This window comes from Macrotis lagotis, chromosome 2 (assembly GCF_037893015.1).
Source record: "Macrotis lagotis isolate mMagLag1 chromosome 2, bilby.v1.9.chrom.fasta, whole genome shotgun sequence".
In the NCBI taxonomy this organism is placed as follows: Eukaryota; Metazoa; Chordata; class Mammalia; order Peramelemorphia; family Peramelidae; genus Macrotis; species Macrotis lagotis.
In genome coordinates, this window is record NC_133659.1 from 247202243 (window position 1) to 247274331 (window position 72089).

The 72089-nt window shown below is 33.8% G+C and overlaps 1 protein-coding gene, 1 long non-coding RNA gene and 2 pseudogenes across 2 annotated transcripts; 1 reads left to right on the plus strand and 3 right to left on the minus strand.

Moving 5' to 3' along the window:
• The first annotated feature begins 6473 nt into the window (after positions 1–6473).
• LOC141514667 (uncharacterized) lies at positions 6474–11507 on the plus strand. Its single transcript, XR_012476078.1, has 3 exons — positions 6474–7482; positions 8837–9062; positions 9940–11507. It is a non-coding gene; the product is annotated as an uncharacterized LOC141514667 (long non-coding RNA).
• Positions 11508–17228: 5721 nt separating this feature from the next.
• On the minus strand, positions 17229–18157 carry LOC141511556 (olfactory receptor 6C4-like). Its single transcript, XM_074220694.1, is given in 2 exon segments — positions 17229–17459; positions 17462–18157. Coding segments are annotated over 2 exon segments (927 nt in total).
• A 10078-nt stretch (positions 18158–28235) lies between these two features.
• Positions 28236–29167, minus strand: LOC141512158 (olfactory receptor 2AP1-like; annotated as a pseudogene).
• Positions 29168–60800: 31633 nt separating this feature from the next.
• On the minus strand, positions 60801–61363 carry LOC141511557 (migration and invasion enhancer 1 pseudogene; annotated as a pseudogene).
• Between the last annotated feature and the right edge of the window lie 10726 nt (positions 61364–72089).

Below are 72089 nucleotides of genomic sequence, written 5' to 3' on the forward strand. Positions count from 1 at the left end.
ATTGAATTTATATTCCTTAAGTTCTTTAGTAGGCCATTTTCATGGTGGATGAACAATCATTTCCATGTTTAAAATATGTATTTTTTACTTCCACGATTAACATTTCACTTTTCTATAAAATGTAATAGAGAAGGAAAATAATCCAATGTCTGATATATAATCACCATGTTAATGGATATATAAGTACTTTTTTATGGGGAGTATGAGATACTCAATCCTTGGCTGACATTTTAGTGATGGAAGATGTTGGTTATAGTACTAAATTTAAAACCTCAACTACAAGGAAAATGAATGGAATAGTTGATATTACATGAATGGAGTGTTCAATGCTTTATGCCAACCAAGTCCCCATGCCAGACAGATGTCTTGTTAAAGGTGTGACTCTTTGACTGATTTGTTTCTCTTTCGCTCTCATCTATGGTTTTAATTTTATTTTTACAGTGGAATCATAAAACTAAGAAAAACAGGGTTTGGAGAAAAAGTGCTTCCAAAGCACAGTTGAGAAAAAGAAAAAACAAACTGAATCCTATGAAAATCAATATGTGAGTTTCAGGAAACAGAACCTTCTCATTCACCAGGGACATTCTTATCTAAGATATATGGTGGTTCAAAGCTAATGCAATTATATTGATGTAGATAACCAAGGAGTTAGTGCAGGAAAACATTCCTTTGCCATCAAAAATGGGCCCACTGAGAGATGACACAGAAAATTAGACTTTTGTCAAATTCTATTTAGTAAAATTCACAGTCAGGAGGAAGAGTTAAAGTGAATCAGAGCAAATAGAGCTTGAACAGAACTCAGTAAGAAGGTGTAGAGAAGAAATTATGGAGAAATTAATAGTATAGTGGACTCCTAATTATAGGAATTTCACTGTACTGTGAGGAACAGAGGGGAGGGGAGAGGACAGGAGAGGAGGAAAAAAGTATTGAAAAAAGGAAGAGAAAAAGAAAAAAGAAAAAAATGAAACAAAAATATATCATTGATTTGCTCCAGTAATCTATACCTACAACTAGAGATGTTCTAATGTGGGTGAGGGGGAGATGTAATGGGAATAAATACATTACATAATTTAACATTTTTTTCTTGCTGAATACCTGGAATTGATGTTTTTGTGATTAATTTCTAAATAATTATTTCATTTGGTCACTTTTTTTTTGTTTTTTGTTTTGTCTTGACAGATCTTATCTTAATTTTTCAACCAATCAATAAATCTCTTAAATTCATCACCTTATCTTCAATTAGTAAATTCTTTGGGGAGATCACTATAACAGGCATGGTATTCTTTATCAAGATTTACCCATTCAGTAACAGCAGAATCTAAAAATTCAAACGAATTTCAAAGGTCAACTAGTTCAACCCATATATCTGAACAAAATTTATTTCAACAATATCCCCAACAGGTAGTGATTCAGCTTCTACTTGAAGACCTCTTATAAGGGAAAATCTCTATCCTCTAAGGCTATTGGAGTCAAAGAGTAATTGAGCAAGAATCTCCTTGGGTGATCAACTGTTCTTATTTCTTACCCATCTATACTAGTAAAAGGGGAAAGTTCTCCTGTAGAACTTATAAGTCAGAAGGTGTTCATCTCAATATTGGTTGGCATATTAATCACTGTGATTCAATTACCCCTTACTTTCACCATGTCTAATTCCATGATAATTGTTCATCCTTTTTTTCCTCAATTTTTATCTAGCAGGCCAGGCAATGATAGTTCCTAGGGTTCATGCTATTTGATAGCTGTGCATATATATCATCATAATGACCTTCATATTCCTTCATAGTCTATGCCCTCTCTTCCTTCTGTTTTTTCTGATGTGTGGTTACTAACCCTACAAATTGGCCTTTAACAGAAACTGAAACCTATCACCTTTGAGCACAAACCCTTGTCTCTTCTCCACATTTTCTGAAACAGAATCTCCTTTTGTGTATATGTAAATAGCTAACTCATAAAAATGCATAAAACGTCATAGCTAACATTTATATACCTTTTTAAGATTCTCAAGGCATTTTACCTATATTATCTAATTTGATCCTCATATTAATCCTATGAGATATTTTAGGCAGGGTTCAAAATCAGATCATCCTTCCTCCACTACACCACCTGGGTTATAAGCAAAAGTAACTTTAAAAATAGATCAATTTTGATATCCTTTGTCTTTATGATTATCTAGCTTTCCATCTACAGCCTTCCTTGAGAGACATTCTTTTTTTTTTTAGCAGATTCTTTTTTTTTAATTTTTTTTTTTTTTTTAGGATTTTTGCAAGGCAATGGGGTTAAGTGGCTTGCCCAAGGCCACACAGCTAGGTAATTATTAAGTGTCTGAGGCTGTATTTGAACTCAGGTACTCCTGACTCCAGGACCGGTGCTGTATCCACTGCACCACCTAGCTGCCCTGAGAGACATTCTTTATGATGAAATATTTTTCAAAGAAGGGGGTAAAAAGCAAAATGTCAATATAATTTTAAAAAATGACATTAAGGTGTCACATTCATAGACACTTTCTACTATTACCTCTGAATAGTTCTGGGAACAGACATGTTTCTTACAATTTCTCAACATTCATTTTTATTATTTTGTAGCGGTTTTTTTATTTACACTTGTTGTAATCATATAAATACATATAAATATGTCAATAGGTATTTAAATATATCAACTTTATTTTATTTATGCTACTTATTACAAATATACATATTCAGTTTCTAACTCTGCTTACTTCACTTTATATCAGTTTATATAGTTTTCCCCATCGTTCTGTTTTCATCATGCTGATTTTTCTTGATAGAAAAGCAATGCTTCATTATGCTAATATACCATGTTTCATTTAGACATTTCCCAGTCAATGAACATCCTTTGTTTTCAATTCTTTGATACCACAGAAAGGCCTGCTGTAAATATTTGGCTGTATATTTAACTTTTCCTTTTTGTATATGACTATAGAGAATATATTTAGCAATGGAATGTCTGGGCTAATGGGAATGGATATTAAAAACGCTTTATTTGTCTAATTCCAAATTGCTTTTTCAAAGTAGTTGTTATAATGCTCAACTCTATTGGCAGTACATTAGTGTACATATATTTTGACCAGTACTCTCTGTCAAAATAAGGGCCTAGAGAGAAATGGAGAAGTAAATGTGACTAGTCTGGGTCATTTTTCAAAATAGAGTTTTCATAATCCGTGAAAGAAGCTGCAAGAGGTGGTAGGATATTACAACTTCAAAAGCTGCAGGATAGGAGGAACACGTCTACAATGAGAAGGCTACTAGAACATGGTCTTCAAGGAATCTTTCAGAGTAAGAAGTAGAGTGCTATGGAGAGATATTTAAAGAGCCAGATCAGCAAGGAGTGGAATGATTTTAAGATTTTAACTAGAGATAGGTAGATACATGCATACATACACACACACACACATACATATATATAAATATATATATATATATATATAGACATGTATCTCTCTCTCTCTCTCTCTCTATATATATATATATATATATATATACACACACACACACACTCACACAAACACTATCTTATTTTCTTCTAACAAATTACTGCTTACATTTCAAAAGCAGTTCTTTAGGGGAAAAAGGTAATATATCAAATATCAAACTTATTAGCGGCAATTAGGTAGTAAGTGGTTCAATTTCTAGACTTGGAGTCAGGGAAATCTGAACTGAAATCCAGTTCCATGCACTTACTAGCTATATTATACTGCATAAATCCTATAAATATTACTTGCCTCCATTTCCTCATCTGTAAAATGTGGTCAGAATCATGCCCATTCCACTCCCCCTCCAAGTTGTTGTGAGATTAACACAGGATCGTATCTCTAAGGTGCTTTACAAACATCAAAGCGCTATATAAATATCATCTGAAGTCATTCTCCCTTCTAGAGATGATTTCATCAATGTAAGCACTCCTTGAATCAGTCTAGCTTCCATTTTGCCCATTCCTCTTTCTGCATTCTTTAAATCTTTAACATCAAATACATAAAAACATGCTAGAAGACACTTTGGTATGTTGGTATTTTGACAAGATCACTGGTAGACATGAATTGTCTATATGTCTATCTGTTATGCCTCAGTCATGCTGTAGCATAATCATCAGGGCAGCTAGGCGGTGTAGTGGATAGAGCACTGGCCATGTGATCAGGAGGACCTGAGTTCAAATCTGACCCCAGACACTTGACACTTTAGCCGTGTGACCTTGGCCAAGTCACTTAACTCTGATCGCCTCATATCCAGAGCCGTCTCCAGTCATCCTGATTCTTATCTGGCCACTGGGCCCAGATGACTCTGGAGGAGAAAGTAAGACTAGTGAAAGCACAGCATCCTTCACTCAAATCCAATATACATGTGTGTCATGGAATTACCATGGATTTCTTAGAGAATGAAGGACACACCATAACATCATCATTATCACCATTATCAGTCATCATCATCATCATCATCATCATCATCATCATCACCATTGGTCCAGACCCACGATTTCACAGTGTGGTAAACCCTTTGTGTGGAAACTTCTATCAATGCAGATCAGCAATTCTAAGAGATTTTCCTGAAACTGGAAAGTTAAGTGACATTCCCATGTTAGCAAATCTAGTATATGTGAAATTTAAATCTAGGTCTTCTCATTTCCAAGGTTAGCCTTCTAGAAATACTAAAGCACCATGCTTTTATAACAAAAAAATCTGATATTTATATATTGTTTTAAGATTTAGTGTCATTTACATAAAATATGTAAGTATATATATATATGCATGCTTATATATATACATATCTTACTTGAAAATGACAAAAGTCATCCTCTGAAGTATAATTTATTATCATTATTAAATATGAGAAAATTTATACTTAAAGAGGTTAACCTCATATCAAGTAATAACTTTCTGAGAAAGAGTTTAAATCTACAGCTCCCTGATTTGAAATGCTTAACTATGCATACTATATTTTATTACCACATAATCAACACACTTCCTTTCCCAAAAATATCTAAATATCTCCCCAATACCATCACTTAACGCTCATTTTTGATTGTATTTCAACATTGGAAATATATATATATATATATATATATATATATATATATATATATATATGTAATGTTTGTACAACACATGTATGCATATGTATATATATACATACACATACACATAAATGTATATATAGAATATATAAATACATGTATGCATTTGCCTTTGTATACATTTATATATATATATATATATATATATATATATATAAGCATATACATATGTGTATGTATGTATACACATACTCCTACTTACTTTGTATATTATGCCTTTTTGTGCTTGGTACAACTAAAAATTTAGTTCCTCAGAGATTATCCTATACTGAAGTCACAACCATAGAACATCAAACTGAAAACATTTGTGCTGAAAAAAAGGGAGGATTTGCAGAGGAAGTAATTTTGAGTCATTAAAACCAATCCACAATTTCCCAAATATGCCTCTTTGCTTTAAAATTAGAAAGCTTACAATATTAAAAGAAGCTGTAAATAATCGAATAAACTCACTTAGCCACAAAATGAAAATCAATTGCATTACATGGAAGGAAAGAATTCAAATTTATTTGAACATTTTCAAAGCTCCTACTTACAGTTGTATTACCCCTCAAACACTAGTGCAGGTTCTGAAAAATAACAATTGACTTCTTAGTTTAATTTGTAATTTATAAGGGATAGTTGACTTTTGAACTAAATAACACCCTGTTTTCTCTAATTTATATCTTCTGAATAGATGTTTTTTCAGTCCATCATCAGCTACATGTCTTTTAAGTAGAATAAGTAATTTTGGTGTCTCTCTCCAATGACAAATATTCTCCCTTTGGCCTTTTAGCTATCTTTCATTGTTACTCTTTTTGCCATTTAGCTATTACATGCATACCTGTTTAAATACCCCATCTGGTTTATGTCAAAGGAGACACACAGACCAGTAGAAACCAAGAGTTCATGAAAATGGAAGACAGATAAGTGATCACTATCGGGAATGACAATAGTCAATAATGTTAAAGACTGAGTTTAATGAGATACTGAAGTTATCACAGCAAAGTATAGTAAACGCAAGCTACTTACAAAATGAATTGCAGAAGACACATCTACTAAAATAATAATGAAATGGTACTCAGATGAAATGAAATCTCATTTTAAACCTGTAAATAACTGTTAGTCATGATTTAAATTGAATTCACTTCTTTTTACGTTAGCTTCTATCCTCTAGCTCTTGTGTTTAGTTTGAGGAATAAGGAAGTAAGGGGGAGATGCAGAACAGAGAAAAATGGAGAGACATGGGCATAAGAGGAATCTGAATTCAACTTCTAGAGACACAATGATTTTAATGTATGGGTTTTTCCCTAATATTTTTCTATGTATATATTTATATATAGGGATATGTTTATTTGGATAAAATGAGTGTAAATGAATCCTATAGGAGTACATTTAGACATGATCTGAGGCACTGAAAAACTAGATGTCTCACCCCAGTCCAAAAAGTTAGTTTAAGAGAGAGGTTTTAAACCTAGAATTTCATGACTCCAGACAAGTATTTTATCCATTTGCTATCCTCTCCATAGCTTCATATGATTTTATAATTATTTATAACTGTTATATTTGTATTGTATACTTTTCTTATAGATATGTTGAAATATTTATTTTATTCTGTCGTATGTTCATACGTATATAATACCACTATTCCAGTTTTACAGATAAAGAAATTATATAGGCAAATGTTGGTCCTAACTCTACTAACAAAAATATGACAAGAACATCAATAAAAGTCTATGATGCTTAATACTATATTATACCAATTGGACATGATTTCTTTGGTCAAAGACATTTTCTGATATTGATACAAAACTATATTGGCCTTTATCGAATAAATGTATCATTCAAGGGTGCAATGAACCAGCTCATGTGTGGCAATAAAATTGTATTGGTCAGGGCAAAAAGATTCTGAATACTTTTACTCAATTTGGAATGGTTCAGTTATGAATTGGAAGGAGTATAGTTCTAATTGTGGCTCTGCTGCTCGTTATTTGTCTGATCTTAGTCATGGGACTTATTTACTCTTAATCACGGCTTCCTCATATAGGATATTAATTTGGGAAGTGGGGAGGGTATTAGTCAATAACAGGGTCATGTTAATCCTCAGGGCAATATAGTGATACATCTGATTCATTTGGTTCCTTTACCTGCTTTAGAGCATTAGACAAACATTAGACAAAAAAGTCAAAAGTATTATTACAAATGCCCCAAGTCTCCAGTTAAGAAATTCCCTAACTTGAAGGAAAAAGTTTGAGTCTCTTCTTAATTTATGTTTTTATCTAGTTATCCCAATATCTTTTTGTGGTAGAGACAAAAAAGAAATGTTGGGGTAACAAAATAATATATATTTCTACGACCACAGGATAGCAAGTTGGAAAAAGAAGGTACCTTTTCTTGGAACTTTCCTCAGCCCTTGAATAGGTGGGTACAACTTAAGGCATTATCCCAAATCTATAAGGGAATGTCTGTAGAGCCATATCCCTCCTTGATAGTTTCCTTCTCTACAATAACTTAATTATACTCTTTTATTTTTATTGCCATTGGTCTTCCAGTTTTTTTTTTTAATGAGGTAGCTCTTGATGTCCTTACCACTCCTTACTTAGCATTACCCCAAACCCCAAATCTGTCTCTTTTTCTGAACTCAAACTCCTTTCATAATAGCTTTTTTTTTTAGTTTTTGCAAGGCAGTGGGGTTAAGTGGCTTGCCCGAGGCCACACGGCTACGTAATTATTAAGTGTCTGAGGCTGAATTTGAACTCAGTTACTCCTAACTCCAGGGCCAGTGCTCTATCTACTCTGCCAACTAACTGCCCCCCCCCAATAGCTTCATAATTACAGTCAGCCGGATGATACAATGAAATAAAATGGGAGACTTGGAGTCAGGAAAACATCACCAGCTATATGATGCAGGACAATTCAGTTACCCTCTCTCAGATTTAATTTCCTTATCTGCAAAATGAGGATTATATCAATTGTTGTTATTTTGAGGATCAAATGAGATAATAGATCTATAACACTTTGCAAATCTTAAAAACATCATATGTTGACTATTATCATTAAACTGCTATTAAGTTCTAAATTCTATGCTATAATCTCAAGACTTGGCCTCAAAAGCTAGTTAAATTCATTAATTAGTCATATACAAAGGCCATACGGAAGAGGCAAAGAATAAAGGGGGATAGTCAATCATTAAATGACAGATTTTTTCTCTTTAAGGGAAATTAAACACAAGATTACATATGTGGGTACCTTAATGATGAATTCCATATTTCCACTTCCTGAATATTTAAGAGCTTTCTTCTGCACAATCTGACCCTACACTTGAGAGTTTGCTATGTACCATAATTTACTTTTAAATAAATGACATTGGTATGGCATTAAAAGCCTTTGCAAACTGCTCCTGCCCTGTGATCTTGACCTCCCCTGAATTCTCAAAGCACTTAATTTATACACCATTTATTAATTGTTCATATACTAACTTGTAATGATTTTATAGTACCTTCAATAAATACAATATTGATTAAGCAACAACTGTATATAAAGTCCTATGCTAAGCATAAAGGACAATGCAAAATTCAATAAGACAGTTCTTCTCATAGATATTAGTTAACCAGTCAATAAGGTTTGGAGGGAAAGTATGATGAAAACGGAGTCAAGTGAGATAAGGGTTTAAATCACATTTTCCCCTCCTAAGTAAAAGTGGTCATCCCCTCTTCAGAGCACGCCTGGAGCTGGCACCTTCTGGTGACATACTTTTGCTTCTCTTTGCTTTTAGGTCCCTTGATAAATGATACGCACAAAGAAAGGCTTCTGGTTATCCTCATGAACTTCCTTACCTCCTCTATCATAGAAGAGAGTCACCTGCAATAAAGACATTTGTCCAGTGAATAAGTTCCCCACTCAAAAGATTTTGAAAAGAATATTTTTTTTCTATCTCTTTTCCCAACATAAGAGTAGGCTTGGGGCTAGAGCAGTTCTTTGCTGGATGTCCCATGATAAGAGTGAGTGCCTTTCCTGCCATCTATGGGGTGATTAATATATGATAGTAAAAACGTATCTTTATCTAGGTGAACCAAAAATGGAGCTTGAGGCCTTGATTGCCTCTTACGCCTTGCATTTCTTTCCCTGATTCCACATAGCTAAAAAGGAAATCCTGAGATGTCCATTCCCAACCATAGAAACTAACAGATTATTCAAGCGCTAGTGTCATTGGGAAGTCTGGGAGTGGACTGTCAATGAAAGTACCCATTATTGTTATTGCATCACCTCTTAGAAAAGAAACTAACCATGGGCATTAAGATGAGTTTATGGCATTGCCCTGACTTAACAAAAGATATGGACCTTAAGGAATGTGCTAAACAAGTGGAGAGATGATTTGAGAGTGAAATGGTTATTTCAAAGTCTAACCGCGTACTTCATGCTTTGATGTTATAAGAACTAAACTCCCAATAGATTTAAACAGAAATGATGAGTTATTAGTTCATATATTTAAGCGTTTGATAATACAATTTAATAAACCATTTGTGTTTTAAGTATTATTTTGGTAGAATAAATAAAATAGCTATGTTTATATTATGTTATATCTACTTTGTAAATGAAGTAGCTTTTTGAAGAGGCCGGATAACTCCCTTTTGGGAAGAAGCTAAATGTAAGAAATACCTAAACTGACATCAGGGAAGGAACACAAAAAGTCAGACACATCAAAAAATACCAAACTGGGGCCATTTATAAATTCTCATCTGAGGGTTAAGGATGCCCTTAGTCACAGTAAGCAGGCAGAGACCTGAAGAATCCTCCTGGACCTCCCCATTTGGCCATGTGGCTCAGCGAAATGAACTGGATCAATAGGAATTTCATTCATTTTCTTCTTTTTCTCAGGAGAATATCAGTCACAAGCATGAGAGAGTTCAGGAAAATGGGCCGATGGAATTATCAGTGAACATATAAAGAGGATAGGACCTGAGACTCTAGTCCGGATAATCTAATGCTGATGTCTTTGGACTTGAACTTAATGTAAACAACAATGATCCCTAAAAAATCATTTGTGAGCCTGATCCACCACTGCACTCTCTCGATTCCCAAGCTGTGTAGCAGGCATTATGCCCATGAGATACTGGAGAAAGAAAAAGAAAGAAAAGGAGGGGAAGGGAAGAAAGAGAGAGAAAAAATAAATAAGGAGTTTGGTCCATCTCTCTTTTTAATTTTTTCTTTTTTGCAAGGCAATGGGGTTAAAGTGACTTGCTCAAGATCACAAAGCTAGGTAATTATTAAGTGTCTGCGGCAGGATTTGAACTCAGGTCCTCCTGACTCCAGGGTTGGTGCTCTATCCATTGTGCCACTTAGTTGCCCCCCCTCTTTATTTTTTAGAAATAACTTCCTTATAGAACTGAATTGGTCTATGTTGTACAAGGGGGATTATGTTTATGAGATATTAAAGGAAGAAAAGAAAAGAAAAGAAGGAAGCAAAAGAGGAAGGGAAGGGGAAAAAAGAGAAAGAAAAAAAAGAAATAAAGAGTTTGATCCCTTTCTCTTTTTAGACATTACTTCCCCATAGGACTGAAATTGGTCTATGTTTGTCCAGAGTCAGACCTCCCTTAGTGGGAAAGGATATCCCTGCTCTTCGATGATCTTTGGAAGAAGCCAGGTGGCACAATGGGTAGAGCACCGGCCTTGGGTCAGGAGGACAGGAGCTCAAATCCAGACTCAGACATTTGACTCTTTCTAGATGTGTGACCTCATGTCCAGGGTCATCTCCAGTCATCCTGATTCATATCTCACCACTGGACCCAGAAGACTCCAGAGGAGAAAGTGAGGTTGATGACTTTGCATAGCACTCCTCCCCCTCTTAAATCCAATTCATGTGCTTGTCATGACATCATCTCCCTGATGTCACGGTCTTATTCAAGAATGAAAGACAAGGGGCAGCTAGGTGGCTCAGTGGATAAAGCACGGGCCCTGGAGTCAGGAGTACCTGGGTTCAAATCCAGTCTCAGACACTTAATAATTACTTAGCCATGTGGCCTTGGGCAAGCCACTTAACCCCATGTGCCTTGTAAAAACCTAAAAAAAATGAAAGACAAACATCATCATGATCTGTGGATCTCAGTCTTGAATTGTATGTAAAATAGAATGAGGAATTCATGATTGGTATGAGAATCAATTGAGATAGTGTGAATATATATTATGTGAGATCAAGTATGAGTCAGCAATCATTATTATTACTCATTCTGTAGTAATTATTAAATATTTCATTTGATCACAGTTAATCGCATAGACATATATAATACTCTATAGTTTTTTCAAGTTGCATCTAGGTAACTTAGTGGATAGGTTGCTGAGCCCAGGTAGTTGTTATTCAATAATTTTCAGGCATGTCCAAGTCCTCGTGATCCCTTTTGAGGTCCTCCTGGCGTCGCTTCAGCAATCTTGACCCCATAGGACTTCCAGACTCCCTGCAGCTCCGCGGAAAAAAATGGAGCTACCGCTTTGGCCGCCACGGGGGTCCGGCCACGAGTCCCCCACCCCGCCACCGAGTCCCTCCCGTGCCCACAACCCACCAGGACCCCCAGAAGGGGGACTTTATGGTATCCCTTCCAACGCGGCTCCTCCAGAGACTAGGTCCGAAATCTCTCCTCCAGAAACGAAGTCCTGGAGTCAGGAGTGCCTGAGTTTAAATCTGTCTTCAGATACTTAATAATTGCCAAGCTGTGTAGCCTTGGGCAAGCCGCTTAACCCCATTGCCTTGCAAAAACTTAAACACGATAGATGGAGGGAAAGCTGTGGATTTAGAATATGGAACGCAGTGACTGACGATCAGGAAGAAGGCTTTTTCAACTCAACAGAAGGCTGAGGTGCTCAAAGAATGAGAAACCTGAAAAGGTACAAAGATCTATATCACGAAGCTCAATCAGAGAATTTCATCTATGATCCTCAAGTAACAGGGTAACACTAGAGTTTATTGCCTAGGACGCAAGGGGTGACTTGTTCAGATGTTCCAAATAAGATTTGAGTTAAGAGACTTCCGAGGCAAGGAGCCTAATCACAAGGCTATTAATATTGTCCAGTTAAACTCATGGCTTTCAACAGGTAGTGGCAGTTGGGGAGGCAAGAAGAGATATGCCGAAACAAATTGTAAAGGGCGAAGTGAAGATACTTGACAAGTGACTATATAAATAGGTAAAGTATCATTGAGGAATTCAAGAAAACATTGACAAAGGATGGTGGTACCTTCCTATCGTAAAGGTAAAGGAAGGAATGGATTTGGGTACACAGGTAAAGAGATCTATTTGCAACATACGGAATGTGACATTACTCATTCACAAATTGCCTCCCTTTCTTTAAGAAAATCAGTCAGGATTTTGAGCATGTGGGCAATACAGTAACAGCATACACCGATGCTCAAGGTCAAAATGCAAGTTGACTAGATGGTAATAGAAATTCATTTTGGAACCCTGAGTTTACCTTAGGTAAATCTAAAGGAGATGCTCCCCAGAAAGACAAATAGAGGAACTATCACCCCTACGTTTTCCTCACTGAATTCAACTTCCTATGTTACGTTATCATGAGTAAGGGAAAATACTGACTTTTGAGAGTTTCTGCAGCATCCAGTCCTCAGTAAAGTAAGAGTTGAATAAACCATGGCAATTGTAACTAAAAGCTTCTATGGGTGGGCGAATTTAAACTGACAATAAACCTAGCACTGAGCCTAATCCTGACACTATACCTAAAACTAAACCAAAACCACATCCTAACTCTAACCCTAACCCTAAATCTGACTCTAAAAATAACCCAAACCTGATACTAACCCTAACCCTTACCTTAAACCTAACCCTAAAACTAACCCTAACAATAAATCAAGCCACACCCCAACCCCAAACATAAATAAACACTAACCAAAAACCTAACCCTAATAGCAACCCTACGCTTAAGCCCAAATCAAACCCTAACCCAAACCCTAACCCTTTCCCTATCCCTAACCCTAACCCTAACCCTCACTCTAACCCTAACCCTAAGCCAAACCTTAAACCTAAACCTCATCCTAGCCCTATCCTTAAATCTAAGCCCAACCCTAACCCTAACTAACTGACACTGAACAGGGAATTTCTAATTCTGGCATCAAAGTTGAGATAACAAGAGTGAATAGAGTATACAGCAACAAGCACCTGTGGTATAGTATACTCTACCTGTGATAGAGTATAAAAGTGGTGAAAGTCCAGAATGGCAATAGGATTCTTTTTACAAATTATCTACAGCTCTGTGTTCTGTAATAGATTATTATGTCTTCGGGATCTACTAGATCTACAAAGAAAACAAGAGAGATGCAGACTAAGTAAGGGGTGAGAACCCCAAACCTAACCCAAACCGTAACCATAACCCTAAGCCTAACTCTAACCCTAACCCTAAGCAGTCCAAAGAGCTAGCCCTGACATTCAAACAGACAAGAATCCTAACCCTAACCCTGGGCCTAACCCTAACCCAAACCCTAATGTTATCTAGAATACCTAAGGCTCCATAAATCCTATATCCGGTGCAATCTCTAAAGTGTAAGAAAGCCAAAGGAGAAATATTTTATATGTGTGGATATTCCTGGTGTTATCTGGGTATGAAGTTCTATTTGTTTTCTTCTTGTCTCAAACTGCAACCAAAATCACTGAAAACAATTTTTTTCGGGGGCATATGTCTGATTTCAAGGAGAATCAACTCCATGAAGTCAAGGGTCGGACTTCAGTACGTTGACAAGAATGGCGTTTGAATGATAAACTGACTAAGCTGGTGGCTATGGGAATAGACAGCAAGTGCTTAATGTAGGAGACTGGATAAAGGTAGAATAAGCAAAACGGAGCAAGAGAAAAGAATTCAAAATGAATAATTTGGTAATTACCACTTAATAACTACACTGCGATGCCTTAGGCAAGGCACTTAACCATCCTGTCTTATAAAAAAAAGTCAAAAAATTATACTGGTAAATTAGTCTTAAGGGATCTTAATTATGGTTAGTAGGTTCAATATCTCTTCTCATTTTTTTATGCTTTTTTGAAATTCAGTCTTACTAAAACATGGAGCTACTATGATGCTAATCCTAAGCACAGAGTGTAGGAAATGGAGTCTGCAATTGCAGAATATTTTCATATTCTTGGAAAGAGACAAAAAATGGAATCAACCAAAAGGAAATCAATCATTTGAAAAAATTCCAAAGCACAATGGGAATATTAAATAATAAATATTTCTCACCTTATTTTTCTTCTGCAAGCCCCTTCCCCCAAATATAACAAATTTTCTTAAAGGAAGTTAATAAAGGAGCTTTCTTATCTTTTCATTGGATCCTAGTGAGAATCTGAATACAGTTATCCATAGAGTTAAACTTAAGTGATTTAATTCCAAGATGAAGTTAAAAATAGCAGCATTTCATTCAGTACTTTTTCATGCAGTGCCTAGATTGTAAACATGAAGACGAATGTAACCAGAGTTAATTACAAGGACTTGAGAAGTGAAACATGGAAACAAAAGGGACATATGCCAGATATAGACCTGGATCTACTATGCTAGGAATTCTCATGGAGTGTAACATAGTTGAGCTATGCTTAGCCGAAAACATGCACCATATGCTGAAACTTGATTCAGTTGAACAAAATTCATTCATTCCACCAAATATTCACTGAGTGAGGATAAAAAAAAATTAAAGTGGTCCCTCAGGGCTTTTAGAGTTGAATTGTAGAGATATGTCATGCTCACTTTATCTATATCTTAAATGGAATTCAAATCCCCATCAGTGTGGACACTATTTGCTAATACAAATCACGACCCATCCCCATCCTTCCATAAATGATAAAACCAACGTGCTACCATAGCTTTCATCTGAGCTGACTTTCTGTTGTTTTCTATATTGGCTGTGTGGCTATTCCCCTTCCACTCATACACATCCTTGAAGGCATCTGTCATGTCATTTCCTTGGTACCAATAATCCCTGCTTACATGCTATAGTCTTCTTACATCAATCAACTGATCCACAAGCATGTATGAGTCTTTAACAAGTGTCAGACACTGTGCTAAGCACTTAGAATAAAAAGAAAAAAAACTATAAGATTTTTCTCTATCTCATAGGAGTTTACTTTTTACTTGTACAAAAATATTTATAGCAGCCCTGTTTGTGCTGGCAAAGAATTGGAAATCAATAAATATCCTTCAATTTTAGCAAGCTGTTGTATATGTATGTCATGGAATACTATTGTTTTATTAGAAACCAGGAGGGATGGGATTTCAGGGAAGCCTGGAGGGATTTGCATGAACTGATGCTGAATGAGATGAGCAGAACCAGAAAAACACTGTACACTCTAACAGCACCATGGGAATGATGATCAACCTTGAAGGACTTGCTCATTCCATCAGTGCAACAATTGGGAGCAATTTTGGGCTGTCTGCAAAGGAGAGTGCTATCTGTATCCAGTTAAGGAGCTGTGGAGTTTGAACAAAGTTCAAGGACTATTCCCTTTAATTTAGAAAAAAACAGATATCTTATTTCTGATCTTGTTACCTCTGAGAATTCTTGTCTCTTCTCTAAGGATATGATTTCTCTCTCATCACACCCAATTTGGATCAAGGTACAACATGGAAACAAAGTAAAGACCGATAAATTGCTTTCCATGGGGGTAGGTGGGGGGGAGGGAAGTAAGATTGGGGGGAAAATTATAAAACTCAAATAATATCTTTAATAAAAATTAATTTTAAAAAAGGAGTACCCTCATCTAAAATTACTGGGACCATTCGACCTATACCCTTACTCACCTCTTGCTAAAATTTTTTTAACAGATTCCACTCTCTCCCCCTCTTACCTCTCATCCCATTAAAAAGAAATACAAAGTTCTTGTTACATAGTATCAAGCAAAACAGTTTCCTTTAAAATACAATATAGCAAAACAGTTTCTTTTAAAATACAATATAGCCCTTTCTGTATTCTAAATTATTTCTCTATAATGGATAGTCTATTTCAAAATCCTCTTGGAACCATGGATTTTTTAATTGATTGTGGTTCTTTCAATTTTTATAGTATGTTTTATATCTTATTCATTTTTAGATATAAAAATGCTATCTGGGTTCTTCCTTTCTCACTCTTCACAAGTTTATAAAAGCCCTCATAATCGATCACTTATATTAGTATTATAGCATAATAATTTTTCTATTCTGCTAATTTTACTTTGCATCAATTCTTATGTCTTTTAATTTCATTTGGAAATAATTTCCTTACTTTTTTTAGAGAAAAATAGTAATTCTACTAGTCATTTGTCAAAATTTATTCAGTTGTTCCTCAGTTGTTGAACTTTGTAGATTCTAGCTTTTTGTCACTACAAAAGGAACTGCTACATAAATATTTTACATGCATGGGAACCTCTCTTTTCATAATTTTTAGGTATAACAATGAAAATCTTCAGCATATTTCTCAGATATAGAATGACTCCATATAATATCAACATTTCTTCTAGAAATTTAGAGAAGAGGAGAGAGATGAAAAGAATTGGCAAATATAGAAAAGGAATTTTATTTAATAGAATAAACTTGAATAGAGAATATTTGGAGGAAGATGGGGAAGAAGCCAATTGAGTATGAATACCACTGAACTGAAAGAATCAGAAAAAAGTGAAAAGTAGGAAAAAAAGCACTGAAATCATAAATTCTCAGAACTGGAAGGCAAGTAAGGAACTAACAAATCTAATCTCTACTTTAAGCAAAATTCTTTCCATAACATCCCTGAAATATCAGTTAGATGTTTCATCCTGAGTTATCCTATTGTAGTTTTGGACATACTTCATTCTTTGGATGTTCTATTATTGAACTAAAATCTGTTTCTGTCTTGGTCCTAGCTGATCATACTGTTGGTCCTACATTTTCTGTAGTTAAGCAGAATAAGACTAATGTCTCTTCAACATGAATATTTTTCATATATTGGAAGGTTTTTTTCACTGTCTTCTTTTTTGTTGGTTATACTTCCTTAATCATTTTAAGATATTTTTCATTCCAAACTTCTAGACCCTTCTTCTTACTGCTTTCTCTCCTCTGGCTACCATATAGATTACCCATTGATACCCCTTTAAGGAGTCTAAGGCATTGCCGATCATTTAATATTAAATATACACTCTTACTCTATTTTTCAATGCAGGCTTGGATTCATCTTATCAATGACCTATAAACTTTTGGATCAAATCTCTGAAGGCTTGTATTACTTGCTTGTTTCTCAGGGTGTAAATGAAGGGATTCATTAGAGGGCTTATTGAAGTACTGAGCACAGCCACTCCTTTGTTGAAGGAAATATCCTTTGCTGAAGGTTTGATGTACATGAAGATGCAGCTTCCATAAGAGAGGGAGATGACAATCATGTGGGAAGAACAGGTAGAAAAGGCTTTTTTTTCCTTTGTTGAGTAGAAGGAATTCTGAGAATTGTTCTGATGATATTTATAAAAGAGAGCATCACAAACACCAGAGTTATTATAAGTGTTAGTACTGCCAACATAGAGTCAACCAGCTCTATAAGTCTTGTGTCTGAGCAGGAGAGCTTAATAAGGGGAGCTGTATCACAGAAATAATGGTTTATGACATTGTTTGAACAAAAGTCTTGGTGCTTTGCCATGATAATTCCTATTAGAGAAATGAAGAATCCAGCCAACCAAGAGCAGAAGATAAGCAAGACACAGACAGTACTGCTCATGATGGTTGTGTAATATAGGGGCTTGCAGATGGCAATGTAGTGATCATAGGACATGGCTGCCAGAAGGTAAAACTCAGTGGCTCCAAGAAATATAGCAAAAAAGTACTGAGTGAAGCAACCAATAAAACTGATGGTTTTCTTCCCTGTTGAGATACTGTGCAAGAGTCTGGGGGTAAAAACAGATGTAAAAAGAATTTCTAAGATGGAGAAATTCCAAAGGAAGAAATACATGGGGGTCTGGAGGTGGGCATCCAGCAAGGTGAGAGTGATGATGGTCAAGTTGCCAATGATGCTGAACATATAAGTGAGAAAGAGAAAGAGGAAAAGCATAATCTGGTATTCAGGAGCATCTGTGAGACCCAGTCGGATGAAGTCAGTCAATGTACTGAGGTTTTTCATTGTGAATTTGACTGGATCTAAAATTGAAAAGAAAAGAAATCAGGGGTGAGAATGGGAGAGGTAAGATTTTCATAATTGTTCTTTCTAAATATTATAATCTTGTTGACTTCTCAGAAGTTCTATTTCCTTCAGGTCCTATTTAGGAAAACTGGTTCTGAAAGGTAAGGTATCCTTACCTCAGAAGGTAAGAATATATTATTACATCAATATATGACAAATTTCCAGCCATTTTCTAGTTGTCTAAGAAACCTGTCCATTCTATTCATTTTCTCTTCTCCTCTTCTTTTTAGTTCTCCCTTTATGATCGTGAACTTTATTTTTCTGGCAGTCATTTTTTTCTTAACTTCTCCCTCTCCATCCCTGCTTAATTTTTTGTTGTTTTTGAGAAAGATGTATTTCTATATCAGATTCTTACATCTATGTATGTATATCTAAGCACCCTTTATCAATTGTGGATGAGTGAGGTCAATCCAGTGCCCTGTCCTTTACTCATTCCTCCAAGTTTGCACTCCAATAATGAGAAATAGCAAATCTCACAGGCTTATTCCTCTTTTCAAGGATATTGTTTCTGCCTTTCCCCTCATAACTCTCTCAGAATAGAACTGGTGTCCCATGTCCTCTGTTTCTTATTTCCTATGTTCACAATCTTTTGAAGACATCTTCTGAAAGAACACTCACTTTATGAGAATGTTATCACTATGTTATCATATAACTCTTTCCAATTGTCCAAATACATTTACTTTTCAAGGTTTTCTTACTTTCCTTTTGGGCTTAATATTACCTCTTCAATTCAGATCTTTGTCAGATCTATTTGAAAGTCCTCAGTTCCTTCAAAGTCTAATTTTTCACTTATTGAGAAAAATAAAAACAAAGCAAAAATCCAACAACAGCCCTAATTTGCTGCTTTAAGTTATATTTGTTTGTAACCCTGTATATTTTGCTTTTTGCAGAAGAATATTCCGAAGTGTCCTCTCAATTTTATAATTATTAATTATAGGCTTATTTTTTCTTTTAATTCTTGATAATGGTTTCTTGCTTCCTTTATATGCTGATTTCTGGATGCTTTTTAGTATCTTTCCTTTGGCATGGAACCTCTGGATTTTTCTATTGCATTTTTGGACTTCTTATGGATAAGTTTATTTCAGGAGATGATTGATGAATTCTTTCTGTCTTTATTTTAACTCCTTTCCCCTCCCCCAAAAAAGTCCTGATAAATTTATATTATGATTTTTAAAAAAATATTGTGTCTAGAATTCATTTCTTATTTGAATCATGGTTTTCAGGATGTCTAGTGATTTTAAAATTATCTCCTATTCGTCTATTTCCTAGGTCAGTGTTTTTTGAGATTTTATATTTTGCCTCTTCTAAATTTTTAATATTTTGACTCTATTCTAAAATTTCTGGCTTTTTTTGGAATAATTTATTCCTTTTTTGTTTCTTCAAATTTCCTTGCAATTCAATTCTTTGGGTAAAATTTATCATTTCTCATCTAGAATAATTATTATCTTCATATAATTCTTTTTTCCAAAGCTTAATCTTTTTCAAAACCATTTTTTAACTAAAAATTTTGAGAGCTTTTCTTTCTTTTTAAATATCTGCTTCAATTATTCTAATCCTTTTGAAAAATCTATTTTCTTTTGAGACTCTCCTTTCACTGTAATGGAAATAGTGCTGTAAGAATTTTTTTGTTTTCTTGTTTTTTTCCCCCCAAGACAATGGGGTTAACTGACTTGTTTAAGATCATACATCTTAATAAGTCTCAAGTTCTTGAAACTGGATTTGAACTCTGGCCCTCCTGACTCCAGGGTACATCCACCTAAATGCCCCATTGCAAGAATTTTGGATAGCAGTTTATACATTTTAAAATTTATTCATCATTTAATTTGATTTTATTCCCTGGGACTTTGTGACATGAAAAGATTCTATCCCCTGCTATGTGCTTGGGTGGAACTGTTGTATCTACTTGGGCAGGGCATTTAGGGTGCCCTAGATTTCCTGAGCAGGCTTTTCCCTCTTGGATTAGACTCTGCTATATCTTGAAGTTCAAAGTGCTGAAAGTTCAGGGTCTCTCAGTCCAGAGGCACCTAGGAGCTCTAGATCTGGGCTGTCTTTGTCTAAGAGGTATGGCCCAATGCAAGTCATTATGCTGTGACTTTCTAATTGGAGTAATTAAGAAGAATCCTCTGTTTTTGTTGTCTGAAACATACAAACAAACCTTTTAGGTCATAAGTTTCCTTGACCATTTCTAGTTGAACTGGGAAGACTTGGCATGGGGTTTGCCAGAAGGATCCTCTCCTGTTGTTTTCTGGACTTCTTGTTAACCTCTTGAGCAATTTGGGAAGGAAGAGGTCATGTTTCCCCCTTGTTTTCTCATAATTATTTAATCTAAAGTAAATTTCAGGGTTTTACTGCTCTAGGTAAGTTCCTTCTCACTCAGGCAGCTATTTTGGTCTGTTATAAATGGCTTGAGAAAACTTAGTCCAGAGTGATTAAAATGGTTTTTATTAATATATCTTAATAAAATGGCACACCTCTCTCATGGTGGGCTAGAGGGGTGGGGAAATCCCAAAATACAAGCTCTTTTATGCAGTTTGAAAGACTTTGTTCCTGCCTCTTCATGCCAATCATAGTCTGGGGCCACAAATCTAACTGATACATTAGTTCCTACACATTTCCCTGCCCTGCTCATTATACTAATGAGCAAGAATGGCTAGATTGCCTTGAGCATATGTAAAGGAGAAGGTCTAGACTAATTTAACTTAAACAAATGGGACAGTTTTTGATCAAATGGAGAGTAAATCTTTTATCTTAACAAAGAACCTGACTATAGGTAACAATATAGGCAGATCCTAGTCTTTGTAATGTAAACTTACAATCCTCCCTTCACATTCTTGTAGAACAAAATACCCACATTTTTCTCATAGTCAGAAATCTTTATACAGTTATCACTTCCATATTTTCACTTTCCCTGTGGACTGGCATAAGAAATTAAGTGGTAATTTTTGGGGGGAATTTTGTGGTTGCCACAAAAGACATGTGAAGGCAGCAAATAACACAGAAAAAGTTTATAAATTCAGAAATGCATTGAATATATGTATACAATTGTATTATATCAATGTATTTTATCTTTTGTTAATATAGATATACACAATTTTGCTTTTAAACTTAAATCAAATACAAAATTAAAGTTTGCAAAAAGAATGCTAAATCTATTAGACAACACACAAGGTTAGATTTTTTTACTTAACATTCACCTTCTTAAAGCCAAATACTTAATCCAGCTTTTACAAGATGCTTTAAACATCACATTAAGCAAAAAGAAATGATTCAGACTTCTGTGCTATTACAGGATCAAAAAATCTTAATGGGATTTTTCAGATCCTGAGGGCACCCCATGCAAACCCTGTGACATTGAAGAGATAATTTTATTTATTTGTCTTTAATTTCCTTCCTTTCCCTGTTTTCCCACTTCCTGTTGTCTTATTATAGTCTCACAGTACAACTGTTATTCCTTAACAGTCTAGCTCTCAGTATTTCCTCCTCCAGGGATAAAGGTAGAGACTCCCTAATTAGGTTGTGAAAAACTGCTGGAAATCACATTGTGATTACTCATTTTCCCAGGTCTGTGTTAGACTTCACAGTGAGCTACCTATAACATTTTGTCCACCTAAAAAGATTCTGGGACATGGTTAGCTTAGTACTACAGATTTCTGTCCTTTGGGACTTTCCTTATGTATATTTGAGGTTAAATAATCACTGAATGAAAATCACTTATAGCTGTTTCTTGGTTTACCTATTGTATTCAGAGAGCTACAGAGTTCAGAGTGGCCTCAGAAGATTTCTGTTCCAAGTTTTGCTTAAAGGATAGTCCATCAAGAAAATTCTCCAAGATAATGATTATTTGTTCTCCATTTGAAAAGGTCTAATGAGATGGAACCTAATGACTCCTAAAATGACCCATTCCTTTTTACTTATTCATTTGTATAAACTATGATCAGGACATTTTCATATATATATATATATATATATATATATATATATGCATATATACATATATATATGCATATATATATATATGTATATTTGACTAAGCCTTTGTTTTTATTGGTGTAGGGAAATCTCATTGAGTAATTTTTTTCTTCCAATGCAAATAAACATCTTCTCTACAACTTATACCCTTGGAAAGGCCTGCATGGACAAATGACTAGAGAGAATTTTTATCCTTCTTATATAAATAAAGCATTTTTCCTTTGGTTTGAGAAAAGATATGCATCCTATGGACTAATGGGATTTCAGGCAAGGAGCCTCCTGAGCTAGAGTCCTTTTCACATCATTATCCTGTTCTGTTGCTGAAGAAACCTCATGTTACTTAAGTAACCTCTTATTATTGAGTTGATCTATTTAGAAAGCAAGAATATCTCATTTATTCTTGTTGCTTCCAGTTACCTGTATACTACATAAATTGGTCAGATACTCTGAAGCCCTAAGGGAATAATCAATGTCTCCAATTTGATGCATTCTCTAGTAGGAACATAACCCAAAGGAGAAAATCCTCAATACAATCTTTTCTTCCTAGGGTTTGTAGGGTTTGTTTCTATTCTAAAAACTATAAAAATAAATCACATTTATTCTGAACCTCTTAAAATGTCTGGTTAACTTCAATTGAAGTACAACACAGATTTATAGGAAAAAGGGAATAGACTTAACCTCACTTAGTCCTTTGTTTGCTTTGTGGATGTTTGCACCAACTCTCTTCTTGGCATTGATACAAAATAAAACTGAACTGCATTCCTATTTGAGTAAATAAATAGGTGCACTTGCAGAGAAAGAGGACTTGGAGGGTGAAAATAGATTTGGGATCTCTGAGATTTCTTTCTTGGCAGCTTCTATACTAACCAGTAAGACTTAGGTTTTATCAGATCTATTTAACACAAGCTCTGGGGAATTAATTGAGAGAACAAACAAAAGGCACCCTGGGGAACCTGTTTTGAAGATACTAATGAACTTCATTCTTTGGCAGCTTTGAAAGAAAAATCATTAACAGATGACTAAGAGAAGATGGTCTTGAGAGATAGCAAGGAAGGCATCAGGGAATGAGAGATAGCAAGGAAGGCATCAGGGAACTTCAGTTGAAGTTTGAGTCCTCAGGTTTGGAAGTGAAGCAAGAAGGACAAAGTTCAGGAGTTTGCTTCCTACTGGACTGCTGACACTCTAGAAACATTGCTGTAATATCTGCCATCTAAATCAGCAGCTAGAATTCTTGGACAAAGGCTATATTTTGAGGGTATATTTCCTATGGAATTGGCTAAATGCTGGAATATACTAATATTGTATCTTGGAATTCAGAGTCAAAATGCAATACATTGCCTTTTCATGTGAATCTTTCAAATTTATGAGGAAAGGAAGGATAAATTGATAAATGTCTCACTCATACATACATACATACATACATATACAGGAAACCAATGAAAAAGCCATCATGGTCCTTTGCATCTACATTCAGTACTGTATCTAGTTAAATCATGGTGTTCTCAGGTTGGAGAAGTGTATTTTCTTTGCTTTCTCTTGAAGAGAAAGAAAGAAAACTACAAAATTGTTCAAGATTTCCTTTCTACTCAGTCATTCTTTAGCCCCAGTTCCTCTCTGACTTGTGAGGATCAGATAAGATATTTATAAAGGACCTAGTATAATGCCTAACTCTTAATATTTGCTAAAAAGATATAATTTATTATTTCATTTGGAATCTGCTAATTTGTTCCAGTCAAGAAAGTTTCATCATAGGAATGATAAATTCAGAGCTAGAAGAAAATTTCAGAGTCATCTAGTTCAATATTTTTATTTTACAGCTTAATAATGAATGGTTAATTATTTGTCTCAAGTCATAGAACTGGTAAATAACAGAATCATGGTTTGAACCCAGGTCCTCTATTGTTGTTGTCTAATTGCTTCAATCATGTTCACCTCTTTGTGACCCTTTTTGTGGTTTTCTTGGAAAAGAAACTGGAGTAGTTTGTCATTTCCTTTTTCAGCTTATTTTATAGATGAGAAAATGGAGGCAAATATGGTCAAATGACTTGTCCAGGGTCACACAGTTAGTGTCTGATGTCAGATTTAAATACAAGTGAGTCCAGCACTCTCTCTATTCCATCACCTAGCTACTCCTAAGGTAATTGCATCATCCAACTGGTTTTAATAACTTCTTTTTAGTCATTTTGATAATTTTTCACTATATTACACTTCTGTACACTGATGAAATCACATTTCTCATCTCCTGCTTAATAAAGAAGCTCTGTTCTGGCATCAACTGACCGAAGTTGAAATCCAAACTGTAATTTAGTGGACATATAGTTTTTGACAAATTAAATAAGCCCTCAGAGTCTCTTTCTTCACTTTGAGAAAATCTAATTTACCTATCTCCTGGGTTGTGCAAAATAAGGCAAGGGATATGAAGCATTACATAAATAAGTGTTTACAAACTCTACAATCAAAAGTTATTTTTATTGAGAGCAACATGATGTGGCTGGACATTTAGTCTTAAAGTTGGGAAGATCTGGTTCAAGTATAACCTTTGACTTATAATGGCTCTGTAATATTGGACAACTTTATCTCACTTTGATTCAAGACAAGGCAACAAGAATTCATTAAATTCTTAAATTAAATACTAAGTGCTAATTCTAGGGCAGAAATCTCAAATTTGTGACTAGCAAAATCTCTAGAATGTTGCAGAAGGAGACTAAACTGTAAATGGAAGTTGCTTAATATATAATGTTAATTGGTGGTTTTCCATGTCAATGTGCTGTGGCAGGAATTTATTAGACATGGGAATTTGACACCACTGGTCTAGGGGACATAAATAGAATCAAAAATGAAATAATGATAGTTTAATGATTTACTGGAGAGCCATTGTTACTATCAACAGAAATATAAAATACGAAAATTTGGAGGAGATATGACTTTTTGTTTCATTGCTGATGATTTCAGTCTTGGACATGTTGATTTGAGGTGCTAGTATCATTGGTTATGTCTACTAAGCAGTTGGAGATGTTGAACATATAGTTCAGGTGAGAAAACACTTCATTTAATTGGTAGACATTTGTTGTATTTTTCTATTATGATATCCACTGTTCTGGGTGCAAAAGTGAAATAAGACTTTTTTGCCTTGGTGAAGGGTTCAGAAGATTGGCACAATCATTAGGAGCTAAATGCTACAACCACAGTTGTTTCTATTTCTGTATGTTGTGAGAACGCATGGTAGAGTTCTACCTAGCTCATTGTCACTGGTGATTCAAAGGGATGTTCCTTCAGGAAAAAGGGGGTTTATTTGTTTTCATGAAACTGACATGGTGTTGTTCTGCTGAGTGATGACAATTTGGTTCATTAGATTTTCCAGCTTTTTAATATATGAAAGAGGAATAAAAGGAACTGAAAGATTTTCCAATTAATCTGAATAATGAAGACCACTGTGACTCATGGATTAACTATTTAAGGAAAATGTTGATGTTACTTTCAAGTAGACTGAAAACATTGAATAACTTTATTAACATAGAAAGTTGTGCACAAAAGTTATTTTTGTCTATTGTATGCCTGTTGAATGTCTTTTGAAGTTTGCAGAAATAAAGATGAAAAGAACAAGCTGACCACCAATATTAACTTGTTCTAAGACATCATTGCTCAAGCACTACTAACTCCAAACCTCCATTGTATCCAAAGATAAAGTTATGAGAACAGGTGTAAAAGGCTTTTGTTTTCCTTTGCTGGGCAGAAGGAAATCTGAGAATTGTTTGGATAAAGTTTGAGTAAGAGAAAATCATCAAACCTAAGATGTTCATTAGTGTCACTGTGGTTAAGAGAGAAACAATTAACTCCACCAAACCTGGATATGAGCAGGGATTTGCAGATGGCTACATAGTGATCATGGGACACGAAATAACAAATTTGTAATTTGGCTAATTAGTCATTTTCCATTTTATCTTTCTTTTGTGCTTCTATTCAAATAGTTAAGTATGATCCTTTTTCTGGTGATGTTAATCAAAATTTCTTTTGATATTAACCAAAATTTCCTATTGGCTGCAAACAAAAGTACCCCAAACAGTATAAAACCAGGGCCAACTACAAGTATTACCAGAAGGAAAACTGAGAAAAATGTATTTTGTAACAGAACAAAAAAAAACAGAACAAAATTAAGTAAAAGTAAGGCAGGGTGTGTTAGCAGGGAATGCCTGTTTCTCAAGGTTTGTTCATTTTTCTCAGTGCTTTTGCTTCTGGATTAGGAAGGTCCTGACAAAAAATGCAGTTATACCACTTTCTCCTTATCTAAGGAGAAGTCCTCTTTTTTTTGGATTTGAAAATAGTAACTGCTGAGGTCGTAGATATCTACTCTTATCACAGTCATCTTGATGTCATGGAATGGCCGCTTCCTCTTTTTTTTCCATCTTCAAAGTCCTAACTCTTGCCTTGTGATGGACTTGAAAATAATCTACCCTTCCATCATGTTTAAGAAGAGTTTCTGCTCTTCACATCATGGAAGGACTACAAATTTCAGGGGTTTGTGGTCAGCCAATCCATTGCTAAAGGTTATTATGCTGTCAGAATAAAGTTCTCTTTACCCACTTGTTCCTTCCCTAACATCTACAAATATTTTTGAAAGAAAAATCCTTTATTTGACTCTGACAACCCCTCAGGTTGTTGTTGCCTTGTACTCTCTTCTCCCTTTGATTAGATATATTCTTAAAAAGGGTTAAATATACTTACTCATCTACCTCATGTTCCAATATCTTCTCAGTCTCTTGCATATTTTTTTGCCAAGGATCTCTTAATTGAAAAATCCAATGCCTTTTTCTCAGTCCCCATTCTACTTGACAACTCTTTTGATTATGAGACTGTTACTGCCTTCCTCCTCCTGGAATTCTTTCTTCACTGGCTTTTAGAGGACTCTGATCTCTTTTGGTTTCTCCATCCAGTCTGACCATCTTTTCTCTTGACCATTATGGATTTCACCATGTACTCTAACCTCAAGGTCCTATTCTAGGCTCTCTTCTATACTCACTCCACTGATAACATCATTAACTTACATGAGTTCTTTTATAATTTCTAAACAAATACTTTCCAAATCTAAACATCTACTTCTACTCTGCACCTTGCATCCTAGTTCTATTTGAGACACATTGATTTGGATAGGTATCTTAAACTCAAAATTTCTGAATAGATCTACAGTTTACTGTCTCATTATAACTTCCTCATCTCTAAACTTCATCCTCAATCTATCTTTTTTGTTTAAGTGCTCTCATCCTTTCAGTTTAGAACTTGAGACCATCCTTGATTCTTCTCCTACCTTCTCTTTTATATCTTTTGACTTTCCCTTTCCAACTCCTGCTTTTACCTGCACAACCTACCTATTTGTCCTTTTCTTTTCATTCACACATTCCCTGACCTAATTCAGGTACTGATATATTTTAGTTTTCATTATTCTTGCAAATCCCTTCTCTCACCAATCCCTCTTCCCTTAGCTGCCAAACTGATATTCAGAAAACATAGATCTGACAATATATAAGAATTCCTCTATTCAAAGATCTTCAGTAGCTTCCCATTGCTTCTAGGATGAAATATAAAATTTGTAGTCTTACATTTGAATCCCTTTAATCTATTCCCATCTGCCTATTCAGATTTACTTTATGTCATATTAATTACCTCATAATAATAGTTGTTCTAGTTAAATTAGCCTATTATCCAGTACATGACATCTCATCTTCTACTTTTGTACTTTTGAACATGAGATTCACTATATCTGGAATGTACTCCTCTCTCACTACTGCTTCTTAGAAGCAGTTCTAATACTCATTTCTTTAAAACTTCTTTTAATGCCTTTGGTTGGAGTTTGCATTAATTATTTAGTTAATTAATTAGCTAACTTGTATTGGTCCAGCACAATACAAGGTTTGTCTTGCACAATACTTTCTACTCTTTAGGATTGTTAAAAGGTTTTTTGAATGATAGAGAATACTTTCAATATCTGTTGCTTCATTCACCTTTTTTTCTTCTTGTTTCCCATTCAAACTTGAATTGTGTATCTCATCAATGATTAAAATTTTTGGATCAAGTCCTTGCTGGCTTGTAATACTTGTCTGTTCCTCAGGGTATTAATGAAGGGATTCAACAGGGGAGTGATAGAAATTGTTAGTAAACTTACTTCTTTTTGAAAGTTGAAGTCTTCTTTTGCTGAGGGTTCAATGTATATGAAGATACAGCTGTCACAAAGGAGAGAAATGACAATCATATGAGAAAAGAAGGAAAGGCTTTTTTTTTACTGAGCAGAAGGAAATTTGAGAATTGTCTGGATAATGTTTGAGTAAGAGAAAATCACCAAACCTAAGGTAGCCATCAGTGTCACTATGGCTAAGAGAGAATCAACTAACTCCACAAGACCTGTATTGTAGCAGGAGAGTTTCAGAATGGGAGTAGTATCACAATAATAATGATTTATTATATTAGATGAGCAGAAGTCAGGAGACTTAAAATTTGACTGCTGGCACAGCAATCAGAAACCCAGCCAGCCAAGAACATAGAACTAGCAGAATGCAAACTTCGCTGCTCATGGTGGTTGTATAATGCAGTGGTTTTTTTTTTTTTTTTTTATGGAAACATAGCAGTCATAGGACTACTGCCATAGGACTATGGCAGCCAGAAGATAAAACTCTTTAATCCCTAGAAATATGGCAAAAAGGTACTGAAAAAAGCACTTAAGAAAGATGATGGTTTTGTTTCTTGTTGCAATGCTGTGTAGAAGTCTGGGAGTAAAAAACAGTTGCATTGAAAATTTCTAGGATGGAAAAACTCTGAAGTTAAAAATACATGGGTATCTGAAGGTGAGAATCTAGGTTAGTAAGACTGCTAATGGTTAGGTTGCTGATGATATTTAACACATAGATGAGAAAGAGAAAAAGAAAAAGCACAACTGGGTAATCAGGGACATTTTCAGTCCATGAAGTCAGTCACTACAGAGAAATTTTTCATTGTGACCTTAGCTTAATCTGAAGGTTGAAAATAAGAGAAATCAGTGTTTAGGATGGGACCTCTGGATATCAGATTATGAAAACCTGTGAAACAGATTGTGGTCATTTTCATTATTTGTTATACTTTGTTGGTCCTTTCTAAGCTTCTTTTTCATCTATAGTACAAGTTGTCCTCCTTCTCCAGGATATCCTTGTACCACCTTTTTATGATGGCTCATTTGAGAAATCATTCTAAGAAGGATTTCAATAAACTGAACAGTAACCAGAGCAGGTTAACTTGGTAGTGGAATTTGTGGGATAAAATAATAAAGATGAGGTTTGAGATATTCACTTTAGGAAATATTAAACCTGTATTCAAATATTTGGAAGGATTTCATATGGAAGAGAAATTAGATGTTTCTTTCCTTAAACTTTTTAGTTCCTGTACCCCCTTTGGCAGCCTGATGAGAACTATATACAACTCTTAAGAAACATGTTTTTAAGTTTTAAATCATAATACTAATACAAAATCCCACAATTTTATTGAAATTTTGTTAACATAATTTTTAAAAATCTGGTTTATGTGACCAAGATTACATTTTTTTGATCCTCACCACTTCTCAAACTTCTCCAAAATTGGAATTATACTCAAGAGCTAAAGAAATGTCAACTTTTTCACTTATCTTTTACATGCATAATCCATACAAAATAAAAACTCAATACTCAAAGTAGAAAATTCTAATCCCTAATCTTTAATTTGTTTGCTCAATACCCTGCTTCCCACAATTCCCATAATTTCAGGAACTCTTCTGCTCTCCACTTCTCCTAGCCCCAGTGTCTCTAACATTGCTGAGAACCAAATTGCAGAATTTTTCTCAGAATTCAATACCAGTTGAAGAGTTCTGTGCTACAATGAATTTGACAAGAGAATGGAGCATAGTGGAAAAGGGAGTAGGACATATTGTATGGCTACATGGCACTCCAGTAAGCCTAAGGGAAAGAGCAGAGCATACAATGAAGACCATCTCTGTACCCCCCTCCCCCACCAGAAGTTACCTAGGGATAGAGACACAAGTTCGTGAACCATGAATTGTTCAATTCAGAAGAAGATTAAGAAAATTAGAGATCCAGCCCTTATGGAAACCATAATCAAAGGGGAAGGTACTAGAAAAGGAGCAATAGAAGAAAAAAAAGGCTGAAATTACTAAAAATCTCAAGAGGAAGAAAACTCAATTAAAGTTGAGCATAAAAAGATGAACCAATTAAGAATATAATAGTAGCAGAAGGAATAATACCCTTCAGATTAAAAAAGGAGTTCATGTTTTTTGAACAAACGTTGCAAGATAAAGGAAAATAATTTAAATTTTTTAGGTGCAGAGGACTCTGTGCATTCCCAATCTAGTACAGAATCACAATAGGATGTTGCCAAATTTTTGAAAAGTAAAATAAAAATTGTGAAAGTAGATGAGCTAAAAGAAACAAATAAAAAATTAAAAAATAAAATGCAGATCAGCTGCATTGTTGAAATAATAGAAAATTGAATCCATGATTTCATTAAAGAAAACAAGAAATATAACTAATTGGATATACAAATATATGGAAATTAAAGACAACCTAAAAGGATAAAAATAGTCAATAACATTAACAGAAAATATGATGTCAATTTAAGTAATGCATATTCATCTCAAATATAGGATATATATAGAGACAAGAAAAGAATTGTATAGTCCTAAGTGGAACATTATGTCAAAAAACCTGAACACCACAATGCAAGAAATTACAAAAGAGAATTGACAGTACTTGTGAACACTGAAAATAGAGTGCCAACAGAAACAATTGATTCCAGGGAACAAAACCTAAGAAACCAAAAACAAAACTACCCTGCATACTCCAATACAAAAAATAGTCAAATTGATTAGTTATCTTGACAAACACCAAATTCAATGGTTGAGCAGAAAAATTTTTAAACATAAATGATGTGAAATACAGATAATAAAAGTCTATTTTACTCCCACTAGAAGTCACAGAAATTATATGAATTATATGAATATATATATATATATATATATATATATATATATATATATATGACATTATATGAAGTCTTTGGGTGAACTAGTGAACTATGCTGGAAATTTTAACCCAGTTACAACTGCAAAAAGATGGAAAATTTATAATAAACAAGGCCATTCAAATTATTCTTAGAAGAAAACAATGGACCTGAAGAAATCATTTTCTTCTTAAGCAACCCAGGCAACAGAAATACAAGAAAGACAAACAAATGCAGTAACCAGGTACAGCATCATCAACAACAAAATAGCAATAAGGAGGCAATTTCTCTCTAATGTGCATGAAGAGACAAGGATGAAATTTGACTTCAAATAGAAGTAATGATTGAGAAATAAACCTGAAACCTCATGAACTAAATATCTTAATTTTCTTTTCACCAAAGGAGAATTCCTTTTTTTGTCAAACTAGATTACATAATGGAAAGGTGGATAAAAGAGAAGATAAAGAGGAATTTATGGTATATCTTAATGAAATCTAAGCTAACAAACAAGGGAGAATGATTTCTGTAGTCCTACAGGAAGAAGAGTGAATAAAGAAGAATGGATGAAGAAAAAATCAGGAAGACTGAAAAAAGAGGGAAAGAAAGGAAGAAATCTTATTTCAGTTGAAGGATTGAAAAATACTTTCAGGGTGGAAGAGATCTATTTTATAAAGGAAGATGGAGATCTTACAATGAGAATAATTTGCAGGAATGTATTGCTTACAGGGATCACTCATCCTGTCACAAAAGCATCCGAATTAGACTGGTAGAAAGATGGGTGGGCATGGAACTATGGAGGAGATTGTTTTCATATTGAATACTTTCATATTCTGCTGTCCACATAGAAATAGTCTGTTTATTTCTTTTCCTGTTTTGTAGTTGTTTAAAATGAATAAAAAATTTAAAAAGAAATGGTAAGACAAAATTAAAAGCATGAAAAAATAGAAGAAAATGTTAACTATTTCACTGAAAAAAACCCAACTAACCTGGAAAATAAATTGATGGAAGATGATTTATTAATCATTGTACTCTTTGAAAGCAATGATAAAAAGAGCTTAAAATCATCTTTCAAGATATTAAAGAGAGGTGAATAAGGTGGCATAGTGGATAGAGCAATGGCCCTGGAATCAGGAGTACCTGAGTTCAAATTCAGCCTCAGACACTGAATAATTACCTAGCTGTGTGGCATTGGATAAGTGACTTAACCCCATTGCCTTGCAAAAACCTAAAACAAAGATTTTTAGGAAACCTGTCCTGATATTCTAGAACCAGAGATTAAATAGAAATCAAAAGATTCCACCTATCACTTCCTAAAAGAGATGCCAAAATAAAATCTCTCAGAAATATTACAACCAAACTTTAAGAGCTCTTAGATTAAGGAGAAAATATTGTAAGCAGCTTTAAAGAAACAACTTAAGTATCATGGAACCTCATTCAAAATCACAAAAGTTTTAGGTGCTTCACCATTAAATGATTGGAGAGTATGGAATGTGATATTCTGTAGGACAAAGAGGCTAGGATTGCAAAGAAGAATCACCAACCCAGTAAAAATGAATATATTCCTTGGGTCAAGGGGGACAGATAGATATTTAATGAAAGAAAGGACCTTGAAGCAGTCCTAATAAAAGAATGGGACAGACTAACCTGCTGAAAAGAAAATTTGACTTTCAAATATAATATTCAGGAGAAGGATGAAGGGGAATCTGGTATGGTGCTTTCTTAATTTGTGAGAATAATTTGTGGAGCATTGGTACAAATTCCTTTTTAAAAGTTTAATAGATTATGTGAATCAGTGCAAAATATTTTTCAATATGTTCTTTTACAAGTAGGGCTGTTTTCCCTTTTTTTGAGATTTATATATCTGAGATTCCTATTCAATTTTCTATAAGCCTGAGTTTCTTATTTGTGAATACATTTCTTCATTTCTTTGTATTACAGTGTAGATTCTGTTCTTTTTATTTTTGTCTAGTTTTGTTGTGATTTCATTTCACTCATTTGTTATTTTGCTAATTTTGTTTTTCCTGACATATTTTCTGTAAACATATTTTTCTTTCAGTGAGTTTAACCCAAAGCTTTATTTTCCAAAATTTATTTTGTATTTTACAATTATTTTCCCTAATCTTTCTTCCCTTCCCCCAAATCCCCCTCCACCCAAGAAGTCTGTCTGGTAGTCTTTACCCTGTTTCCATGGTATACATTGATCTAACTTAAATGTGATGACAGAGAAAACATATCCTTAAGGAAGAAAATAAAGTATAAGAGATAGCAAAAGTACAGATTACAGTAGTAGTGTTTGGTCTTTGTTCAAACTCCAAAATTCTTTCTCTGGATACAAATGGTAGTGTCCATTGCATATACCCCCAAATTGTGCCTGATTGTGGTACTAATGGAATGAGCAAGTCTTTTATGGTTAATCATCACCCCCATGTGATTGTTAGGGTATACAGTGTTTTTCTGGTTCTGCTTATCTTGCTCAGCATCATTTCATGAAATCTCTCCAGGCTTCCTTGAACGTCCATCTATCCTGGTTTCTAATAGAACCATACTGTTCCATGACATACATATACTGCAGTTTGCTAAGCCATTAGGGCATTTACTTGATTTTTAATTCTTTACCACGACAAATGAGGTTGCTATGAATATTTTTGTACAAGTGATGTTTCCACCCTTTTTCATCATCTCTTCAGGATATAGACCCAGTAGGGGTATTGCTAGATAAAAGGGTATGAACATTTTTGTTGCCTGTTGGGCCTAGTTCCAAATTGCTCTCCAGAAAGGTTGGATGATTTCACAGCTTCACCAACAATGTAATAGTGTCCCAGATTTCCTATAATCCTTCCAGCAATGATCATTATCCTTTTTGGTCATATTGGTCAGTCTGAGAGGTATGAGGCGGTACCTCTGAGATGCTTTAATTTGCATTTCTCTAATAAGCAATGATTTAGAGCAATTTTTCATATGACTATGGATTGCTTTGATTTTCTCATCTGTAAATTGCCTTTGCATATCCTCTGACCATTTGTCAATTGGGGAATGGCTTTTTTAAAAAATACGACTCAGTTCTTTGTATATTTTAAAAATGAATCCTTTGTCAGAAACATTAGTTGTAATGATTGTTTCCCAGTTTACTAAATTTCTTTTGATCTTGGTTACAGTGGTTTTGTCTTTGCAAAAGCTTTTCAATTTAATGTAATTAAAATAATCTAGTTTGTTTTTAGTGATATTCTCCATCTCTTCCTTAGTTATAAGCTGTTTCCCTTTCCAGAGATCTGACAGGTAAAATAGTCCATGACTTTCTACTTTGATTATAGTATGTTTTTATGTCTAAATCCTGTACACAATTGGATCTTATCTTGGTCTAGGGTGTGAGGTGTTGGTCTAATCTAAGTTTCTTCCATACTAACTTCCAATTTTCCCAGCAATTTTTATCAAAGAGAGAGTTTTTATCCCAATAGCTGGACTCTTTGGGTTTATCAAATAACAGATTAATATAATTATTTCCTGCTATTGGACCCAGTCTATTCCACTGGTCCACCACTCTGTTTCTTAGCCAATATGAGACAGTTTGATGACTGATGCTTTATAATATAATTTTAGTTCAGGTAGGGCTCAGCTCCCTTCTTTTGATTTTTTTCATTAAATCCCTAGAACTTCTTGACTTTTTATTTCTCCATATTAATTTACTTTCAACTTTTTCTTACTCACTAAAGTAACTTTTTGGAATCTTGATTGGTATGATACTAGACAGGTAGCTTAGTTATGGTAGAACTGCCATTATTATTATATTAACTCTACCTATCCATGAGCAGTTGATATTTCCCCAGTTATTTAAATCTGATTTTATTTGTGTGAGAAGAGTTTTATACTTGTTTTCAAAAAGTTTCTGAGTCTGCCTTGGCAAATAGACTCCAAGGCATTTTATATTGTCTGAGGTTACTTTGAATTGAATGTCTCTTTCTAGGTCTTCCTGTTGTATCTTGCTAGTCATATATAGAAAAGTTGAGGATTTATGAGGGTTTATTTTATAACATGCAACATAGTTAAAATTGCTAAGGGCTTCCAGGAGTTTTTTGGATGATTTCCTGGGACTCTCTAGGTAGACCATCATGTCACCTGCAAAGAGTGAGAATTTTGTCTCTTCCTTCCCAATTCTAATTCCTTCAATTTCTTTTTCTTCTCTAATGGCTGATGCTAATATTTCTAATACAATATTGAATAGTAGTGGTGATAATGGGCACCCTTGTTCTACCCCTGATCTTATAGGGAATCCGTCTAGCCTCTCCCCATTGAATATAATGCTTGTTGATAGTTTCAGACAGATACTGCTAATTATTCTAAGGAGCAGTGCACTTATTCCTACACTCTCTAGTGTTTTCAGTAGGAATGGATGCTGTATTTTGTCAAAAGCTTTTTCAGCATCTATTGATATGATCATATAATTTCTAATAGGTTTGTTGTTGATATAATTGGGTATAATAACAGTTTTCCTAGTATTGAACCAACCCTGTATTCCTGGAATAAGTCCTAGTTGATCACAATGTATTAGCCTAGTGATAACTTGTTGTAATTGTTTTGCTAAGATTTTATTAAAGATTTTTGCATCTATATTCATCAGGGAGATAGGTCTATAATTTTATTTCTCTGTTTTAACTCTTCCTGGTTTAGGTAATAGTACCATACTGGTTTCATAGAAAGAGTTAGGCAGAGTTCCATCTTTCCCTATTTTTTCCAAAGAGTTTATATAGAATTGGAACCAATTATTCCTTAAATGTTTGGTAGAATTCACTTGTGAATCCATCAGGCCCTGGAGATTTTTTCCTTGGAGAGTTCAATGATGGCTTGTTGAATTTCTTTTTAGGAGATAGGGTTGTTTAAGTAATTAATCTCACCTTCATTTAACCTGGGCAATTTATATTTTTGTAAATATTCATCCATTTCACTTAGATTATTAAATTTATTGGCATAGAGTTGGGCAAGTTAATTTTGATTATTACTTTAATTTCCTCCTCATTGGTTGTGAGTTCAGCTTTTTCATTTATGATACTAGCAATTTGGTTTTCTTCTTTCTTTTTTTAATCAAATTGACCAGAGGTTTATCAATTTTATTGGTTTTTTCATAATACCAACTTTTGTCTTTATTTATTAATTCAATAGTTTTTTTGCTTTCAATTTTATTAATTTGTCCTTTAATTTTTAGAATTTCTAATTTGGTATTTAATTAGGGATTTTTAATTTGTTCTTCCTCTAATTTTTTAGTTGCATGTTTAGTTCATTGATTTCTTCTTTCTCCAATTTATTCACATAGCACTTAAAGCTATAATATATTCCCTGAGAGCCACTTTGAATGAATCCGATAGGTTTTGGTATGTTGTTTCATTATTATCATTATCTATGATAAAATGGTTAATTCTTTCTATAATTTGTTTTTTGGTCCTCTCATTCTTTAAAATGAGGTTATTCAGTTTTCAATTGGTTCTGTGTCTATATCTCCTTGGTGCAATATTGCAAATGACTTTTATTTCATTGTAATCTGAGAAAGATGTATTTACTATTTCTGCCTTTCTGAAGTTGATCATTAGGTTTTTATGTCCTAGTACATGGTCAAAGTTGTATAAGTTCCATGTAGTGCAGAGAAAAAGGTATATTCCTTTCTATCGCCATTCAATTTCTTCCATAAGTCTACCATATCTAGTTTTTCTAACAATCTATTTACCTCCTTAACTTCTTTCTTTTTTATTTTATGATTCAAATTATCTAGATCTGAGAGTGGGAGGTTGAGCTCTCCCACTAATAAAGATTTACTATCTATGTCTTCCTGTAATTCTTTCAGCTTCTCTTCTATGAATTTGGATGCTGTCCCTTTGGGTGCACATATATTCAATATTGAAATCACTTTACCCTCTTTGGTACCTTTTAGGAGGATATAGTTTACTTCCTTATCTCTTTTAATGCTATCTGTTTTTTTCTGCTGCTTTGTCTGAGATAAGGATTGCTACCCATGGTTCTTTTCACTTCAGCTGAAGCAAAATATATTTTGCTCCAACCTTTTACCTTTACTGTATATGTATCTCTCTGCTTCAAATGAGTTTATTGTAAGCAGGATATTGTAGGATTCTGGCTTTTAATCTAGTTTGCTATTTGCTTAAATTTTAAGGGAGAGTTCATCCCATTCACATTCGAAGCTATAATTACTAACTCTTTATTGCCCTCCATCCGATCTTCCCTCTCTCTGTATTCTTCCCCTTTTTTACCTTTATGTATATTCCCCAGTATTTTATTTCTGAATACCACCCCCTTCACTGTGTTTGCCCTTCTATATCCAACCCTCACCTTTCTCCTTTCTCTTTTTCCCTTTTCCCATTTCTTCCTTCTATCAGTTCCCCTTTTCCTCCCCTCCCTCTCTCCATACACCTCCCCTTTTCCACTTTTAATACTAGAAATTTAGGATGTTTTTTAAGTTAAATGAATCTGTGTGTAAGTTAAATTTAAGCCAAGTCTGATGAGAGGAAGATTCAGGTGTTTCTAATCTCCTCCCTTCTTCTTATCTATAACCATAGAAGTTTTGTGCCTCTTAGTGCAATGAGATTTACCTCATTCCATCCCCTCACTACTCCCATCTCCTTCCTGTTCCCCTTTTTAAGTAGGAAGTATTTTTAAATCATTTTATCAGAGTAATAGTAAATTCTGAATATCCATCACTTCTAGCTAAGTATAATCTATCTAATAGAGTACAATTCTTTAGACTTATTAGAGTTTTTCTCCCAAGTTGGTTTATAGCCAGTTTTTTTTTCCCATTGGATAGCAGTCTCATGGATAATCATGAGTGTCCATCACTTCTGGCTAGGCATATTCTCTCTGTTAGAGTTAGAATGTTCATGATTTATAAGAATCTTTCCCCCATGATGCCTTTAGCCAGTTTCATTTTATTGAATAGCAGTTTTTTTTCTCTACCATCTTTTTTTCTTTTTACCTTTTCCTGTGTCTCTTGAAACTACTATTTGATATCCAGATTTACTATTTGGCTCTGGTCTTTTCATCAGGAATTGTTGGAATTCTTCCATTTTGTTAAATGTCCATCTTTTCCCCTGAAAAACTCAACGTTGCCATATACTGGATTTTTTGCTGCATTCAAAGCTCCCTTGGTCTTTGGAAAATCTCATTCCAGGTCCTTCAATCCTTAAATATTGAAACATCCAGGTCCTGTGAAATCCTCCTTTATATTTAAATTGTTTCTTTTTTAAAATGTGTTTTTATTAAAGATATTGTTTGAGTTTTACAATTTTCTCCCCAATCTTGCTTCCCTCCCCGCCCCATGGAAAACACTCTGTCAGTCTTTACTTTGTTTCCATGTTGTACCTTGATCCAAATTGGGTGTGATGAGAGAGAAATCATATACTTAAAGAAGAGAATTCTAAGAGTTAACAAGATCAGACAATAAGATATTTGTTTTTTTCTAAATTAAAGGGAATAGTCCTTTCACTTTGCTCAAACTCCACAGCTCCTTATCTGGATACAGATGACACTCTCCTTTGCAGACAGCCCAATATTGTTCCGATTGTTGCACTGATGGAATGAGCAAGTCCTTCAAGGTGGAACATCATGTTGCTGTGAGGGTGTACAGTGTTTCTCTGGTTCTGCTCATCTCACTCAGCATCAGTTCATGCAAATCCCTCCAGGCTTCCCTGAAATCCCATCCCTCCTGGTTTCTAATAGAACAATAGTGTTCCATGACATAGATATACCACAGTTTGCTAAGCCATTCCCCAATTGAAGGACATTTACTGAATTTCCAATTCTTTGCCACCACAAACAGGGCTGCTATAAATATTTTTGTACAAGTAATGTTTTTGCCCTTTTTCATCATCTCTTCAGGGTATAGACCCAGTAGTGGTATTGCTGGGTCAAAGGGTATGCACATTTTTGTTGCCCTTTGGGCATAGTTCCGAATAGCTCCCCAGAAGCGTTGGATGAGTTCACAGCTCCACCAAAACTGTAGTAGTGTCCCAGATTTCCCACAACCATTCCAACAATGACCATTATCCTTCCTGGTCATATTGGCCAATCTAAAAGGTGTAAGGTGGTATCTCAGAGAAGCTTTAATTTGCATTTCTCTAATAATTAATGATTTAGAGCATTTTTTCATATTGCTATGCATTGCTTTGATCTTCTCATCTGTAAATTGCCTTTGCATATCCTTTGACCATTTGTCAATTGGGGAATGGCTTTTTGTTTTAAAAATATGACTCAGTTCTCTGTATATTTTAGAAATGAATCCTTTGTCAGAATCATTAGTTGTAAAGATTGTTTCCCTATTAACTACATTTCTTTCGATCTTGGTTAAATTAGTTTTATCTGTGCAAAACCTTTTTAATTTAATGTAATCTAAATCTTCTAATTGGTTTTTGGTGATGTTCTCCAACTCTTCCTTAGTCACAAACTGCTCCCTTTTCCATAGATCTGACAGGTAGACTAGTCCTTGACCTTCTAATTTGCTTATAGTATTGTTTTTTATGTCTATGTCCTATAACCATTTGGATCTTATATTGGTAAAGTGTATGAGGTGTTGGTCTAATCTAAGTTTCTTCCATACTAACTTCCAATTATCACAGCAATTTTCATCAAAGAGGGAGCTTTTATCCCAATGGCTGGACTCTTTGGTTTTATCAAATAGTAGATTACTATAATTATTTCCTGCTACTGATCCCTAGTCTTTTCCACTGGTCCACCACTCTATATCTTAGCCAAGGCCAAACAGTTTTGATGACTGATGCTTTATAATATAATTTTAGATCAGGTTGGGATAAGCCACCTTCTTTTGAACTTTTTTTCATTAAGCTCCTGGAAATTCTTGACTTTTTATTTCTCCATATGAATTTACATACAATTTTTTATAACTCGTTAAAGGAATTTTTTGGAATTTTGATTGGTAGGGCACTAAACAGATAGTTTAGTTTTGGTAGAATTGTCATTTTTATTATATTAGCTCTACCTATCCACGAGCAGTTGATATTTGCCCAGTTATTTAAATCTGATTAAATTTGTGTGAGAAGTGTCTTATACTTGTTTTCAAAAAGATTGTGAGTCTGTCTTGGCAAATAGAGTCCCAAATATTTTATATTGTCTGAGGTTACTTTGAATGGGATTTCTCTCTCTAGCTCTTCCTGCTGTTTCTTGCTAGAAATATATATAGAAAAGTTGAGGATTTATGAGGGTTTATTTTATAACCTGCAACTTTGCTAAAATTGCTAATTGTTTCCAGTAGTTTTTTGGATGATTTCTTGAGATTCTCTAGGTAGACCATCATGTCATCTGCAAAGAGTGAGAGTTTTGTTTCTTCCTTCCCAATTCTAATTCCTTCAATTTCTTTTTCTTTTCTAACGGCTGATGCTAACATTTCTAATACAATATTGAATAGTAGTGGTGATAATGGGCACCCTTGTTCTACCCCAAATCTTACTGGGAATGCCTCTAGCCTCTCCCCATTGAATATAATGCTTGTTGATTGTTTTAGACAGATACTGCTAATTATTCTAAGGAACAGGACATTTATTCCTACACTGTCTAGTGTTTTTAGTAGGAATGGATACTGTAATTTGTCAAAAGCTTTTTGAGCATCTATTGATATGATCATATGGTTTCTGATAGGTTTGTTGTTGATATAATTGAAGATACTAACAGTTTTCCTAATATTGAACCAACTCTGCATTCCTGGAATAAATCCTACTTGATCATAATGTATTATCCTAGTGATGACTTGTTGTAATCGTTTTGCTATGATTTTATTTTGGATTTCTGAATGTATATTCATCAAGGAAATAGGTCTATAATTTTCTTTCTCTGTTTTAACTTTTCCTGGTTTAGGTAACAGTACCATATTGGTTTCATAAAAAGTGTTAGGCAGAGTTCCAACTTTCCCTATTTTTTCCAAAGAGTTTATAAAGGATTGGAACCAGTTGTTCCTTAAATGTTTGGTAGAATTCACTTGTGAATCCATCAGGCCCTGGAGATTTTTTTAGGGAGATCAATAATGGCTTGTTGAATTTCTTTGACTGAGATAGGGTTGTTTAGGCATTTAATCTCTTCTTCATTTAACCTGGGCACCTTATATTTTTGTAAATATTCATCTATTGCACTTATAATATCAAATCTATTGGCATAGAGTTGGGCAAAATAATTTCAAATTATTACTTTAATTTTCTCCTCTTTGGTGGTGAGTTCAGCTTTTTCATTTATGATACTAGCAATTTTGTTTTCTTCTTTTTTTAATCAAATTGACCAGTGGTTTATCAATTTTATTGGTTTTTTCATAATACCAACTTTTGGTTTTATTTATTAAATAGTTTTTTTTGCTTTTGCTTTTATTAATTTCTCCTTTAATTTTTAGAATTTATAATTTGGTATTTAATTGGGGATTTTTAATTTGTTCTTTTTCTAATTTTTGTAGTTGCATGTTTAGTTCGTTGATTTCCTCTTTCTCCAATTTATTCATGTAAGCATTTAAAGCTATAATATATCCCCCGAAAGCCTCTTTGAGTGAATCCCATAGGTTTTGGTTTGTTGTTTCATTATTATCAATATCTAGGATAAAATGGTTAATTATTCCTATAATTTGTTTTTTGGTCCACTTATTCTTTAAAATACAGTTATTCAGTTTCCAATTGGTTTTGGGTCTATATCTCCTTGGCCCAATATTGCATATGACTTTTATTACATTGTGATCTGAGAATGATGTATTCCATACTTGTGCCTTTCTGCAGTTGATCATTAGGTTTTTATGTCGTAGTACATGTTCAATTTTTCTTATAAGTTTCATGTACTGCTGAGAAAAAGGTCTATTCCTTTCTATTCCCATTCAGTTTCTTCCATAAGTCTACCATATCTAATTTTTCTAATAATCTATTTACCTCCCTAACTTCTTTCTTGTTTATTTTATGATTCAATTTATCTAGATCTGATAGCAGGAGGTTGAGCTCTCCCTCTAGTAGAGTTTTGCTGTCTGTGTCTTTCTGTAGTTCTTTCAGCTTCTCCTCTAAGAATTTGGGTGCTGTCCCACTGGGTGCATATATATTCAGTATTGAAATGACTTTATTGCCTATGGTACCTTTTAGGAGGATAAAGTTTCCTTCCTTATCTCTTTTAGTACTATCTATTTTTGCTGCTGCTTTGTCTGAGATAAGGATTGCTACCCCTGCTTTTTTTACTTCAGCTGAAGCAAAATATATTTTGCTCCAACCTTTTACCTTTACTCTATATGTATCTCTCTGCTTCAAATGAGTTTCTTGTAAGCAGCATATTGTAGGATTCTGGTTTTTAATCCACTCTGCTATTTGCATACATTTTAAGGGAGAGTTCATCGCATTCACATTCAAGGTTATGATTACTAATTCTTTATTGCCATCCTTGCTATCTTCCCTCTGTTTGTATTTTCCCCCCTCCCCCATCCATATTCCCCAGTATTTTGTTTCTGAATACCACCCCCTTCAGTGTGTTTGCCCTCCTATATCACACCGTCCCCTTTGTTTCCCCTTTCCCTTTTCTCCTTCCCTTCCTTTTGTTATTTCCCCCTTTTTCCTCCCACTCCCCTTCCCTTTCTCCACCTCCCTTCCCTTTTCCCCTTTTAATACTTGAAAGGTTAGATGTTTTATAAGTTAACTGAGTATGTGTAGGTTGACCTGAAGCCAAGTCTGATGAGAAGAAGATTCAGGTGTTTCTCCTCTGCTCCCTTCTCCCCCTCTATTACCATAGGTTTTTGTACCTCTTAGTGTAATAAGATTTACCCCATTCAATCCCCTCCCTCCTCCAGTCTCTTTCCTCTCCTCCCTTTTAAGGAGGTAATGTTTTTTTAGATCATTCTAAGTCATAGAAAATTCTGAGTGTCTGTCCCTTCTAGTTCATTATATTCAATCAAATAGAGTCAAAATTCCTGAGAGTTATTAGAGTTTTTCTCCCAAGTCAGGTTAAAGTCAGTTACATCCCATTAGATAGCAGTCTCATGGATTGGTCATGAATGTCTATCATTTCTGGCAAGGTTTATTCTATTTGTTAGAGGTACAGTTCTCAAGATTTATGAAAATCTTCCCCCCCATGATGGGATATAGCCAGTTTCAACTTACTGGATTGCATTTTTTTCCTTTTATCACCCTCCCTTTTTTTTACCTTTTCATGTGTCTCTTGAACCTCCTGTTTGATGTCCAAATTTTCTGTTTAGCTCTGGTCTTTTCATCAGAAATTTTTGCAATTCTTCCAGGTCGTTAAATGTTCATCTTTTTCCCTTGAAGAGAAGGCTCAACTTTGCTGGAAAATAGCTTCTTGGCTGCATTCCGAGCTCCCTTGCTCTTCGAAATATGTCGTTCCAGGCCCTTTGATCCCTTAATGTTGATGCATCCAGGTCCTGAGTGATCCTTATTGTGGCTCCTTGATATTTAAATTGTTGCTTTCTGGCTGCTTGCAGGATTTTCTTTTTTATTTGATAGAGAATTTGGCCACGAATTTCCATCACACTTTCCATTTAGGATCCCTTTCCAGAGGGGATCAATGTATTCTTCAGTAACTATTTTGCCCTCTGCTTCCATGATATCAGGGCAATTTTCCATCACTAGATTTTGTAATATTAAGTCCAGATGTTTTTCTCTTCAATGTTTTCAGGAAGTCCAATAATTGTCAGGTTGTCCCTCCTCGATCTATTCTTGAGGTCAGTGGTTTTGCTGATGAGATATTTTTCATTTTATTCTACTTTTTCTATTTTTTGGTTTTGTTTAACAGGCTCTTGCTGTCTCATGAAGTCATTATTTTCTGCAGTGTCCATTTGTTTTTTTAGAGAAGAGTTTTCTTGATTTACCTTTTACAACTCCTTTTCCAATTGTTCAATTCTATTTTGAAAGAACTTTCCATTTGACCAATTAAGGTTTTGAGAGAATTATTTTCTTTTTTACATTTTCCCAATTGGGGATCTGAGTGAATTATTCTCATTTTGTATTTCTCCAATTGTATTTTCAATCATTTGTTTTCTTTTTGCAAGGTTTTAATTGACTCTCCAAGATTTTCCAATTGATTTTTAAATTCCTTCCTTATTTCTTCATGGAAGTCTTTCTGTGCTGAAGACCAGATCATATTCTCCTCAGAGGCTCTAGGTCTCTCTGAGTTAGGGTCTTTTCCTTCCAAGGATTTTTCTATGGATCCATCGTCAATCAGTGATGGGCTTTACCCTTGGGGAGGTCATCCCTCTCCTTCTTTTCAGCTGAATTGATTCTTCTTCTCACACCCCTGTACCTGGGGTAGAAGTAGTCTGTAACTGTGTTTGTTCTGGGAAGAGACCTCAGCTGAAATGGAGGCACAAACAAGGAGATTCCTCAGACCAGAGGAGCCCAGGAATTATTTCTGCAGCTTTCCTGCACCAGAACTCTCCTCCCCAGCCCTGTTGGCAAGCTGCAGAGGTTCAGTAGCATCACCAATGCCTCTGCTACCTAGTTGACACAAGTCCCTATGGTGGATCAGGTTCTAGCCTTGCTGATTAGGCAGCTCTGGCTCTCAGGACCTCATGCTCCTGGGCTCCAGTCCTGACGCCCTGCTGCTAATTAGGCTGATCAGCGGCTGATCCTCCCTATGCACCCAGACTCACCCAGGACCACAGAAAATAAATTCTGAGGTAAATGTTCTTTCTTCTGGCTTTTCTTTCTGGGTTTTGTGGATTGGATTTCTGTTAAGAGGTTTGTTTCATATCATAGATGGGGAAACTTTAGAACTCTGCCTGTCTTTTCTCCACCATCTTGGCTAGAAGTCCTCTAGTTATCATTTTTAAACAAGTCCCCAGATGGCAGATTGAGTATTATTATCTTAAACTAACAGTATAATGAAGGCACACCAAGTACTTCCCTTATGGGATGCGATATGAGGTTTTCTTGAGAAAAACAAAAATGCTATATGAGGAACAATGATTAGCCTAGTTTCTTGAGTACCTTTAAAAAGTTTGTCTAACTAATTAGGGGAAAAAGACAAACCAGATCCTGATGAGATGAGTACAAGAAAAAAAAGTTAGAGAGGAGGAGGCTTCAGGGAACTTAATCTTTGCTGATTTTTCAAGTATATAACAAGTATCCTATCATCAGATAGGAATAGTGTTATATCTTTTTGACTCATCTCTATGCTTTTAACTTCCTTCTCTTGTCTCATTACTATTGCTATTACTTATAGAATTGTGTCAAAAAGTATTGGGGAAGAGGTATAGCCAAGATGACAGAGAGAAGCCAGGAACTTCCTTAAGCTCTTCTGGGCTTCCCTCAGAAACATTGTTAATCAAGTCTCTAAACAAATTTTGGAGGGACAGAAGTCATAAAAAAAACCAGAATATAGCATCTTTCTGCCTACCATACCTGAAAAGGAATTCAGAAAAGTTCTGTATTGCTAAAGTGGAAGTGGAGTGGAGCCCAGTGCAGGGAACTGAGATCAAGTGCCAGTTTTTTTTAGAGGTTCTAAGTCCAACAGAGATCTGCTGTGATTTACAAATGAATTCTACCAAATATTTAAAGAACAATTAACTTGAAATTTATATAAAGTATTTTATAAAATAGATAAAGAAGGAGTTCTAACAAAATCCTTTTATGTCACCAATATGGTATTGATACCCAAACTAGGAAAAGTCAAATTAGACAAGGAAAGTTATAGATCAATTTCTATAATGAATATTGAAGCAAAAATTTTAGCAAAGATTACTGCAATTTATTACTAGGATATTATACAATGGTCAAGTAGAATTTATACAAGGTATGCAGAGATAGTTCAATATTATAAAATTGATAATTTGATAATTGACCTGATAATTGATGTTGTCAATCAACACTAACAAAAATCACATGACTTTGTCAATAGGTGCTGTAAGTCTTTGAGAATACACATTCATATTAAAAATACTAGTTAGCATAGGAATAAATGGATTTTTTCTTAAGATGTGAAATCATTTCTATCTAAAATCATCAGCAAGCATTATATATAATGGGAATAAACTAGGAACATTCCCAATAGGAACAGGAGTGAAACAAGGATGCTTGTTATCTCCATTATTATTCAAGACTGTATTAGAACTGTCAGTTTTAGAAGAAAAGAAGAAAAAGAAATTGAAGGAATTAGGCAATGAGGAAAAAAACTCACTTTTTGTAGATGGTATGATTTGTATACTTAAGGAATGTTGGAAAACAAACTAAAATATATATAAATATGTATATATTATATATATCATCATTTCTATATATATATATATATATTGCCAAACAAAGCAACAAGGGGTACCAAGAGAAATTACACTTAAAATAGCTGTAGAAAACAGAAAATTCTTGGAAGTGCATCTGCCAAGACAAACCTAGAAATTTTATGAAAACAATTATAGAGTCCTTAACATGCAAATTTTCAAATATGAATAATGAGTAAAATGTCAATTGCTCATGGGTAAGCCAAGCTAATTTAATATAAATGATAATTCAATTTAAATTGTTACTTATTTAGTGCTTTATCAATTAAACTACTAAAATTCTTTAATAAAACTAGAAAAATAGTAACAAAATTCTTCTGGAGGAAGAGAATATCAAGAGTAACAAGGGAATTGATGGAAAAATGGAAAGGCATGTGGTTTACTCATGCTAGATCTAAAATTATATTATAATGCTGCAGTCATCAAAATTTCCTCGTACTAACAAAGCCTAAAGATTTTATCCTCCATTTTTGAAGAAGACCATGACATCAGGGAGGTGATGCCATGACAAACACATGAATTGGATTTGAGTGATGGGTTACTGTGCTAAGTCACTAGCTTCACTTTCTCCAGAACCATCTGATTCCAGTGGCCAGATATGAATCAGGATAACTTCAGATGATTTTAATGCCAGGCAATCAGGGTTAAATTATTTTCTCAAGGTCACAGAACTAGTAATTATCAAATGTCTGAGGTTAGACTCAAGCTTCTGTCCTCCTTTTTCTAAGGCCAGTGATCTATCCACTGCACCAACTAGCAGCTAGTTGGTGCAGTGAATAGAACAATGGCCCTGGAGTCAGGAGGACCTGAGTTCAAATTCGACCTCAGACACTTAATAATTACCTAGTTACATGACCTTCAGTAAGTACTTAACTGCTTGACTTATCAAAAAAAAAACACAAACCAAAAACTAAAAATGAAATGGAGTCGTGGATCAATGGAGTAGGTTAAGTAGAAAACCTTCTCCAAAGGGCGATGAAACTATACATACCCTTTGATTCAGAAATACCACTGTAAGGTCTGTATCCAAAAAAGATCATAAAACAGGCAAAATGACCTGTGAAAAAATGTTTATAGAAGTTCTTTTTGTGGTGGCAAAAAATTGAAAATTAAGGGAATACCCATTAAATGTGGAATGGTAGAACAAATTGTGGCACTAGAATGTGATGAAGTACTAGAGTTCAGAAAGAAATAATTAGCAGGCAGACTTCAAAAAGCCTGAAGAGAGAGAGACCAACATGAACTGATGCTGAGTGAAGTGAGCAGAACCAGAAGAATGTTGTCCACATGAATTGTAACAATGTTTGATAATCAACTGTGATGAATTTAGCTCTTCTCAGAAGTATAATGATCATAGACAATTCCAAAGGATTTATTTTGGAAATACCATTCCCATCCAAAGAAAGAACTATGGAGTTTGAATGCAAAGAAAGGATAGTATTTTCCATTTAAAAATTTTGTTTTGTGCTTTATATTTCCCCCTCTCATATTTTACCCGTTTTGCTCTATTCTTCTTTTACAAAAGGACTAATATGGAAATATGTTTAAAATAGTTATAGATCTATAACATTTCAGATTACTTGCTATCAAGGGGAGGGGGAGGGAAGAAGAAAAAAATGGAACTCAAACTCTTACAAAAGATGAATGTAGGAAACTAACTTTGCATTTAAGTTGGAAAAATAAATGTACAAATTAATTTTAAAAATGGCGAGGAGGATGAGTATCCGTGATCCACTACTATATTATTACTTATGTTTCAAGTGTATCCCAACTGCATATAATGACTATTTTTGCTTTTAGATTTTGTGCTTTATGTTAATGTCTTTGGTTTTTAGGTTTATTTTTAGCATAAAAGAGCATAATGCTTTGTCAAGTATTTTTTAAACATCATCTCATATAAATAATCATTTTGATTTTAATATGATCTATTATGTTTATTGCTTTTCTAATGTTGCCCCTTTCTTAATTTTCTGGTAAACATTCATCTAATTATGAAAAGTGATTTCTGCAATGAATTATTGTACACAATTTGACAGAATATAATTTAATCTGTTGAACTATTTTCATTGACCATGTTGGTAATTTTTTTTTTATTGCTTAGTCCTTAATGGATTGTGTTTGGACTGTATTTCTACCACAAAAGAAATCTATTAAGGAAATTTTCTTCACAATTTTTAAAAATAATTTTTTGTAGTATATGAATAATTTGTTATTAAAAATTGATAAAATTTCCTTGTGAATTCATCCAGATCAGCATTTTCCCCCCTTTTATTTACTTTATTCTATCTCCTTCTGCATTTGGATTATTTGATGCTGAATTTTTTTCTAGTTTGATAATTTTGCATTTATGAAGATATTCCTCTCCATTATTGTTCTAAGTTTTGTTAGTCTATAATTATGCAGAATAGATTATGATAATTTTATATCTTCTAGTTTTATTGTAATTTCCCCTTGTTTATATACTATTTTGTAGACTTGGTTTGCTTCCTTCTTTGCAATTAGAGTAGTAAAAGGTTTAGTTTTGTAAATTTGTTTCTATTTACAGAATTAACTTCAGTATTGATTTTACTTTTGATATATTTTCTGGTCTTTCTTTTGTTAACTTTATAATAACAATGCATATTCCCTTCATCAATACTCAGTTTTTTGTTTTGTTTTATTTAGTGAAATGTTTTCATAGAAATATAGTTTTCCCTTTAAAACTGCTTTAGTTGCAATCCCAAAATTAGGGAATGTTGTTGCATTATCACAAATACCTTTTCCCTAATTATTAATTATTTATTTTTGCCAACTATTTATCATTCATTCATTCATTCATTCATCCATTTGTTTGTTTGTTTGTTTTAATGTATTTTTATTTATTATGGTAAACATTCCTAATTAAATGTCTTTTTTGTTTTGGCAGAAATTAGCCTATGTCATTTTTGACATAAGCTTAAAATTTATATTAAGGACATTAATATTGAAGATCAATTCATTAACAGTTTACCAGAAAACAAATCATATATCATATATATGATAGATGTATTCTTTTTTGTACAAAAGATGATTTTTTATACATCACTAAAATATTCTCGTGTAAAAGTAAACATAATACACTCTGCTCCCCAAAATATAGACCCTCATGAGCAATAAAATAAAGAAAAAAATAAAAAATAATAATAGGGGAAGCTATGTGGTACAGTGGACAGAGCATCAACCCTGAAGTCAGGACCACCCTAGCCGAAATCCAGCCCTGGATACCAAACAATCACCCAGCTGTGTGACCCTGGTAAAGCCACCCCAGCCCCATTGCCCTGCAAAAACTGAAAAAAATAAAATAAAATAAAATAACAATAATAACAATAACAATAACAACAATAAGAACAACAACAACAATAATAATAATAAATAGTGGTGGCTGGGTGGTCAGAGCACCTGCCCTGGAGTGCAGAGCACCTGGGTGCAAATCTAGCCTGAGACACTCAACAACTACCCAGATGTGTGAGCCTGGGCAAGCTACCCAACCCTATTTGCCCTGCAAACAAGCCCCCAGAATAATAATAATAATAATAATAATAATAATAATAATAATAATAATAATAATAAATTGTGCTTCAGACTGTGTTTCAATAACACCAGCTCTGTTGCGGGTAGATCACATTCTTTATAGTAAGTGCATCAAAAAAACTACTTCCATATTTTTCCACTGTTGCCATTGCTGATCGTAACTCTGTCCATTTGTTCTTCCCTACTACCATATACTATATTTTTTATCTCCTTTTACTATGACCCTCTTCTTAAATGTGCTGTAGGGTAGCTGAGTGGTACAGCAGACTTATCACTGGCCGTGGGGCCAAGAGGACCCAAGCTCACCTATCACCCCTAAGGCCCAGCAACCACCTGACCCTGTGGTCTCAGATAGACCATCCAATCCCAGACCCTTGACAAAAGTAAAAAAGAAAATGTGTTATATCTAACCACTTTCCCCCATCGTCCACACTGTGCTCCATCACTCACATCCCTGCTTCCGCCATCCCCATTGTTTCCTTCTTACTCTAAATGTCTATACTCCATTGAGTACATATGTTGTTGCCTCTCCGAGCCACCTCTAATGAGAATGAAGTTTCCCTTATTCCCCCTTGCCTTACCCCCTTCCATATCTTTGCAATAGCTCATTGTAATAAAAAATCTAATTTTATGAAATATGAGCCTATTCCACCACTCCTTTCTCTTATTCCCATTACATTTCACTTTTAGCCATTGACTCCATTTTTATAATATATTATATCTTTAAATTCAACTCTCTCCTGTGCCTCATCCATAAAAGCTCCTTCTACCTGCTCTATTAAATGAGAAGTTTCTTATGAGTATTATCAATATCATTTTTCTATGCAGGGATACATGCAGTTCATCATCATTAAGTCCCTCATATTTTATACGTCTCCTCCACTCTATGCTTCACCTGTATTGGAAGATCAAACTTTCTGTTTAGTTCTGGCCATTTTAACAGGAACATTTGAAATTCCCCTGGTTCATTGAAAGTCCATCTTTTGCCCCAGAAGAGGACATCAGTTTTGCTGGGTAGTTGTTTCTCAGTATTCCAAACTCTTTTGCCTTCTGGAATATTTTATTCTAAGCTCTACAAACCTTTAATGTAGTTGCTGCTAAGTCCTGTGTGATCCTGACTGCAGCGCCATGATATTTGTCCTTCTGGCTGCTTGTAATATTTTCTCTTTGATTTGGGAGTTCTGGAATTTGGCTATAATATTCCTGGGGTTTGGATTTTTTTGGATCTCTTTCTGGGGGAGATAGGTGGATTCTCTCAATTTCCATTTTTCCCACTGATTCTAGGAAATCTGGGCAAATTTGTGGGAGTAATTCTTTGAAAGTTATGTCAAGACTCTTCCTGATCATGACTTTCAGGTATCACAATAATTTTAAAATTATCTTTCCTGGATCTGTTTTCCAGATCAGTTGTTTTTTTCAATGAGATATTTCACATTTTCTTCTAGTTTTTCCTTCTTTTGGTTTGAAAGTATGGTATCTTGACTTCTCATGAAGCCAGCAGCTTCCTTTAGTTCCATTCTACTTCTGAAAGATTTGTTTTCCTCAGGGAGCTATCTTATCTCTTTTTTCCATCTGGCCACTTCTACTTTTTAAAGCATTCTTCTCCTAAATAATTTTTGAACTGTTTGATCCATTTGACCTATGCTGGTTTTTAATATGTTATTTTCTTTAGCATATTTTGAATCTCCTTGACTAAGCTGCTGACTTCTTTTTCATGTTTTTCCTGCATCTCTCTCATTTCTTTTCCCAGGTTTTCTTCTATCTTCCTCACTTGATTTTCAAAATCTTTCTCAATCCCTGTTATAGCCTGAGCCCAATTTCCATTTTTCTTGCCATCTTTAGATGCAGGAGCTTGTACTTCCTCATTTTCAGACTGAGTATTTTGATCTTTCTTGGGATCATAGACAATGTATTTCTCAGTAGTGTTCTTCTTTTCTCTCTGTTTTTCTCATGTCCCCAACCTGTGTCTGGTCTTGGAGTTCTTCTTGAGCTTTTGAGTATTATTGGGACACTCTCCCCACAAGGATCTCAGTGTGTGAGGCTCTGTCATCCCTCCTGGTCTGTGAATGAGCACAAACCCTTTGCCATGGCCCACTAATTATTTAGAACTTGATTGTTTAATCTTCATTTGAGTCTGTCTTATGTTTGTGGTTCCTGAACTGCTTATTATTTTTTTATCCTAGATTTTGTGAAGATTAGCCTTTTATTATTCTCTAACTGATATAACTGATTTTTCTGATTTCACTTATTGGCTCAATATAAGTAAGTTCCAATATACCCAGAAAATTTGGTAGTTTGATCATTTACATCTCAATTAATTTCTTTACAAATTCCTTAGGGTTTTTGAAAAAATAATGATCGGATCAAATGGGAAAAAGAACAGTTTTTTCCTCTTTACTTATCTATATGCCTTGAATTCTTTCTTGTGTTCCTTTTATTCATGGAATTACATAAAGCCATAGTGTAAACAGAATGAATTATTTATTTGTTCCTCTATTAATTAGAGAAGCTTAAAGCTTATCCATATCCAGTGCTTGCCTTTGCTTTTAGATATATTTTAATTTTATCATTTTAAAATATATTCTTTATATATATTTATATACTTTATATGTTTATATATAGTTTATATATTTATATATTCATATATATATATATATATATATATATATTTATTTATATACTTTATACCAAGAGTGAAATAGAAAGAGAACAAAGTGCCTACTTAGTATTGATTCAGTTGTGATCAGTCAAAATGAAATATAAAGTCAGAATACCTGCTGCAAATGATCCAATGAGATTTGCATACTAGCTTCTCATTATTTTTAATTATTCTATCATTATTGTTAATTATAATTTACATGAAGGATTAAAACTGTTTGATCCATGCTTTATTCACATCTCTACTCTGGTATTTTTTAAAATAATTTCTCCAGCCTTCCTATAGAGACTCCTTTAGAGTTGAGCTAAACAAATTTTTTTTTTTTGTCAGCAATCTGAGATAGAGATAAACTTGCAGGGAAATTTCCTCATTGAGGAGGACAATATCAGAACTATGGAAAACAAATGTCTATTTTGCCCTCTTTAGCAAGCCTAATATTATTATTGCCCTTGAGTGCAATATCATGAATGTTTAGGGTATTTCCAGATAGTGTGAATTATTTTTCAGAAGAGTTGGACTAATCAACACCTCCACAAATCCATAATCTCTTGCGCATTGATGTTTTTTAATCATTTTTGCCTATGCACTGCATATAATATGAGACTTGAGTCATGTAAACTTTTTTTACTTTTTTCAAGGCAATGAGGTTAAGTGACTTGGCCAAGGTCACACCACTAGGTAATTATTAAGGGTATGAGGTGGAATTTGAACTCAGAGCCTGCTGACTCTTGGGCCAGTTCTCTATCCACTGTGCAAGCTAGCTGCCCCCTGAGTCATAGAAAATTACATTTATTTCATTGTTTTTGAATTTCAGATTTTTCCCCCATTGTGATTGTTGGGCAGTTGCATTTTTCTCCTTTCTTTAGGATTTCCACAGGGAACTGCAGATGTTGCTTCTTATTCTGGCCATTACAGAAAAGATTCATTTAAACTACTTAAACACATGTAAGCTAAGTATGTCTTTTTTTAAAGCATAGCCTTGATCTTATCATATATAAAATAAAAGCAGAGAGATATAAAATAAAGGTTAAAAGGTTGGAGCAAAAATATATTTTGCTTCATCTGAGGTGAAAAAAGGAAGAGTAGCAATCCTTATCTCAGACAAAGAAGCTTCAAAAATAGATAGTGTTAAAAGAGATAAGGAAGGAAACCATATCCTCCTAAAAGGTACCGTAGACATTAAAGTGACTTAGAAAAAGTTATAATTCAATACATATGGAAAAATAAAATGTCAAGAATTTCCAGGGATTTAATGAAAAAAAAAGTATAAAAAGAAGGTGGCTTAGCCCTACTTGATCTAAAATTACACTATAAAACCTCAGTCATCAGAACTGTCTGGTATTGGCTAAGAAATACAGTGGTGGACCAGTGGAATAGACTAGGTGCAATAGAAGGAAATGATTATAGTAATCTGCTCTTTGATAAACCCAAAGAGTCCAGCTATTGGGATAAAAATTCTCTCTTTGAAAACTGCTGGGAAAATTGGAAGTTAGTATAGAAGAAATTTAGAGTAGAACAACTCACACCAAGATCCAAATGGATACAGGATTTAAACATAAAATACAATACTATAAGCAAAATAGATCCAGTACTACTCTTAATCCATCAGACTTTTGGAAAGGGAAGCAGTTTATGACTTAGGAAGAGATGTGACCAATGTAACCAAGATCAAAAGAAATGTAGTAAACTGTAAAACAATATTTACAACTAATGTTTCTGACAAACAACTCATTTCTAAAATATACAGAGCACTGAGTCAAATTAAAAGAAAATAATCCATTTACCAATTGAGAAATGGTCAAAGGGTATGCAAAGGCAATTTACAGATGAGGAGATCAATGAAATCCTTATTCATATGAAAAATTGTTGTATATAATTACTTATTAGAGAAATGCAAATTAAAGAATCTCTGAGCTGCCATCTCATAACTCATAGACTGGCCAATAGGAGCAGAAAGGAAAATGACCATTGTTGGAAGGGTTATGGGAAATGTAGGACATTGTTACATTGCTGGTGGAGTTGTGAACTCATCCAACCTTTCTGGAAAGCAATTAGGAATTATGCCCAAAGGGCAACAAAAATGTGCATACTCTTTGATCCAACAATACCACTAATGGGTCTATACCCTGAAGAGATGATGAAAAAGGCTAAAAACAACACTTGTATGAAAATATTCATAGCAGCCCTTTTTGTGGTGGTAGGTAATTGGAAAACAAGTAAATGTCCTTCAGTTGGGGAATGGCTTACCAATCTGTGGTATATGTATGTCATGGAACACTATTGGTTATTTAGAAACCAGGAGAGATGGGAATTCAGGGAAGCTTGGAGGGATTTGCATGAACTGATGCTTAGAGAGATGATCAGAACTAGAAAAACACTGTACACCCTAACAGTCACATAGGGACGATGCTCAACCTTGATGGACTCGATGATTTCATCAGTGCAACAATCAGGTACAATTTGCAGCTGTTTGCAATAGAGAATACCATTTGTACCCAGAGAAAGAGCCGTGGAGTTTGAACAAAAAACCATGGACTATTATCCTTTTATTTAAAGAGGGAAAAAACCCTGATATCTTATTGTCTGATTTTTCTATCTCTTACACTTCATGTTTATTCCTATAAGATATGATTTCTCTGTTATCACATTCAATTTGGATCATTGTATACCATGGAAACAATGTAAAGACTGTCTAATTGCCTTCTGTGGCAGTTGGGGGGTGGGGGTTATGATAAGGAGAAAATCTGTAAAACTCAAAATAAATAAAATCCATTAAAAAAAAAGAATTGTAACTCTATTAGAGAGACAATATTTAGCCAGAAGTGATGGATACTCAGGATTTTCTATGACTAAGATAGAATGATTTAAAAACACTTCTTCCTTAAAAAGGGGGATAGGAAGGAGATGGGAAGAGGAAGGGCATTGAATGGGCTAAATCTCATTACAGTAAGAGGTACAAAAGACATATGGTAATAGAGGTGAAGAAGGGAGGAGATGAGAAACACCTGAATCTTCCTCTCATCAGACATAGCTTAAAGTTAACTTATACACACAGTCAGTTAACTTATTAAACATCTTATCTTTCAAGTATTAAAAGGGGAAAGGGGGAGGGGGGAACAGAGACAGGGAGGGGAGAAAAAGGAGAACAGAAGAAAGGGAAGGGAAAAGGGAAAAAGTGAAAGTGGGAAGAAAGGGGAGAGTGGATATAGGAGGATAAACACACTGAAGGGGGCAGTATTCAGAAAAAATACTGGGCAATATGTATAAAGGTAAAAAAGAGGAAAAATAAAAACAGAGGGATGAGAGCATGGAGGGCAAGGAAGAGTTAGTAATTAGAACTTTGAATGAGCATGGAATAAATTCTCTCTTAAAAGGTAAGTGAATTGAAAACTGGATTAAAAACCAGAATCCTACAATATCCTGAGCAGGGGTAGAAATCCTTATCTCAGACAAAGCAGCTGCAAAAATAGATTGTGTTAAAAGAGACAAGGAAGGAAATTGTATCTTCCTAAAATGTACCATAGACAATTAAGTGATTTTAAGATTTTAATACTGAATATTTATTCCCCCAATGGGATAGCATCCGAATTCTTAGAGGAGAAACTGAAAGAACAACAGGAAAACAGACAGCAAAATTCTACTAGTGGGCAACCTCAACCTCCCACTCTCAGATTTAGATAGATCTAACAATAAAATAATAAGAAGGAAGTTAACAAAATAAATAGATTGTTAGAAAACCTAGATATGATAGACTTAAGGAGGAAACTGAATGTGGATAGAAAGATATATATATAGATATATATATATATATATATACACTTCTTTTTCTTCAGTACATAGGACTTACACAAAATTTGAACATGTAATAGGGCATAAATCTTAAGGAACAACTGCAGAAAGGCAGAAATAGTGAATACATCTTGCTCACATCAAAATGCAAAAAAAATCATATGCAATACTGGGCCAAGGAGATATAGACCCAGAACTAATTGTAAACTAAATAACCCCATTTTAAAGAATGAGTGGATCAATCAAAAAATTAAAAAAAGAATGAATTATTTCATCCTAGTTAATAACAATAATGAAGCAACATACCAAAACTTATGGGATTCACTCAAAACAGCTGTCCGGGGATATATTATATCTTTTAAATGCTTACATGAATAAATTAGAGAAAGAGGAAATCAATGAACTAAATATACAAATAAAAAATTAGAGAAAGAACAAATTAAACCCCCCCAAATAATTATCAATTTAGAAATCCTAAAAATTAAAGGAAAAGTTAAAAAAATTGAAAGCAAAATAAACTATAGAATTAATCAATAAAACCAAGAGTTGGTTTGATGCAAAAACAATAAAATTGATAAACCTCCGGTCAATTTGACTTAAAAAAAGAGAAGAAAACCAAATTGCTAGTATCATAATTGAAAAAATTGAACACTCCACCAAAGAGAAGGAAATTAAAGTAATAATTTGGAATTATTTTGCCCAAATCTATGCCAATAAATTTGACAATCTAAGTGAAATGGATGAAATATTTACAAAAGTATAAGTTGTTCATGTTAAATGAAGAGGAGATTAAATATCTAAACCACCCTATCTCAGAAAAAAAATTAAACAACCATCATTGAACTCCCTAAGAAAAAAATCTCCAGGGCCTGATGGATTCACAAGTGAATTCTACCAAACATTTAAGGAACAATAGGTTCCAATTCTATACAAAATCTTTGGAAAAATAAGGGAAGATAGAATGCTGCCTAACTGTTTCTATGACACCAATATGGTGCTGGTACCTAAACCAAGAAGAGTTAAAACAGAGATAGAAAACTGAATACTTATCTCCCTCATCAATATAGATGCAAAAATCATAAACAAAATCTTAACAAAACTATTATAAGTTATCACTAGGATAATGCATTATGACCAAGTAGGCTTTATCCCAGGAATGTAAGGTTGGTTCAATATTAGTAAAACTGTTGGTATAATTAATTATATCAACAACAACTCTATGAGAAATTCTATGCTTATATCAATTGATGCTGAAAAAGCTTTTGACAAAATACAACACCCATTTGTACTAAAAACAAGCACTAGAGAGTATAGGCATGAATGAACTATTCCTTAGAATAATAAGGAGTATCTACCTGAAACCATCAACAAGTGTTATATTCAATGGGCAGAGGATAGAGGCATTCCCAATAAGATCAGGGGTGGAACAAGGATGCCAATTATCACCGCTATTATTCAATAACGTATTAGAAATTTTAGCTTCAGCAATAAGAGAAGAAAAAGAAATTGAAAGAATTAGAATTGGGAAGGAAGAGACAAAACTCTCACTCTTTGCAGCTGACATGATGGTATACACAGAGAATCCCCCAAAATCATCCATCAAACTACTGGAAACAATTAGCAATTGTAGAAAACTTTCAGGATATAAAATAAACCATCATAAATCCTCAACTTTTCTATATATGACCAGCAAGGTATAGCAGGAAGAGCTAGAAAGAAAAATCCCATTCAAAGTAACCTAAGAAAAATTAAAATACCTGGGAGTCTATTTGCCAAGGCAGACTCAGAAAGTTTTTGAAAACAATTGTAAAACATTCCTTAAACAAATAAAATCAAATTTAAATAACTGGGAAATTAAGTCCTCATGGATAGGTCAAGTTAATATAAAAAAAATGACAATTCTACCAAAACTAAACTACCTGTTTAGTGCCCTACCAATCAAAATTCCAAAAAATTACGTTAAAGAGTTAGAAAAAGTTGTAAGTAAATTCATATGGAGAAATAAAAAGTCAAGAATTTCCAGGGAATCAATGACAAAAGGTACGAAAGAAGGTTGCTTAGCCCCAACTGAACTAAAATTGTACATCAGTCATCAAAACTATCTGGTATTGGCTAAGAAATAGAGTGGTGGATCAATGGAATAGACTAGGTGCAATAGCAGGAAATGATTATAGTAATCTGCTGTTTGATAAACCTAAAGAGTCCAGCTATTGGGATAAAAACTCTTTCTTTGATAAAAACTGCTGGGAAAATTGGAAGTTAATATGGAATTAACTTAGATTAGACCAACACCTCACTCCCTATACCAAGATATGATCCAAATGGATACAAGATTAGATATAACAAACAATGCTATAAGCAAAATAGATCCAGGACTTCTTTACCTGTCATATCTATGGAAAGGGAAGCAGTTTATGTCTATCAAAGAGATGGTGAACATCACTAAAAACAAATTAGATTATTTCAATTACATTAAATTAAAAGGCTTTTGCACAGAAAAAAACACTGTAACCATGATCAAAAGAAATATAGTAAAATGGGAAACAATTTTTACAACTAATGTTTCTGACAAAGGACTCATTCTAAAATATAGAGAACTGAGTAAATTTTTTTTAAAAAAAAGTCATTTCCCCAGTTGACAAATGGTCAAAGGATATGCAAAGACAAATTACAAATGAGGAGATCAAAGTAATCCATAATCACATGAAAAATTGTTCTAAATCATTACTTATTAGAGAAATGCATATTAAAGCTTCTCTGAGGTACCACCTCACACCTCTCAGACTGGAAAATTTGACCAGAAAGGATAATGATCATTTTTGAAAGTGTTGTGGGAAATCTGGGACACTAATGCATTGTTGGTGGAGCTGTGAACTTATCAAAACCAGGAGGGATGGGAATTCAGGGAAACCTGGAGTGATTCACATGAACTGATCCTCAGTGAGATGAGCAGAACCAGCAAAATACTGTACACCCTAACAACAACATGGGGGCAATGGTCCATCTTGATTGATTCGCTCTTTCCTTCAGTGCAGCAGTCAGGGACAATTTGGGCCTGTCTGCAATGTAGAATAGCATATATATCCAGACAAAGAACTGTGGAGGTTGAATAAAGACCAAGGACTTTATAGCTTTAATATAGGGAAAATAACTGTTATCTTCTTGTCTGATCTTCCTACATCTTATACTTTATTTTTCTTCCTTAAGGATATGATTTCTCTCTCATCACATTCAATTTGGATCAATGTATACTATGGAAACAATGTAAAGACTGGCACATTGCCTTCTGTGGGGGGTGGGATTTTGAATTCACCTTACTCTTTTCCTATTTTGTTGATTTGATTTTCTGATAGCTTTGCAATATTATTTGCCAAAATATTTCCAATTTTATTATTCTCTTCAATAAACTAGATTTTAGTTTCCTTAATAAATCCTCTCTATATTTTTTGTTTTTAGCTTACCTATTTCTCCCTGTAATTTTTGGTATCTTTTCTTTTGTATTCATTTCAGTTATTTTTTTTGGATTTATAATTTTTAAATTTGTTAATTCTCACCTCTGCTTTTTTAAAAATATGTTTCTACAGAATTTTTCCCCTCTGAGAATTGCTTTAGCTATGCAAGAAACTATGGTATATTGTTTCATCATTATTTTCTTTCACACAATTATTAATTTTATCTATATGTTTTTTGATTTACTCATTAAATAGCATTTCATGGATAAGTCTTCATTTGAATCTCTTTTATTTGTTTAGCAGGACCTAATTATTATTATTTTTTTACATTATGGTCCTATGAAGAATATATTTATTATTTATGCCTTTATATATATATATATATATTCAATATTTTTGTGTCTTAATATATGAGGTCAGTTTCAAAAGAAGATAAAATTCTATGTGGTACAGAGAGATATTGAGTTACATAGTTTTCCCTTTGTTTATCTTTCAGCTGAATATATCCAAAAATTGGGTGAGGTACATTGTAATCTCCTTCTTCTGATGCACTATTGTCTATCTTCTTTTAGTTCTTTTATTTTTTATTTTGTGAATATATTTCTGAAAGCACTGGAAATATATATATATATATATATATGTATATATATATATATATATATATATAAAATCATACATGTTTAACATTGCTGTTTCCTTTCAACTTCATGGAGATTCCTTAATTTGCTGGAATTTTTTTGCTGGAAATTTATTAAGGTTTGTCTGAAACTATGATTATGATCCTGTTTATTTAGATACAAATGTTTCATTGTAAAAAGAATTCCACTCTCTTATTTTTATTCTGTTTTTATTTTGTAATATGTTTCTTTTTTTTTTTTTTTTGAGAGTAGCACTTTCACTTTATTGCCAATCAATGAGATGGGCTCTCTCATCCTAATCTTCAAAGAGGAAGGATTTTGCAAAGATGAAGAGGACCCCATATGGAAGGGGCATCCAGAACAGAGAGTAAAGGGAAGGAGCCCTGATCCAGGAGGGAACTGAAGACCTTGCAGGGTCACAGGATAACACAGCGGGGACGGCTATTTGTAATCTTTTCCAGAGGTTCTCCATTACTGGCTTTTCGAATAGCCTCAATGAGATTCTTTTCGTAGGGAAACCCCCCATTCTCCAGCTTGGAAAAGACTAATTGCCCATTGATCTCGATCTCTAAGGCTCCGGTGCCCCCGACGCGTGACTCGATCTCGATGCCAGGGTACTCTTCCTTCACAGTGCTGGTCAGCTCTAGGTAAGTGGCCTCAAATCCGCAGGGTTTACAGTACTCCACCACGATGCGGACGCCGCTGCCGGGCAGGGCCTTCCCGGGAGAGGGCGCTGCGAGGTCGGCCCCGGGCTCCCCGCTCATGGCCACGCTGCCCCGGGCCGGAGCCACCGGACAGCCACACTGACCGGCGGGAGCCGGAGCCCGCAGCCCCGCCGCCGCTTCCCGTAATATGTTTCTTATACGAAAAATTGTGTGTTTTCTTTTTCAGTGCATTCCATCTTATTGAATATTAATTTTTAAAGTTTTAAGAATTAAATTAATTTTTTAATCATTTACCTCTAATTCCTCTTTTTTATTTCTAATTACAACTCCCTCCATAGACACAGTTCTATGTTTCTTCTGTTATTTTAGACTAATCTTCCTTAACTCAACTCTATTTAAACCATTTCTTTTTTCGTACTGCTTTTTCCTTCCATTCCTGGCCTTCCATTAATTGCTCCTTTCCTAAGTTTTAAAGTTTTATTTAACTTATTACTACTTTTTTTCTTACTTACATCTACTTATTATACATATTTGTGTTAAATGATATCCATCTATAAGTTGAAGGAGGGAAAAAATTATGAAATTTACGTGATAACTTTATCATATATTTAAAAGCCATAACAAGTTATACACAATAGATTTTAAGTTTCATATGCAATTATTTTTATTAGAGTATAGAAATGTTATTATTACATAAATTAAATTAAATACTAATTTAATTTGTAAAATTTAAATTAAATTTCAATTAATTTAAACAAAAGTATAAAAAATTCCATTAAATAAATGAACAATTTTTAAAAAGATAGGATAAGGTGCACAATAAAAGTTATTTATTTACTTTATTTGCAAAGTACTTCATGAAAAATGCCAAAATAAATGCATTAAAAGACATAATTAATATTGCTAGGGGAAATAACAGCAATCACTTATGCAGATGATATCACTCTAGCAGTATAGAATTAAGACTCTTGATGAGGATTAAAAAAATGAGTGTAAAATGTGGCTCAAAGCATAGTAAGAAAACATTAAGATTTTCGTAATGGTCCTATCACTTCCTGGCACATTGAAGAAGAAATGGAAACTGTCAGATTTTATATTCTTGGACTGAAAGATAACTATAGTTGGTTATTACAAACATGAAATTAAAAGGTACTTACTTCTTGCAAGGAAAACTATAGCAAATCTGAACTGCATACTAAAAGGTATTTTTTTTATATTTTTTTCAAGGCAGTGTGGTTAAGTGACTTGCCTAAGGTCACATAGTTTCATATTAAATGTCTTGACCTAGCTACCCCCAGACATTACCTTCTCAATAAAGTTCTATATAGAAAAAAACTATGGTTTTTCCAGTAGCTATGAAGAGTTGTGAGAACTGAACAATAAGTAAAACTGAGAGCTGCAGAACTGATGGTTTCCTTTGGACAGCAAAGAGATCAAATCAATCAATTCTTAAAGAAATTAATTCAGGCTAGTTATTGGAAGGAAAAATACTAAAGCTGAAGCTTAAGTCTTCTGGCCACATGAGAATGTTGGGAGAATATTGATATTGGGAGAAATTAATGGTAAAAGAAGGGGACATCAAAGCATGAGATAGGTGAATAGCTTGTACAGTCTTTGGGAGACAGTAGAGTACAGAAGGTGATGTCATACTATGTGCATGGGATCTTGAAGAGTCAGACATGACAAAGCTGAACAAGCAATACTCTTATTGCTTAGAGAGTAAAATGTGTTTTTTAAACTAAATCTTTAAAGACTTGTATAACTTGTTTATTCCTCAGAGTATAAATAAATGAGTTCATCACTAGGGTGGCATGTGTTTTTTCCCCAATATCTTTTTCCAAAACACTCTTTCAAAGCAGAGTTAGGAACATCTGACCTAAGATAATAAGCCAGTTGACCATAAGAAATATTGTAGAGAAGATGAAGTTTATCTTTAGGGTCCTCCTGGCTCCCTCCCAGTGTTACTCATTCTTCCAATTACTTTTGTCATTCAGTGGTGCTAACCTTTCTCCTTACTATCTCAAATATAACCTGGTTGTGGTCCTCTGTTCAATTCTATCTATGAAAAATTTTTTGTAGCATTAGTTTCATTCTGCAGGAACCTCCTTACCATAGTTAACATGTGTGAAAAATGTGCATTAAAAATTATAAACCCTTTAAATTCAGCTTCCATGCTTCAAAACTTATCTTGGACAGGCATTTAATTTGTTAGGGCATCAGTTTTATCATCTGTTAAATGTGCTTTTCTAGGAAAGAATAAATAAATAAATAAATAAATAAATATATACATAAATTCACAAACACACATATATCAATGGATATATATATATATATATATATATATGTACAGACACACAAACACACATACAGAAACACACACATGCACACACACACACACACACACACACACACACATTATGTGACAGGCAAAAAATGCTTTAAATGTTTTATCTTATTTGATTCTCCAAACAATCTTGTGAGGCAGATGATCTTATAATTCTCATTTCAGACAGAGAGAAATTAATTGACTTCCTCAAGGTCACATAGCAATTGTTTGAGTCTGTATTTAAACTTTATTATTTCGGAGTACAACATTCAAATACTTTTTTTAAAAGAATATTTTATTGTTCCCCCAATTATATGTTAAAATAATTTTTAATATTTTAAACAAAAAGTTTTGACTTTCACATTTTTATGAGGGGAAATAGCAATATAAATTGGGTCTTGATAGATTCAGAATAAGGAGAATATATGACTTAGTAAATTGTTTATATTTCTTATGCTTATATTTCTGACAGTGCCTGATGGTATCAGATTCCAGAATTACTCTAAAGTCCCTGCTGTGACAGAATTTGCAAATGTAGTAGAGGCAATAGTATAATTAGAAGTTCTCCTTGATTTGAGAAATGTACTACTAAGTGACCTGAGTAATGTTAGATAAATCACTTAACCTCTCTGAGTTTCATATTTCTCACCTGCAAATAATGATGTTGAACTAGATGATTTCTAATGACTTTTATAGATTTAATTCACAGAACCTAACTCTGTAGTCATTTTTTGTATACACTGTCTTTGGGCTCCAGGACCTTATATCATAGGCACCCTGAGTCTGATTTCCATTTTTCAGGATACCCAAAGTTCTTGAGTTGACATCTTTCATAATTACCTCTAAATTGATTATAAATTAAAGACCATATACCATTTCTTAAAGTCAGAAATATTGCTATGGATCTGACAGGAAGTCAGGGCTTCTGGATAAAAAAGGTAATGTCAGTACTTACTTTTGTGTTCTTCAGATGAGAATATGATATTTTGGGGCACAAAGATGGTTTTTCCTCATCTTATCTGTTCAGTCTACTAAAAATGTTTGGGAAATCAAGGGAGCACACAAACAAAACATTCTTTAGGGATTAAGGTTCATGTAATTTGCATTAGAAAAAAAATACAAACCTAAACTTTAAATACACAGTGGTGAGACTGGTATCCACAGAAACATGAAAGAGCCACTACAGTATCACAGAGTGCTCACACAATAAGATAGATCATACCATGGTGTCTCTTTGTTTCTCCCTGTATTATTTAAGGAATTATAATTTTGAAGTCTGGGGAAAAGTTAAGGAGGACTTACTGAAATAAAGCAAGTTTAATTCCAAGCTGCTTGATTAACTCAGAATGAATTTAAATAGCAATTGTTTCTGTTTAGCCTAGAATGACCTAGGAGGTCTTTCCCTCCCTGACTGATTTTTTTTGGGGGGACTAGATTAAAGAGGTCATTTTCACTCATTTCTTTCTTAAGTATCTTAATCAGTGAATGAATATTGTTTTAGTCAAATTGAGTCAATAGTCAAACCATTAGAATGTTAAAGATTTTAGTTTAGAAAGATCAAGTTCTCTCTCTTTATCCATGGTCATCTCAGTCATCCTGATCCATATCTAGTCACTGGACCCAGGTAGTTCTAAAAGAGAGAGTTATGCTGGAGACAAATTCAACTCACTTGCATATCATAGCACTATCTCCCTGAAGTCATGACCTTTTTCTTGAATGAAGAACAAAAAACAAAACAAAGAATTTAATATTCTCATTAATGGATCATTCTTTCCATTTATGGAACATATGCCTCATTTATGCCTCATATAATCATGCTTTATGATTCTTGTCTATGTGTTGCCATAGGTCTTCCAAAGAATATTTTCACAGAGGACTGAAGTTATTCTCCATGTGTTTGAACATTTCATTGCCACTTGTGATCTTTTACTCTTCTTTCATGACAGCCTCACCTCATTTTTTCAGATCATTTCCTGCCCACTATATTTTACACTAGTCGTCTATATGCTATTATGGATCATCTCCTGTAGCCTAGTTTAATGTGCTCTTTATTCATTAAGTCTCTGCTTACTTGTCCAGATATTTGATATGCCATAGAGTTCTGTAATAGTATAATACAAGCAGGAACCAAATATAAAAACTAGTTGACAGAATACGGAGAAAGAAAGTGTAAGAGAATAAGATGAGGAAAATACACAATGATAACTGTTGATATGAATGAACTCAATTCACTGAAAATCAAAAAAAAGAAAATTGAAAAATGGATTAGAAAAATAGAAATCAACAATATATTGTTTATAAGAGGCAAACCTGAAACAAAGATTTATTAAGTTAAAGTAACAGAAAGAAGCATAATCTATTATGCATTGGCAATCTCTAGAGTTTGGCCTTTGGTTAGCCTAATTCTGTTCTGTCTTTATTAGGTTCTCTAGGACCATGGATATTCATGAATGAGATCCAGATAGAAAAGTGGAGTCTTAAGATTTTGAAGGAGAATATTTAAAGAAATGAAACAATGGACTATAATATGAAAAGCAGTAACTGGTGAAATTCCATATTCTGCCATTAAAATGTCACAGTATATAATATAGTTCACTTCCCTGATTCATGATATCTGCTTCATTTCATGACTATCAGGGAGGGGGAGTATACACACCCTTCTGAATCAGGACATTCCTACCTTATAAGGTATGTTTCAGATTTTTGTAAAACATGGGAATCTTCCTCTACAAGATGTCAGCACTATCCTGCGATTCTTGATACAATACTGGTATTTATAGATGTTAATTGACAGAGAACAGATACAATTTACATTTTATCATTCCCTCCTCTTGATCAAAGTGGCACTGTGGTGCTACCTATCAGCCAGTGAAGGATGGTGTAGGAATGTGAGGGCATAATGAGGGAAAATAGCATAGCATGAAGCAAATTAGAATCAAAACTAGGATTAGCAACAGACATGGACAGGTGGTTTAGGGAATATAAGGAGAGCCAATGTGAGAGGGGAAAAAGGAAAGATGGAGGATGTTTGGCAATAGTAGACTGTACAGATAAATGGTGAAAAAGGGAAAAGGTAAACAACATAATAAAATTCAGTTTTATTCCTCTGGAAACATACTATGCTATCTTAAGGTTCAGTTGTGATCCCAGAGCAAGTCTCCTCCAACTCAAGTCACTCATGGAAATTGTTATTCTCTGCTAAAAATATCCTGCAAAATTCATCAACACAAATTTAAAATTACCTTGTCAATAACCAGGACAAATAGCAAAGTTAACTTAAACCTTATACCTCTATTATTAAACAAGGCAGTTTTGTTATTATCCAAATAACAGAATCATAACCTGATTTCACAAATATTTATATCATTTACTTAATTATTTTCATAGCATGGTGAGAAATTAAATAATTTTAACTTACATGGTAATATATAATTAGTCAAAATAAATACTAATTAATTGTGTAGAATATAAAGAGTTCTAGGACAAATGGTTCAAAGTTTATGCCTGCATCTACCTATGGTAATTCATATGTGCTTCAGTATTACTATAAGATAATGATTAAAAATTGTGTTTATATTGATCACTTTACATGATTATAGAAACTATCACAAAGAAATAAAAGTATAAGAGAAAGTGCTCTCTTATTTTGATGTCAATGTTCAATTTACTTGAGCCAGGCTTGTAAAAAAACAGGTGGAAATTGTATGATAGGGAGACTGAGTCATGAGAATTCTACCTCAGGTTACGCTAATTGTCATTTATCACAGCCTTTCTCATGAGAATCCCACCTGCAGTGTATGCATGTAAAATCCCACAGGATTGCTGGTCACATGGATCACTGAATCAGTAGCATTTCATGATGATCATACTTAGAGTCAGACTCAGAATAATATCATTTAAAGTCCCACAATGTCTTAAATAACAAGTTCATATAAACAGAACTTTATGTGAATTCAGCTCACAAGAATCAAACATCCTAGATAATAATGATGGATTATAATCTTATAGAAAATCACAATTTATCTAGTTGATATTGCATAAATTATTTTGCTTTAAAATGCTCAATAACAAACAACAAAAGATTTGGGATATATGAATACAAAAATCTCAAATTGCATATAAAGAACAGACTTTATGAAACATTGTCTATTATAAAATATGTTTAATTATTGACCAGTTTCAACTAGATAAAAATAAACTACTACTCGCATAATCAATTTAAACAAAGAGAGCATCTTTAAATTTGCAAACATTTTAATAGGTATTCAATTGGAGATTAAACAACCAAACACAAGAAAAATTAGATTTCAAATTAGGGTGACAAGAAAGGCCTTAAACTACCACTCTTACGTAATATAACATTTCTATACCTAAATTCTTTTTCTTAGAACAAAACAAAAGAGGTTCTTAATTTTAATCTCACATCTTTATTAAACTTACATCTTTATTTCACAATATTATTTGCCTCTATATCATTACACTTATGTCATTCTGAAAAGCTAGATTCCTCGGGAATTGAATTTTATATAAATAAATTCAAACACTAATTTAATCTTGCTTAGACCCTGGAACAAAATTTAGATCAAATAACAAGATCACTCTAGTCTATTACATCTTGGACATTGAGCTTCTATTGAAATGCTTGACTCTGGAAATCATCCATTTCAGAATGTTAGAAGATCACAACAAGTATAAGGATGAAATTTCAAAGGAATATTCAATAATCATAGTAGGTTGGATATAATTATTATCAATATTAAATTATTAATGTAATAAGTTAACTTACAAATGAAAATTTAGTAGACCTTCTATAAATAATGGAAAAGACTTTTATGAAAGTTGAGTTACTTTAACTTAAACATTTTTTCCCTAAAATTATTTCCTTTTTTATAAAAAACAACTTAAAATTTAACATTATGTGAAATCACTAAACCTTTATAATGTAAAATAAAGAAGAATTTGTAAAATGATAGATATCCCTTTTTTATTCAGTCTTTAAGCAAAAATTGATCTTTAAAATTGGAATTTATCAAACCAGCTAAGTTGGTGTAAATTGTCTTTATGTATCAAAAGTCAAATACTCAAAGTTTCCAAGACACAATAGATTTCTAATTGCCACAAAGTTTCTATGTACCGCCTTCCTTTACTCAAAAGTTGTTTTCAATAGGGAGTCTGTTTTTCTAAACGTGAGAGAACATACCTAATTAATTTAGCCTTATTCAGTACAGAGTTTACTTTAAAATTACTACTGCAGTTTACTTTAAAAATTTTCATTGTATTTTTTTACTTAAATATATCATTTGAAATCTTCCCACATAGATAATGACTTTAATTCCTAGAAAAATAGCACTATCGAATTGCTGTAAAATGTCAAATTAACACATATACATACATGCATTTTATTATATATACATATATATGTATATATATATACATCCTACATATGATCAATGAGAATGATTAGTTAATGGTTCTTAATCCATTAAATCACTCCTTTTTCCAAAAGTATAATTTTTAAGCTCATAATATCTAGATTATAAGAAAAATTGCCCTTACTAATAATCAAGGCTGATACAATTGTTTGCCCAATTTCTATATAAGAAAATTTAGGAGGATAATAGTACAATAAACAATACTATGTAATTAACGCTTGAAGAAAAACTCATTAGTTACAAAATTAGGTGATCTTAATTTAGTTAATGCACTTCCAGAATACCTTATACAGAAAATCAACCCATGTAAATTTATCAAGAATGAAGCAATTGCATCTAATAAAAGAGATAATAAAAATATGAACATTCACATAGCATTTGCCACTTGCCAAGCATTTTATAATCATGTGATCTTCACAAGACTGGCACATGGGTCTCATTATTATCCTCTTACAGAACAGCAACTAAAATAGATAGAATTTTCTTAGTATCCTATAGCTAATACATTTCTTTATGCCAAATAACAAAATATCATGTGACACTAGGAGTGGAAGTGAATTTGGGATAGGAGTTACTAACTAGCTTAAACTGAAATTTGATTCCTCATCAGGACCCTGGATAATGCAGCAAAGACCTCGCAATTCCCAATGCTTAAAATTAAATTTGTAAGAAAAAAAGTTTATCTCTGAAAAGTGAAAGGGGCAGATGGAGTGGGATAAAAAGAGGAGAGTGGGATAAAAGGAAATCTGAGTTCACTAATTGGGTAAAATCTCCCATTAGCAGTGGAATCCTTAGGGGTAAGAAGTTAAGGGGGCAACAATGGTGGAAAGGGAAAGGCAGCTGGGAAAAGCATCCTGGAAAGAGTCAGTGGAGGTATTGGGAAGGGAGAGCTGAAACTAACATAAAGGGGAAAGAAAACTTCTACAAATCAGATATAAACTTTCTTTTTTGCTTTAAGATATCTTATTAGCTTTTAGATATATTTTATTTTTCAGCACAACCAATTTAGACCAGTCAAGAGAAACCTAGTGTAGTAAACATAATTTAGGGTTGTCTTTAATTAATTCGTACCAGACCTGTCAATTTCGATATCTATCAGAACAATGAGATTTGGAAACATAAAAAGCAGTTAATTTCTAATCCTAGATTCTGATTGACCCATTACCAAACAAAATATTAAAAAAGAGAAAATGAAAAGTAAATGAAAAAATGTATATCCTTGACTGAAAAGGCCCCCACTTTGCGGGGTTTTCATCACAAAAGCAACTTTAGAAAAAGTGCAAACTCTACCATTGTGAAAGTCCAAGCAGGGAGTTGGAGAACAGCAGACTTGCTATCTTTTCCATGATTTCAGGTAAATGACCTTTGGTGGAGCTGGTGGAGCAACACCACAGAATTGTTTGAGGAAGGGTCTGATTCTCTCTAAGTCACCAGTCTAGTCTGTATCAACAGTACAAATTGTTAACATTTAGGATTTTTCCTTTATAAACACAAAACAGAGATAGCTTAGTATGCATTTTTTAGGTTCTCTGGACCTGCAGTCTTTCATGAAAGAGAAACAGGAAACTGAAACAAATTAAGATTTTTGGGGAGCAGATTTATAGAAATGAGACTATGGGCTATAAAATTAAAAGTAGGATCCAATAAAATTTCAATTTTTTTCATCAAAATATCCTAGTGTATATAATAATTACTGATACAGGATGTCTGCTTTATGTCATGACTATCAGAAATTCCAGGTGGGGCAGAGGGATATACCCTCTTGGGGCAGGACAGTCTTGTAACAGACTTCCATAAAATATGGGAATCTTCCTTTCAGGAAGTTGGCTCAATCCTTTGACTGTTTGTATAAAGAGGGGATTTATAGTTTCATTAGAGAAAGAGAAACTTAAAACCAAATAAAAAAGGAAAGCACAACTATCTCAAGAATATCAATAGTAATAAGATGTATTAAAAGATTTAAATAAAGTTCATTTTGTTGAAGATATAGATGTTAAATTAATAGTGGTAGTAATTATGCATAAATTAGCATAGCATCTAAATATTTAAAGGAAAATATTAGTACTAGCCATCTAAAAACACTCATAGACACAACAATGTTCCATGGGAAAATATTATCTTGTCTTTTATTGTAATATCAAGTGTTTCCCAATTTAAATTTATTCTCTGGTTATGAAAATATGCTTTTATCTTGTGGATTTACAAATGACCTGTTTTGTCAGAGAGTTACACTTATTCAACAGATGAGTTTGTGGTAGAGTGGTAGAGAAGAAAGAAATCACATCCTAAGAGATTCCTTTCTTAAAAAAGTTATTTTATAAGTAAACAATTTCAAAAAATGAACATTGGTCATTGGATATAACACTTGTCATTAGCCAGTAGAAAGGTAAATATTTTATACTGTGATTATTTGTTTTTTTTTAATTTTCATTGATTAGGTAGCTATATCTTCTAGAGTTTTATTTCAAAAATGATAGTGGGGGGGAAGAGTCTTGATGATTGTCTATTGTTGCAAAATAGTCACTTTGTGGAGCAATTGGTAGCATAATGCATAAGCCTCCTGAGCATGAAGTCAGGAAGATCTAAATTCAGATCCAGTTTCAGAAACTTATGGTGTGTATAGTTGTTTGACCTGGGCTAGTCACTTAACCTCCATTTGCCTCAATTTCCTTATGGGTAAATTTAGAATGATAGCACTCACTTCTCATTCATATAAGAATAAAATGAAATATTTATAAATTTGATCAGTAAAAGGGAAAGTACTTGAAAATGGTTTGTGAGTATAAATTGACTGAAGTAATTTAAATCAGTACTTGAGGATAGTATTTATATTGGAACACTTGGAAGAATATTGAAAAGAGATTCTGATATTAGTATTATGATGCATGGATGCTTTTGGCTCTTGAAAATCATCCTTCTACCTAGATAGTTGAAAGTAGAGTATGGGTACAAGACAGGTATAAAACAAGATAAGAAAAAGAAAATTATACTGGGAGAAGAAGGACATAGAGCATAAATAACACCACTTAATGAGGCACAAAGGACCTATTACCGAAAAGGGAAAGAATGAAGGGTGTGAGCACTGAGTAAATATTACTCTCAAAGGATTTGGCTCAGACAAGGAATTCCCATTGAGTTCATAA